This window comes from Lagopus muta, chromosome 4, assembly GCF_023343835.1.
Source record: "Lagopus muta isolate bLagMut1 chromosome 4, bLagMut1 primary, whole genome shotgun sequence".
Classification (NCBI taxonomy): Eukaryota; Metazoa; Chordata; class Aves; order Galliformes; family Phasianidae; genus Lagopus; species Lagopus muta.
Genome location: NC_064436.1, coordinates 61682878 through 61754966, shown reverse-complemented (window position 1 = coordinate 61754966; position 72089 = coordinate 61682878). Strand labels below are relative to the sequence as shown.

The 72089-nt window shown below is 39.0% G+C and overlaps 1 protein-coding gene across 1 annotated transcript; it reads left to right on the top strand.

Annotated features, from left to right (window-relative positions):
- Positions 1–32808: 32808 nt before the first annotated feature.
- ADRA2C (adrenoceptor alpha 2C) lies at positions 32809–41181 on the top strand. Its single transcript, XM_048943710.1, has one exon. It carries the CDS (start codon positions 32868–32870, stop codon positions 34209–34211), a length of 1344 nt encoding a protein of 447 aa, XP_048799667.1. The 5' UTR covers positions 32809–32867; the 3' UTR covers positions 34212–41181.
- Positions 41182–72089: the final 30908 nt, after the last annotated feature.

Here is a 72089-nt window from a genome sequence, read left to right as displayed (position 1 = left end):
GTCACCCCACAGCCCCCTTTTCTCCAGGCTGAACAAACCCAGCTCCCTCAGCCTGTCCTCATAGAGGAGGTGCTCCAGTCCCCTGATCATCTTCGTGGCTCTCCTCTGGACCCTCTGCAACAGCTCCCTGTCTTTCTTATACTGGGGGCTCTGGACCTGGACACAGTACTCCAGATGGGTCCTCACAAGAGCAGAGTAGTGGGGGACAATCACCTCCCTGTCCCTGGTGGCCACCCCTCTTCTGATGGATACTAGATACTACCCACTAAATGCAGATTACGAGATTAAGAAGACCTGAAATGAAAAAGACACCCTGGCTATAATTTGATGTACTGCTTAATTTCACAAGTTGCCAACTGGAAGGAAAATACATGCAGATTAATTGGTCTAACAAAAGACTGGAGAAATACCTTGGGTGCAAAGGCAGGCAACAGCCTGTGTTCAGCTGCCAGACTGCAGACACTGGCTTTGATGCGGCTCAGTGGTGTGATTTCTGTTATGCAGCATTAGATGGACTGTCCTCTTCCTGCTCCCCAGAGGAACGTATAGAGAAAGAGCATAATTCCCCCAGATGACCTCCTTAATTCAGAATGGGAAATAGCTGTAGAAACAAGGGTCCTTTTGAACAAACACATTATTTCCTTTAGGGATGATCTCATCACATAGTTAAAAAGAAATGTAGCCTCAGTGTTTCTGGAAATTGAAGCTGTCAGTGGAGAATGGCTGTTTGTTATGGGGATTAAAAAATTACTGTCCCGAGGAACGTTTACTAAAAACATACTATTAGGATTCTGCACATAAGGAGGACCAAAGAGGCATTGAAAATTCAAGGGAATGCCAGAAGTGAAAAGTGTTGGCCAGCTTCAGATGCAAACATAGAAATGGAAAGTGCTTGTTATGTAAAACCTTGTAAAATTCTAAAAAAGTACGTACCTCAGGAAAGCTGGCAAAAGGGTGACTTAGAGTAAAAACAGCAACATAAAACAAGTGCTTCTCATTATATTTGTCAGCTGACATGGATGGTTGTTACTCATGGTCAAAAATAGTGCATGTGACAAATTCCTGCTGTGTACGGTTGATATGATTCAGAATACACTCGACACCCTGAAATTTGGAATTGATGAAATCACAAGTTTCATTCATGATTGAAGGTGCTTACAACATGCTAAGCACTGTCCAGGCAAATGTTTTTTCTGAATATGTTTGAAAAGAGAAATGAAGAAGTACCACAAGAAACACCTTTTTCTTGTTAGTGCAACACCCAAGACATTATTTATTCAGCATCTGTAACTGCAACCTACAGCTTATGCCATTCTCAAGACAGGTGAGATAACAAGATATTGCATTGTATCAAGAAGACAAGAGCAAGTGGGGTGAGAGGTTGAGGTGTTTTCTTTTATTTGCCCATCCTTTTCAAGAAAAAACAGCAGTGCTATACTCCTGAAGATGGTTCAAAGCAGTAAATCCCAAAGAAAGTTCTCGCTGTTTGATAGTACAAGTTGCAGAAAAGTGTAAGATTTTAGACTCCCATCATAAGCATGTTGAAGATTTGTGGTGGGTTGGCTTTGCTAATTTTGGCAACAATTCCCAAGATCCCTAAGAAGCCAAAAAAGGAGTGATGGATGCTATTTCAGGGTCAAGTTCAGCATCTCAAGACAGCACTGATGGTACCTCTAGCCTTGAGAGGATTTAATCAGTCCATTGCCATTGAAATCCTGGGACAGCGCTACATCTACAGATACCGTATGTGTAAGTGATTAAGTGATCACTAGGAAAAGTAAAAATGCTGCTTAAATGAAGAAGAGGTGAAGGGTCCTTCTTCTACCTGAATAATGGGTCTCATATCTCTTAAATTTGTCAGAGGCTGCTTTCTGTATGAATTCTGCTCTTTCGAATGTCCCAAGCAGGTGTACAGATGACAAAAATGAGTTTCTTAACTGCTAAAATTTTCAATAAAGAGGTATTTCATTTCATTCCACCAAACCAAGAGTTAGGAGGTTATTAGGAGAGTTATTTTGAAGTCATCCATCCCTGACTGGTTTTGTACATGATAGCAGTGACTGATGGCATTCTTCTCATAAAAAGGACTGCTCCTAGGAACAGCTGCTTAAGCTCTCTCTGGAAGGTTGAAGAGTATTGTCACCAGCTGCTGCAAAGGGTAATCTGAAATAATCCCTCCTTCCACCACAGCTACCACTGCTCTTTTGTGATACACAGCTAGCAATGCTCACATGACTGTGCTCGGACCTGCTGTGCTCCCTGTGCACATCAAACAGAAAATGCTCATCTCAATCAAGTAATTAATTTTCTGTTAAAATTAAGCAAACCTTTCCCAGTCAATGAAACTACTTGCCTGAGCAAAGATGCTAACATCCTCCTCCACCTGCCTAACAAATAGCTCCTGGTAGTTGCAAAGGGAGAATGCAGAAATGGCACCTTCCCAACTACAGATATATGAAATAAAAGCGTGTTATTTCACTACTTCTCTGTTGACCTGCTAAGAATAACTCAGCTTTAAGATCACAGAAGAGATTCCAGCAGCTATGGACTGAGTGTTCTACAAACGATACGAGTCACTAGTTGTAAAGTAGCATCTTTTATTTGCATACTTCACACTCACCCTTATCAGCACTTTAAGATTACTTGGCATTTTCCTGTTCCTTGTTTTTTTAATAAGCAGAGGCTTTCTCACTCAATTGTTATAGCCAGAAATAGAAATTCTTCATTCATTGAACCTGGGATGCAGAAATATTAAAGCAAATATGCAAACAGGCAGCTACACCAGCATTTTTACATCTTTCTCCATCCAGTTCTAGGGATTCGGGACAGCAAAACTTGAGAGAAAATAAAATTCCATGATGTTTTCTTTTCTGGAAGAGAAAGGTGTTTAATAAGATTAAAATGAAGAGTAGCAATGGTGGTTTCCAAGGAAACAACATGGATCTCTATGCATATCAATGAATTCCTTTTTGTGATTACTGTTGTTTGTTTGTTTTCTTTTTTTTTTTTCCTTCCCTTGACTGTGGTTGCTGAGGGTTTTTTATTACCATTTTCCTTCATGAAAGAGAAGAAAAACGAGAAATTCTCCGTAGCACTGCAACATCACCAGATAATAGAGAAGCTACGTCTACAGAGCAACGGCTGAAAGAGCTACATACTCTGGACCTGTGGACTGCTGATGCTGCTGATGGATACTGCATTTAAGAAAAATCATTATAGAGAAATCCCCCATTATGCAGCAGAAATAAGTGACAATGCACATAGCTTTTAAAGATCGCATCACGGGTGGTTCCACAGGCTGCAGATAACTTATAATGAACCTAGAATGATGGTGGAGAATTACTTGCAAGGACTGGACTTTGTTCCCTGAAAGAAGCAGTATGCAAATTGTGGAAGTGAACTGCTGAGAAGAAAAATGTATTAACCTGAGGATTTTTTTTGGAAGAGTGATTTTGTGGAATATCAGTTTCTCCTTAGAAGCAAGTGAAATTTTTGGGTAACCTGCAGCTCACTGCTCAATGGGGGCAGACAGGAAAGATCATTAGGAAGGTATTCAATTAATAAAAGAATAAATAAGAACTAATGTAGCATAAAATCAAGATGTCAAGAACAAAATTAATCTAGGCACCCAGGGACCAGAGGAGTGAAATGTGCTAATTTCCTACATACCAACGCTAGTGACCTGTGCAATAACAGGAATTGCAATGTCCTCATGAACATCAATTCTTCTGGGAAAGAATAAAGCCTGGTGAGAAGATCTGCCTGACTGGAATATTAAAGTTTCAAGTTGTTACCTGTGTATAGGTAAAATGGTATTCTATGTCAAAAATAATATTGTTTGTTCAAACTACTGCCAGTTCCGAGGCAAACATTTCACAGATCTTTACAAAACAATATCCTAACAGATAGGACATAGTGACATACACCACAAACATGGGAACAAGATGATGGGCTCTATAAATATCTACCCTATAAAATACAAGATAAAAGATCTGTTATCATGGGGAACACACAGCCTGGGATCCACGCTGGCAGTTTAATTCTCTCAAATAGCTTCCAAAAGTCTAAATAATGTAGAAGATAAATCTTAATTCAAAAATGTTATCTGCATCACAATGCAATTCTGTATTTGATGCCATCTTGACAATTTGAAGGGAATTGATTGCATAGTTCAGAAGTCTTGGCAATTGTGAACACTACATTGTGGAGTTTTGCTCAAGGTATGGAGGCAGAGCAATCACGGTAATTTTGAGATCCATCATGGAATAGTTTGGATTGGAATGGTCCTTAAGATCATCAGGTTCTAACCCCACTGACATGGCAGGGACAGCTTCCACTAAACCAGGTTGCACAGGACCCCATCAAACCTTGCCTTAAGCAATTCCAAGTATGGGGCATCCACAGAGTCTATCAACATCTACAGCTATCTTACTAAGAATTTCTTCCTGGTATCTAATCTAAATCTACCTTCTTTTAGCTTAATACCCTTGTTCTGTCACTATACTCTCTGATGAAACATCCCTCCTTATCTTTCCCGTTTCCCTTTAGGTGTTGAAAGGCAACAAGGAGGTATTTTGGAACTTTCTATTTTCCATGCTGAACAAGCCCAGCTCTCTCAGTCTGTTTTCATAAGAGAGGCACTCCATCCTCACAGCCTCCTCTGGACTCTCTCCAGCAGATTCATATCCTCCTTATGCTGTAGGTCTCAGAGCTAAACACAATGCTGAAGGTGGGCATCTCACAAGAGCAGGGCAAAGAGAGAAAGCTACCTCCCTCAACCTGCAAAATACAGATGAGCTATCAGAACAGGCTGGCCAGAGAGAAGTGGAGTCACTATCAATGAGGGGCTGAAGAAAAGAGTAGATGTGGTTTAGTGGGTATGGTGATGATGGGCTTCACAAGGAAGTGTTGGAATCACCATTCCTGGAGGAGATAAAAAAACATTTAGATGTTGTACAGAGGGACATGATTTTGTTAGAAATATTGACAATAGGTAGGCAACAGGACTGGATGATCACATCAGAATCACATTAGTGATTCTATATGGTTGGTCTAGATGACTGCCGTGGTCTTTTCCAATCAAAATGATACTATGACTCTATTATCCTACACCTCTTTTGATACAGCCCAACTGCATCAACTACACAATTGGCTTTCTAGGCTGAAAATTATCAGGCTGATACAACTTCCTTCTTGATGCAGTTGGGCTGCACTAATGCAACTGTATGCAGGAATCATTGTGAGTAGGTGCTGGAGGTGGGAGGACTGTGCTTCATAGTTTCAACTCCAAGCTCCTCTTTCCAGTGAGATTCCACTGAGTCACAACACTATACTCATCATGGAGTTGAGAACATAACTAAGTTGTGATCTGTTGTCTCCCACCAAGGTCAGGCACTGAGATCAGCAGATTGGAAGTATCTTTTTTGTTGTTGATGCAGTAATCCAGGGAGTTTAGCTGAGTTTTTTTAGGTGGGAATGTGTGAGAGCACATTAGATAGTATATGTATCGAGGAAGACTTTTTGCTGCAGCAGGCACAGCTGATCTGGAAACCATCTTGTCTGGAGGAAGCTGATGATCAGCTCTCACTTTCACCTCTGAGCAAGCAAGCATATAGGTTACTGAACCACGAAAACAAGGGAGTAGAGACAAAGGGATAACACCAAGGTGATACTGTAGGTCTGATGTTCATTAGTAATAGCTCAAGCAAAGAAGAGAAACCATCCAATATTCAGAAGAAAAAAGTATTTACATGACAAGTTACATAAATGCTAATAGAAGGAATAAACCCTAAGAGAGGAGAAAGATGGCAACCCAGAAATATTAAAAAAAAAAATCCTCCCTTTTCAAAGAGCAGTATACTGACAACCACGTCAGCACAGTCTCACTGTGTGCCCACTGGTGGGACTCATATGCTAATGTCAGGCTGACAGTTGCTAGTTCCAGAAACAAATAACAAATAAGACAATGTTTAGGTACTTTCAAGTTCTATGCCTGATATTACTCTTGAGGCTCTGCAGCCGATAAATGATGATAGAATAAGCACAATTTCAGTATTACACCTGCAGTCACAAGTATTTGCCTCTTTGTAAAGCAACTGTACCTGAGCCAGCTGGTTTTGTACCTTGTCAGGTTTAAATGCTCAGATAACTGTGATTATCCTTGTGTTGCTCATGACTTGATCATGTGTGCTCTGCACCTCTAATCTTTGCGCTTCGTGCAGTTTCACAGTGTCACAGAGCCAAGAAACGTTTTGGCCATACCAGCTCAAAGTAAAAATCCTAAGAGAAAAGCATGATAATATTAAAAAAAAAAACAAAACAAAACAAAAAAAAAAAAACAAAAAAAAAACCCACAACACAGTACCCTGAAGCTGTAAAAGGGAAAAAAAAAAAAAAAAAAAAAAAAAAAAAAAATCACTCCAGCTCAAAGGTCAGACATAGGAAGTAAAATGAGATTAAGATAGTAATAATAATAAACATCTCACGCATTGAATAAATCACAAAGAAAGAAGGGGATTTTGAAGCATATAAATTAAGCCATAGAACTGTAGGTACTAGTAAAGGGACAAAGGAAACATGGTTGGCAGCAGTGAGGATTACAAAAAGAAATTGGAACAAAAAAGGTGCAATGAAGTGGTGTTTTGTAGTTTTTTATTTTGATACAGTAAATGATGCCAATGGAATTGTCTACAATGTGACAGAAGATATAGAATCTTCTTCGTGTATTTCTCTTCTGGGCTTTGAAGAAAAATCAACATAGTGTGATGGCAATTGCATCTTTTAGTGATGATGATGACAATAACAGAGCTTTCTATTCTGACAGTCACTCAAAGACATTTTTAAAAGTATCCATATACATGGGCACTGCTGAATCACAGCCTGAACTTCTGATTGATCACTTGAGGCAAGCAATGAGTCAGCCACAGGAACAGGTGAAGGCAATTCACCTGTGCTGCTGGAAGGGGTGCGACCTGGCTGCACCTCTCCTAGACCCATTTAAGAGCTGACTACCTCTGGAGTTTTCTAGGAAACTCAGGATACAGGTAAGCATTCTATCTATTCTCTTTTTGTTATTGTAACATGCTTAGCCAAACTCTCTTGTTTATTTCGTAATTCTAACCTCTCTATATTCATTGATTATACACCACAGAAGTTGGATATGACCTCCAAGTGGAGGCCAGTAATGAGGGGTGTCGCCCAGGGCCCTGTCTTGGGACCACTGCTCTTCAACATCTTTATCAATGATGGAATCAAGTGCACCCTCAGCAAGCTTGCTGACGACACCAAGCTGAGCTGTGTGGTTTACGCAGTAGAAGGGATGCCATTCGGAGGGACCTCAACAGGCTTGAAAGGTGCGTCTGGGTGAACCTGATGAGGTTCAGTGCGGCAAAGTGCAGAGTTTTGCACTCGGGCCGGAGGAATCCCAGGCATCCATACAGACTGGAAGGAGCGGTCCTTGAGAGCAGCCCTGTGGAGAAGGACCTGGGGGGTCTTGATGGATGAAAAGCTTAACCTGAGCCAGCAGTGTGCTCTTGCGGCTTGGAGGGCAAATGGTATCCTGGGCTCCATCAAAAGAGGGGTGGCCACCAGGGACAGGGAGGTGATTGTCCCCCACTACTCTGCTCTTGTGAGGACCCATCTGGAATACTGTGTCCAGGTCCAGAGCCCCCTGTACAAAAAAGACAGGGAGCTGTTGGGGAGGGTCCAGATGAGAGCCACGAAGATGATCAGGGGACTGGAGCACCTTCTCTATGAGGACAGGCTGAGGGAGCTGGGTTTGTTCAGCCTGGAGGAAAGGGGACTGTGGGGTGATCTCATTGCAGCCTTTCAGTATCTAAAGGGAGCCTACAAACAGGAGGGAATCAACTCTGTGAAAGGGTTGACAACTACAGGACAAGGGGAAATGGAGCAATCTGGTGGGTCTTCCATCTCCAAACAGCAGAGAAAGCAAGCATGGGTAATATGATTATTTCTTACTGCCAAAGTCTAAATAATAATAGATATTGCTAGTTAACTGATATACTCTCTCACTGAGGCCATAAACTTTTTCAAGGAAGTTTATGGAAGCACTGAGCCTTCTCCAATATTTAAAATTCACATTTTCATTAGAAATTAAATTATTTCAAAGTAAATAAAATGCACATTAATTGGGTACATTAAAAACCAGAATTGAAAACCGAGTGCAACAATCTCTAAATACAATCAGCAAATGATGGGACTATTGGGCATTTTTATTTACAACCTGCTGAAATGATTGAGAGATGATAAAGAAGTGAGAGAGTGGAAGAAAGCAAAAAGCCCTCAGGAAGTCAAATGTTAGTCTTGTCCACTGTGGCTGAAGCAGGCTTAAGGTCACAGTAGGTAAAAACATGAAGTTAGGTTTCAGCTTTGTAGTGTTTCCTCTATCTAAAAGGACCTGAAGTACTAAAAGCCAAGAGTGATTTTTTTTTTTTTTTTAAAAAAAAAAAAAAAACACTGGAAAGCATACCAGTGGTTACCATTGATGTGAAAACAAGAAAGTTCTTTTAAGAAAGGTTTTTAAAAAGAAGGTAGTGCAGAGCAGGCACATGGGAAAGATGAAAAGATTAGAAAGAATCTTTATAATGGCAGAATCAAAAAGCTCAGCTGGCTTACATTTATGCAGAGAAAATTAAGAGGATGATTTCAGTAGGCTTGTAAGCACCTACATGAGAACAAAAACCTCATAACAAGGTGTCCTTCAGCAGAACAAGACATAATAACATGCGCTGGCTGGGAGCTAATGTTAGGCAAATCAGATATGATGAAAGCCATTGGTTGCATCTGTTGCTGAAGTATGTTCTTAATCATCAAAAATGTTTAAATCAAGTCTACCTTATAGGAAGTGCATTGCTCCATTGAATAGTTACCCATCAAGTTCATTAATGAGTATTCCCAGTAATTTCTAACACTATCTCAATGCTCTACACTCAGACTTCGATTTTCACTGTAGTCAAAGAAGTGACAGATACATGCTGGCAGATCTTCAGATACATTCCTGAACTTTATGCTATTGTGTAATGTGATATAAAGCACAACAATAATAGCAGAGTAGCAAGGCCCTAGGTTACAACAAGTGAGGATTTACTCAAATACAACAGCTGCAGGCACAAAAATAAGGAATAGAAACCACTTGCCTTCAGAAGACTTCAGGTACACAGGAATCTCCAGCATAATACTCTTCCCTCCACTGCCAACCCTTAAATGAGGTCTGGGAAGGGCTGGATCCTGGCTCCACCCCTTCCTATCACTCAGGAGCTCTGCATGCAGCTGAGCTCCCCAGGGTTGGCCCTGCCTTCCCACCAGGTGCTCAATCACTGTTTCAAGCTGTGACTTAGCATTTCCACTACACGTACTTCAGGGAATTTAATTTTCTTTACTGAAGCTATTTCAGAATGTGTTTTTATACACTGTGTATGTTTTCACAAGAGGAATGCACGACTAGGAGCTTTTTCTAAAATGAGAATGCTCCAGGAGCATTCTGTAAATGCTTCTGGACATTACCAGATATAAGGAATGATGACAAGGAAAGGAAAAGAAGCTAAAGGAATCAACCAAGGAAAGCAAAATCAGACCAAACTACTAAAAGTAAAAACTGAAGAATTATATCTGTCACTGCTAATTAGTTAACTTATTGGTATCACATTCATAACCTGAGGGGTAAGTGAGGTTCACTGAAAATGAACAGTGTTGATCTCATCCTGAATTCTCTTTAAAAGTAGTTCTGAAAACTTGAATAAGTGCACCTACCCTGCCCAAAATAGGTGCTTATTTCATCCATCGAGCATACAGATGATGAAGAGTAATTTTCACAGACAACTGACAGCTGTGTGCTAAGAACAATCTATCTCTTTCATTAATTTTTAGTTTATTTTAAAGTATTAATGCATGCAAATGCACAAAATAACAATATGTTTGTATGTCTTTGAGACATAGAATGGCTGGAATAAACTCATTTAAAACAGCCTTTACTTATTTCTCTTAATCTGTGTAAATACTTTCACTGACTCATAAGGAACATGAGCAATTTCTGAATAAAGAATGCACAGTAAGCTTAGAACTTAAAAACTACTGTTGTAATTTCTGTTATAACAACTGAATAACTGAGTCAACGTTCTGCCACCCTTGTGAACACAAGCTGATTGCATTCAGGCGGCCACAAGATACTGTAAATACAAGGCATGTGTAATGTAGCTCCTTTGATTTTCTTTGTTGAGATATTAATGATCTGTAAGATGTATCTTCATTAAAGTTGTGTTTGTTTTTAATTCTTTCATGAATGTGAAATATAACTTTGACAAATGACACAAAAAGGTGCAAGTGTTTAATGTTTTTCTGCATCCGTCTTCATTGTACAAAACAAATACAAGGAAGTCATTAGGATTTTCAGTATCACTAAGAGAGAAATAAATCAGCACAGAACAGAAAAAGAAGAGGTATCACAGCACTCTGACAAGTTGAATCTTATCATAACTGCTGGCCCCGATGGATTTCATTCAAGCCAGTTAAAGAAATGACTGAAGCAATCTCAATGCCCTTTGGGATTTTCTCAGAGAACTTTCAAAGGGGAGGTAAGATACTGTAAGACAAATATAGCTCGTGCTTTTCAAAAACCTCTGAAACAAAAAGTAAATTATTTTGTGGGGATTATTTGGGAAACCACTTCTCAACTAACAAATCTTCAGGAAAGTACACAATATGCTGGTTCATAATCATTGCTACAGCTATTGTTGCCTATGGAACTGATACTCGGTACAGAAGGTGGGTAAAAAAATCTTCAAATATCAAGCCACGGAAATAGAAATGGAAAGGGAACAGGAAGGAAAGATCAAAGACGTGCTTATTGTTACAAGTGCCATACAGACCCTGCCTGAAACCAGACCAGCATCATTTAAACAGATTTGAAATTTGTATCTCCATGCAGGAACTGCAAGAAATTACTATCTGGAAGACAATCTCTATATTGCAGTAATACCTTGACCTAAATAGATCTGTCTGATTCTGGGATCAGCATGACAGAATGTCAGCTCTCTGTGACATCAGACTTTGAGGCTGGGCTATGAATAATTGGTAACAACATATATAATACATTTGAACTGGAGCTATCTGGAAAAAAAATGTATATTATTTTAACAGAAATATTCAGGTTTTAGAAATTTTTCATTGTTTTCTGAGGGGAAGAATTATGACATGTTTTGTAACTTCTGCCAGTGAAATAAGGATGTTTTGTCACAGAATAGCCAGAGCCCTGGGATCAGGGAATTCACATGGGAAGTTCCAGCATCAAGCCTCTATTCAGAATTTTTGCAGAGGATTTTTCTGATAGAAGACAGTGTTAGTGAACATTTTCAGCACTGATAGATTGAATCAAAATTATTAAATGTGAAGCAATCAATCTATTCTGTTTGATCTTCACTGGAGAAATATTGCTTCATTATTCGGCATAGCATCAAAGTCAGTCATCTTTTTTCTACCTGAGACATGGCCTAGAATATAATTTGAAAGGAACATATCAGCTTGTCTTTATTTTACTTTATTTTGCAGACACAAGGTTTAACCTTGAATTTTCTTAGTTGCTAGGTTCTTTTCATGCTTTCTTAAGTGTCTTAGCTCAGGTTAGACACTATCAGTCTGAGTTTGATCTTATGTATACTGGTTTGACACTAGAAGAATACCACGGACATCTAGTCCTGATTTAGATTGTTCGTTCATGATCCAAATCAGCTCTCATTTGTATTGATATGTGTATAACAATTTAAACACTGAAGGGGATTCAGTTCTCTTAAATTAAGACATTTGTGACATAAAACCCTGTATCTGAGTCATCTTAAAGCCACTGGAAGGAAATTTATCTGACCAAATATATGTCTGTTTTAGAAAGAGATGAATCAAAACCCAAGAGCACATGTTTCTGCACATTGACTAGAAGTGCCCAGCCCATAGACATCCAAGCACTTAATCAGATTATGCTAATTTTTAAAGGCAATGGCCCTTATCTGGGCATATGAAAATACATAATGAAAATAAGTCTGGAAGAGTTTACTGCTTGGGGCACTAATCCAGCTTGCTCAGGTACACAGCAATCTGATAGATAAATTAAAAACTTAAAACAAAGCACGGGAAAAAGGCAGTTTTATTATCCATACTACATCCCCAAAAGATGTTATATACAACTACTCCAGCCTGATTGTGAGTCTTGTAGTTTGAGGCTTGTCAATACACCCTTTTGCAACCCTGAGTAGCCACAGCACTGTACATCAGACATCCCACTGCCTTTGCAAAGCAATTGGACCAGAGTGAGAGTTTCCATCTTGTCTGACCCCCTAACCAAATCATTTTTCCAGCATACATGTTATATTACAAAACATCTAGTTTTTTCAGTTTCAGTTAAACTGCCTTGGATGTATATTGACACGTACCATGGAGAATTCTGAATGATTATCAACAAGCATTTTATTTCATTTCCCGGTACTGGATCTTCACCAAGTACCACTGGGGCTTGGAAATTGCAAATGGCTATTAACAGTTTTTTTGACACAGTTACGTGCATTGATGCCTTGTTGTCAGTGACTTTCATGAAATAATGGTCCTGTGGCAAAGTTTGATCCATCATGGTGTCTGAGAGACTTGAACTGAAATGCTACGCCAATCTGCGGTATTGATAGAGCACACAAGTTAATGCATAGAAGTTCTCAATAAAAATTTATTTCATTTAAAGGCTTGTTTCCAATTCCAGAGCTCCCCAATCCAAATGGCTCTGTTACATCGTTCCCAGTTTGTTAGAATTTTTCCAAGTGCTGGATAAAACCATGGCTACAGACTCATTTACCCTTCTCACCTGAATAACTCAGATTGGATATTAGGAAAAAATTCTCAGAAAGAGTGGTAAGGCACTGGAATAGGCTGCCCAGGGAGGTGGTGGTTTCACCATCCCTGGAAGCACTCAGGATCTGTGGAGATGTGGCACTGAGGGAAAGGGTTAGTGGACATGGTAGGAATGGGCTGATGGTTTGACTAGATGATGTTAGAAGTCTTTTCCAATCTTAATGATTCCATGATTAATTTTTCCTAATTCTTCTTCCATAAACCAGCAACTTCTCTTTCTAGAAAACACCAGATTTAGAAATCACAGCATATAAATGGTATTTATAATTAAAATGTAGTACTAACATTTCCCATGAGAAGTAATTTAGTAAGACAGCCTGATTATAGATTGGGTGAAGTTCAGAAAGTCTGCCAGGCTCCATACTACTTACTATATCCTAAATTCTATAGGGTCTCAGCATGCCTCTTTATAGTATTACAGTAGTACTGCAAAACAGTGCATTAAAATTGGAAAATTAAGGAACAATCACTTGATCACTTGTAAATCTAGAGTAAACTTGTAAATTTAGAGTATTGCAGCGAATGTAGATCCTGTTTGCATGTACACAGAACATCCTGAGAGGTTGTGGATGCTCCATCCTGGAGGTGTTCAAGGCCAGATAGGATGGGGCCCTGGGCAGCCTGGTCTAGTATTAAATGCGGAGGCTGGTGGCCCTGCATGTGGCTTGGGGTTGGAGATTCATCATCCTTGAGGTCCCTTCCAACCCTGGCCATTCTGTGATTGAAATGGACTCATTAGGATCACTGAGTCTGACTTCTGGCTCCACACAAGATTGCTCATGCAGAACAGACCATTATTCAGTTAGTTTTCCAAAAAGGCTTCCTTTGGGCTGTGACCCTCTATGTGATGATAAATAAGTTAACAGTCTTCACTGACAGAAGAGAGTGACAAGGAGGGATACTGAAGATTTACAGCCCTTGGAGGAAATCAGACGGTGACCAAAGGACTGCAGTCCCTCAGTACTGAAACTCCAGTCCTCATTGGTTTCCAAAGCCATTCATGAACCTCCTTTTGGTTGCACACCATGCTCCTCCAGGTCTGAGCATCATACACAGCATTGCTTTCTGCAGCACCCTGCTTTGATCCTTGAAATGTTAATTTTCATTTCAAGGCAACAGTCAGTTTTAATGCTTACGGCTGTTGCTAATGATGGCTTTGATGTCATTATCAGCACTGGATCAACTCTAAATGCCAATTTATCCACGAAATTCTGAAGAGGCTTACATTTGAAAGTTTTCCTGCTTAGTTCAACTGTATCTGCTGGTCTAATAAATAACGTTTATCTTTAAAAAATTGTTCTTTTCATCTGTAGACTTTAACAGCCAGGTGGAATCTCCATCCTTAGAGACTTTTAAACTTATTTGGACAAGGCTTAGAGCAACTTAATCCATCTTTGAATATGGCTTTGCTTTCAACAGAAGGCTGAAGTACATGATATCCAGAAGCTCCTTCACCGGTCTATGATTCTATATAGCTTAAATCAGGTAGATTGCAAAGCTGCTTTTTTGAGGTCTTTTTACTAAAGGATGTGATCAAATACTTCATTTCTGATAGCAGCTTGATCAGGCCAAAAAAAGCTATGAGAAAATATAAAGAAAGATGAGTTAAATTGTAATGGGTAATGGGAGGTTCCATCTAACTGCTTTGAGCTTCCCATTGACATGGGGATGGGTCTGCCCATTTTGTCCTCAAATAAAAGAGCAGTTCAACAGAAAAGTGCAGGGCAATAGGTACATTTAATCAAATACAGGTATATCTGAAATGTATATCTGTACACAGTAGGATACCCAGCGGCATAGCTTAATGTATCTTGAGGATAAAGGATAATACTTCACACTGAAAAGAAAGAGATCTGGGTATGAAAAAAGTGCCTTTTTGTCACAGCTGTATTATGTGCATATGTGTTTAGGGATGTGGCTGTTTAATCAGAGGACTGGAGCATGGCTTTGTTTATATGGAAGAGCACATACAGTATCATCAACTTGAAATACATATTTGGATTTCCACTGCTGAAAAAATAATACACTTTATATTTGAAGAAAATTTATAGTCAATTTTAAGTAAGTTTTCTAAGATGGTAATACATTTGTTACACCATTAAAGTTGTAAGGAAGCTTTCATTTTCTCTAAGTATTTTGGAATGTAGTACTGTGCATCCGTAATATCCATATCATATTTAGCATTCACTTTAATGGTTCAAATATTTCCTTAATTGGAAAAACAACTCCAGAGCAACAAGGGTAGTTGAGGTTTTTACTTTAAATAATATTTTACTTCATCAAAAATTAATGATGACTAGTGAGAGATTATTTATGTAGTAGAGTATAATTAAAAATAATGCACTGATTTGGGTTATTCTCTACGGCCTCGATCCTGCAAATACACATGAGAATAACTTTATGCAAAACAGTTTTTATGCTGAATTGCACAGAAATATTCAAGCATATATAAATACTTAGAGGAAGACAAATTTTTAAAATGAAGATATAAACAGACATATTCTCATGCTCAGGATGCTCTGCTGCATTCATATTGTTCTTATTTTACATCTTTACCTGCTCAATAGCAGTGAGAGCTGGTTCTCTTATCATATAGATAGGAAACCAAACTTTCAGTCTCCCTCAAAAATGAGAGACAAGATAGTTGAATTGATGGATGAATTTTTTGCTAATCAAGATTAATTGGTACCTGACACTTTGATTTATATTAAATTAACAGATCAAAATTGAAGACCGGTTTTAAAGTTGCAAAACTAATCCAGGACTTTGTGAAGCCAAGAAAATTTCACTCAGCTCAAATTCCAAACAACTTGGGAAAAAATATATATATATTAAAACATCCAATACTAGACATTTACAGACCTTGGCTCATATTTTCTTGTAGTCCAAATCAATTTGGCTTAGAATTTATTGGATAAAATGTGCTTCCTGATACCCTGTTCAGATTATAAAAACTACAAAAGCATTTATATCAGACTATATGAGCTGCCAAGGAGAATCAATCTTAAAATTTTGTCCATAAACCTCAGTGAGATTTACTGGGGGAGATGCCATCTGGTGAGGGTATAAAGAATGTTAAGATCATCAGTAACAATCCTTTTGCTGACCTGCCTCTAGCAGTCTGTATCCTATATTGAACCACATGTTGAATTCATGGAGTGATGACGTGTGAGCTAGAAGGCATGAGCTAGCACCAGTCTGCTGAGACTTATTGATTGAGTCAATGAGAAGTTTATCTAAATGCCTTTAAATGGGAGATAGCCTCCAGACACCAGGCAGAGTTAGGATGTGGTCATCTGCCTCAGATCACATGGATGTGACTGATGGTCTTCATCTCCTGCCTAGACCAAACAGACCGCACTGGGGGACTGGGGTTTTACATACCAATTCCCTCCTTGTTTTTTGCTGTACAAACAGTACTATCTGATAGGCATATATTTAAGGACTTGAAAAAAATGCATATTTTAGCTTTTAGAATTACATTTCCTTATAGACTAAACAGGAAACAAGATAAACTCCTTTCTTAAATAACAGACAAAGATGTGATCAATGTATTCTTTGTACTCACAGTGCATTTTTTAATGTCTGAGCAAATCTGTTTCCCCAAATCTCATTCTGGACAACTAAGCATAATTGCCACAGCGCTTCTGCTACGTGACCAGACTGATCCTACCTCAGTATGGTAAATGCATCATTTATCATAGTCACAAAAGACTTTCATGCTTCTGGTTTTATTTGGGAACTGCAGATTTCTATAAGCAATACTTAAAGGGAAGCTAAGATTGTTATAGAGCACACTGAGAAATCTTTGTAATTTAGAAAAAACAGGAGAGGTACTCACATCACGATCAAGGAGCTAAACTGTTGCTACCTAGTGAAAGGATAACTTTAATTTCTGTGAGCTTTTTGTAAGGCTTCTAGGTAAAATCACCACAAATTAAGCAAGAGATATTTAAGCAGCACCTTCTTCATGAACACAAAACAACAACTGTTTCTCAAAAGTAATGAACTTTCTCCCTTATTTATCACTGGAGGGTATGAGGAGGTTGGATACTGCAGTACCCCAGACTGTACAGTTCATGCATTGCAGCTGCTTGCTGTGCACATCTCCTGTTTACATTTCAGCTTTTCTCAGCACATATATTTGGAGCAGAATTAAAGTGTTTGCACTCAGAGCGAACCCAGAGAAGAGCATAGGGAACAAAAGTACCAGCAGGCTTTTTCTGTAGCATCCATTTCTCCTTTCCTCCACTTCTTTCACTGCAGCTTTTCTTTCTGTTCTCCCTAATCAGATTACCTCTAGTTGACTTCTGAAAATACAAACATTGCATTTTGACTTCTCGTCATCTTTACCCTCTTTCACCCTCTGTCCTTTTCATGATAGAATTGAAGGAAATAATGTATCCTGAAAAAGGCATTACAACTTTTTAGAAGATCTGTCCTGTTTTTTACTTGCTTCTTGACAATTCCTGACTGCTTGTAGGCTCCCTGTGCTGGATATACAATGACATGCCACAGATTCCTTGGATCTTGCTGAGAAGTCTGTTTTCCTGCTTCTTTGTTGCATCTGAACTAATTTATGAAAGCCAAATGCTAAGCATGAGATTAACATTTGTTAAGAACTTCCTGAGCCCGACTGCTAAAATGATTAAGAAAACAAAAAGATATTTTATGATGCTGCAGAAAATGCTAATCTTAATTTTAACAGATCTCAGATCTAAAGCTGAAATGAGATAACATTTAAAATAGCCAAATTGAATGAACTGAAAAGTGCACCATCAGGAAAGCATTCCATCTGACTCTCAATTGACATCTAACTAAATCATTTAGTAAACAAATAAGGAAAAGAATTGAAAAGAGGCAGACTGAAAGGGAATGGAAATGCCTGTGTAAAAGCTGAATCCCACAGTGTTATGAATTACAGCTGATAACAGAGAAAAGCGATAATTACTAAGTAAATCTCTCATACTCATGAAATGACTAGAAGGTCTTTACTGCTGGCAAAACAACTATTGATCTTCCCCAATCAACTTCTCTATCACAAGAAAAGAAGAACATTTATCATCTTTGGGCCTTTATGCAGTCTCTTTTCTAATCCATTGATAGACTAACTGTTTCACAAATAGTGTTATTCTGGAATCCTTTATAGCTAAAGAAGGAAAGAGCTACTTTGACATCCCAATCAAACACACTGTGAATGCAATTAATTCTTAAAACATCTCACTGCCTATCCTTATTTCCCATTCCCTCCCTGCAGCAGTGCAGGCGCCCAGTGGTGCCATGGACAGCAGTGCCCTCTTACAGCAGGCTCTTCCCCTGCATATGGCCTGTTCGATCATCTGGCCCATGTTTATGAAACCTTATTTTTTCCCATGTCAAAGTTGCTAAAGCAACTTTCTGTAACATGGCAAGATTCCTATCATTAGCTAAAAAATTATGTTCCATTGACTGCAGGCTAGCAGATAACCCTCTAACATTCCTGACTGCCTTTCACATGAAACTACCAACGTCTTATGTCAATCCTGACATTCTTTATCACACCTTGCATAAGTTTTTCTTAGAAGTAAAAAGTGGCCTTTCTCTAAGCCCCTGAATTGTTCGTCTCTGCCCTGACAAATCCTATTCCCTCTATATACACATAAAGGACTCTGTAATAGAGTGGAGAACTGCAGTTGTCTGGAATGTTGGGTTTGAGGTATATATCTCTGGCTTTCACGTGTAGCACTTAAGGATTTTCTTTTCCTAAAATGAAGGGACATGCCTGAGCCCCAGTTCACGTTCATTCCTTTCTAATTCACCTGAAAATGTTTTCAGGCAAAAAAATTTTAAGGTATCTATGGTCTGCCATAGAAGTGTAAGAATGCAAAGGCCATTCTAAATGCATCTCATTGACTTTAATAGACATAACAATGGCAATGCAGCCCAATGGAAGCCCACAGAAGGCTTTTTTCACACAATGCATTTATTTTTCTCTCAGGGAAATGCTAGCCAGACCCTTTGAGAACAGAGGTCAGCCTAGTTGTGGGGAGACACAGATGCAAATCATCTGCTATAGATACACATCCTATACCAACACCACAGCTGCCACACCTGGAACCATTCAGTGGTGCAGCAGGGGAAAAGTTTGTTCATGGTGGGAATTGCAGCAATAAATCACTGCTGTAAAAATGTGCAGTGGTGAAAGAGTGCAAGATTAATAAAGAACAGTTCTTCAAGGGGGAGGGAATTGATTGCTCCCTTTATCATCTGCCAGATGTAATATATTTGCTTTGCAGTTGTTGTAGTACTTCTATTGATCAAACCCATTAAACTTTTCTTTTACTGAAGCTCTTTGCTAGAATTATTCTCTTTAATTGTATGTTTATTGCTGGACTACTGAGAAGGATAAAATGTAAAATTTCACTGCCTCTTACTACCTTCCTTGATTTTTCCTATCATAAAAATATTACTTCATAAATCTTTATAGACTGAAGAACAGTAAAATCTCTAGTCCTCTTTTATGCAGAGAAAAAATCCGATCTATATGAGGAGAAATAATTTAGAAAATCCACAACATCAGAGTGTTTTTGCTCCCATAGTTTTGGGCTGTTTTTTTTTTTTTTTTTTTTGCTACGGGAAATCTTTAAAATAAAACATTATCATATTCTGTGACTGAAACAAATACATTTGAGTATTTCAAATAGGATGCATAAAGGCTTGATCTGTTTGCCTAAATTTTGGCAGCATCACCTGAAGACAGTGCTGGAGCAGTACCTGGATTATGGCATCTAGGTTTAGACAAGCCTTTTTGTCTTGCCCCATTTGAGGATGAAAACAACTGAGAAATCTCAAAATGTCCTATGAAATTAACATTTAAAATTTTAACACTGCTGTATAAAATAAGAACTCAAAATATTGTATGATTACAGATTAATTAAAAAATCTTTGAGTAAGATGGTTGGATGGTGAGGATCAGATTAAATATGTATGTTCACAGTAGGAAAACCTCTCATCATTAAACAATCTGCATTACATCACTGTAACTGGAACTTCTTGTTTCATATGCCATATTTTTTTTTCTTTCTCCTGAAGACATAAATTCTCCAGATTATTTTAAAAAGTCTTTCTTCCAATGACTCCAAATTTAAAGCTTTTTCAGTAAATGAAGCCATAAAGAGGTGTACTGAAGTTTGCCAGGGACATCATAATGCCAATAATTCAGTGCTATAGGAATAGGTATTTTGAATGAAAATGCCTCATAGGTCTTACTGGTTTTTACCTTAAATGTATTTTAAAGTAGTTTCTCAATACATTCACGTAGTTGTTCTTTTTTTGCCTTCATTTTAAAAATTAATGCAAGATATCAAAAAAATAATATTTTTTAGGCCAAGATACATCAAAGCTCCTGGAACACCTTATTTGTATCTGTTGCCAAATTTGAGATGCTTTATTTTGTGATAACTCACAGCTTCAAGTAAAGGAAGTTGATGATTATAAGATTCCTCTATAGCACTGATTAGATTTATTCATGTTAGAAATACGTTACTTTCTTCATTGGTCAATATTCATTCTGCTGAAACTTCACATTGTATAATTTGATTAATTCTACAAACATCATAGAATTTTCAAGCCTGAGTAGTGCAAACTTGTAACAGAAGTGTTTGCTTTACCATTTGTTATCAAGATCAAATACTGAAGATATTTGAATATCATTCTATTTTCTTCATGGTATTAATTTTTTAATTCATCAAGTAAAGAACCAGCTGCTGACAGTTTCAGTGTTCTGTTCATTCAGTGTCTTCCTTGTGACTTTCAAGATCAAATAGTGAGACACGTTTAAGTAAAATTACTGTTTTCTTGAAACACATACACCTGTACACTTAGTTGGCTCATCATGGCTGTTGAAGAAACATTTTGTCTTATTCCTATTAACATTGGATACAGATCTCTGCATATTGGTGACCAACAAGAAGCACCTGAATTACAGTAATTTAACCGTATACCAAGAACAATGCAGCAATACATGCAAAAAGAAGTGCTATATTAGAAATAAAAGGAGATATGTTTTACATTTACCATCGAAAGCAAGAGTCAGATTGCCGCTTTTGTTGTAATGTACGTGTACATGTTGTTCATTTTAGTAGCGACCAATTCATAAACACACAGACATATACCATTAGCATTTGGAAACAAGCATTGTCTCTTGTCTCTTTTCTAAGAGTTGAGAACCTTAAGTGCAGGAACTGATGCCTTTTGTATTTTAATTCAATATTTTTAATATTTATACTCTATTTGCTTCAACTTCCCCCCCTCCCAAAAAAAAAAAAAAAAAAAGAATTAGGAGTACAATACTATTAATGTTGGCCTTCAGAAGATTTTCCATACTTCCCATCACAGAATCTGATCTTTTAATCTGCTCTTGAAATTCCATTCCTTTAAGTCTCAAAGACAAAATAGAAGCTGTCAATCCATATATTTTGTCAGCTACTGATTGTTTAACAATTTTTTTAAATCATACAATCTACAAGAAACCAGAAAAGAGATTACTTATTTTTCATATACATAAGGCCTACTAAATATTCTTGGCAGTCACTGACACTGCTAACAGAAAGCCTGAATTAGAAGTATCTTCTGTTGTTAGCATGAACTGTTAAGGGACAAGTCCTTGCACACACCATCATCTTGTGCTCTTTTGGGAGTTACTAAATAAAGGACAGTAAACTGACATTTCCACTTGTGTCTCATATTCTCCCAAAATTCAATCGTGTTTCCTGAGCCTGCCATTTCCACATCATTAGGTGTCTCTGAAGGCCTTCTTCTGACTTAGTCAATGGCAAACTGTGATGTGTTTAGATCTTCTGAAAACAGTCTAGGTTACTGACCTATAGCATTACACTAAGGAAAAATATCACCTGCTGCTCTGTTATCTGGAAATGCTTTCTCCCTATGGAGCAAAAGCTTAGACTTGCACATTCCCCTGGCCAAAACATCCAGGCTGAGCTCACCAGCACAAAGCACTACACGAAGCACTCTGCTTCTGCTTTGGGACCTGAAAATTGTGCTAAACATTCAGATGGCACTAAGCAGGGTGCTACTGGCCCAACTCTGCCTCCTGTCCTAGAAGGGACACGTGGAGCATCTGGGTACACCTTGAGAAAAAGGAGCTGTTGATATTAAAAGCACATCTGACAGCATGCCAGAATGGCCAAGACATTTTCAAAATTCCTCCAGCTGCTGAAAAATCACCATGGGCAACATTACCAGCCAGTCCATCACCACGTGGAAGAACGCAAAGGGCTTTCCTCTCCTGTCACTTTCCGCAGTATAAACCAGGATGAATCCTGTGGAACGTAGTCAATTTAGGCTGACATTAACCTGGAACAAATGTCCGTATCTGGCCTCTTTATGTATACTGAGAGACAGAGCTTTGTTGCTGTAATTATATATTTTTTTGAAGATGTGAGTTGCATAAATCTCATAATCATTTCCTCTGCCTATAATGGCTGTAATCTGCAGTTCAAGACGATTCCTAATTAATATTAATTCCCACCCTGCGCACAGAGTGTTTTGGCAAGTAATTAGGTCTGAAGGGAAGGCAAAACACACTGATCTTCAAATTTCGAACAATTTAATTACAGGCTTGTTTTCTGTGTGGAGCTGAATAAGCTATGAGCTTAGCAGAGCGCATCAGTGTGGTCCTGTTATTGAGGCTGTCTCTGGAGCAAGCAGCAGCGTATGCTCTGCAGGAGGAGGACAGACTGCTCAGGCCTTCTGCCCAAAACCATTTGATTTAAATGAAAGACAAACTATCAGTTGAGGTGAATGACTGTTTACCTGGAGGCTGCACTGCTGGATTGCTGAATTTGCTGCAAATGCTTCCTGAAAGCTGCTGGCAGTAAGACACTAACACTGGACCTGTGTAAACTTGGAAGTATAGAATCACCAGTGGAATATTTAAAAATTTTAAATGAGTCTACCAAAGAAGGAGCTCTCCTTGTTACAGATCCATGAAGTAGTTCAGTAGGACTCCCATGCATGAGAAATAACCCCATTACACTTTTAGAGACTCAGATCTTCATTAAACCATGTTGGACAGGGCTTTGGGCACCCTGATCTACTGGAAGATGCCCCTGGCTATGGCAGGAAGTCAGAACTAGATGGTCTTTAAGGTTTCTTCCAACAGAAATTGCTTATGAATCTATGTTCTTATTTCTTTGTATTTTTAATCATTTATCTAGATTGGCTAACACCAAGACCACTTTTAAGGATAAGTTACTGTTACAGATAAGGAGGGAACGCTGTCCCTCCCACCCTGTCATTCACTACATGTTTCTTTGATGACACATTAGCAGACCTTCACTGGTAGGAAAAGCTCTGATTCTGAATTATCCATCCAATTAAAAAACTCCAATAGAACAAAGAAATACTGAAAACTAGTACCAATAAAATAGCTGTTATGTGTCTCACTCCATTTTTAAGAGCCGGTGTCTCTGTCCAAAAGCCTTAATGCAAAGTAATCAAAGAACCAGAAGGAACAAAAATTACTAACTTGTCAATGACTTTATTTGTAGAAAATATTACAGGCAAACAGGTAAATTAATTATGATAAGCAATAAATGTTTGTAAAAGATTAATGGCATTTTAGCAGGTGTTTCCGAAAGGCCTTACTTATAAACTCTTTCCTTGTAACCTAATTCTAATTGAGGTGAATGAGCCAAGATTTGCACCTGCTGGAATTGCTCGAGTATAAGTAGTATGAACCAGAACATGTGATTAAGTTGCTCATGTTTAAAGATCAAGAGAGAAAAAAAAAAAGAAATAAAAACCTATGATGTACTAGTATTTCCTTGCAGGATACAAAGAAGCTCATAGCTTGCATACTTTACTATGCAAAGTATTTACTTTAAGATCAATTATGTTTCAATTGTGAATAATTATTAAGTAGGCAAGATAAGAACACACATCTTTCTAATCTACACCAACATTCTGAATCCTTATCTTTGACCCTGGTGTGCTGCATCATTATTTGCAGCTGTGTATTTCCCTTAGATCTTATGAATGCTCATTAAGGAAGCCTATGTTGAGAATGGCAACATTAAGAAGCAGATATGTCTCACATCTATCTGCAAAAGACACCAAAACATATAGCATTTGTGCACTGGTATCTAAGGTGGTGCATTGTGTTTACACAAACATTCACATCTGGGCAGGGTCCTTTTCTGCACTGAGGTATGAATTAGATATTCACAGTTCTTAATGCTGATATCAACACAAGAGTTTAGTTTAAATTTCATTAATATTATTTAGAATCAAAAATTTCTTCACTATTTTAGGAAAAAATTCCTCAGTGAGAAGGTGGCTGGGCACTGGAATGGACCCCTCAGGGCAGTAAGCACAGCCCTAGGCTGCTGGAGTTCAGGGAATGTTTGGACAATGCTCTCAGACAGGGTTTGAATTTAGAGTGATCCTGTATGGAGCCACTCAATGATCCTTCTGGGTCCATTCCAACAAGGAGTATTCTGTGATTTTTTATTTTTTTTTTAATATGTCCTACAGATAATTTGTATGGCTTCCCTGTTTTCATTTTCAAAACTAAAAGACTGCTAGATTTAGCTGGATTTTACACAGCTATGACAAGCAAGCAGAATACAAATAACAGAATGTTAAATATCAATCCAAAGTGGATCTAATTTCCAATAGCTGCAATAACTTAAGTAATCAAGGACTGGTAATAATGGTTTTTGACTCATTGTGATCTTTCTATTCCTAATCAATAATTCCACTGAATTACATATTTTCTTATCTCCTGAATTTTCTGTGAACTTGAAGTTCAATTCCTTTGCATGACAGATAATAGCAGGCTACAATACTTCCTGCTACTCCTGCTGTGAGCTTCTTGTGAGTTAAAGTATTCTTATTTAGAAAACCCTGCTTTCACCACATTAATAGACAATTTGTTCCTAGATGTACAGTGCAATTTGTAACATATTTTACCTAGTATTTTTGATGATTGCCCTTAGTCTAGCAACAAATGTAGAACACAATTGACAGCATACTGCAGAAGTTCAAAAAAAGATGGGTAAGATTAAAAAAAAAAGTTTGATTCCAAACTTTTCAGATGCTTTGTGGAATGAAGAGAGGACCAAACTTGTGGGTGCTTCCTTCTCATTTCCTTTCCCCCATACTTTTTCTCTCACTCCTTTTCTTTATTTCACCTTTCTTCCTGGGAAACATGACTTAGAATGAGTAACAAGAACTTAGAATTAATTTTAAGACCCTTTTTTCTGCTTTGTAAATGTTGCTGACACTCAGTTATTTTACTGATTTGCTATTTCTAAATATAAGGCCTCATTCATCAAAACACAGAAGGAAGTGCATTATTTGAATTACACGCCTGAGACCAAATCCAAAATAGACTGTAAAATGTCAAACACACATCTTTGACCTGTAAGTGATTCTCTTGAGGCCTGTATACCAAGAGATAATGCTGTAGCAGGGAGGTAAGACCTGCTACAGTTCAATACTCCAAAATTGTTCCCAGTTTTAGACACCTTCCTGCAGTATATAGCTTGTAACATTGGCTTGAAATAGTCTCAAGTCCTCAAAGATGTTAAATATTGTAACACAAAGTAAAAGTATTGAAAAAATTCTAATATTAAGTGCAAGTGAGGAAAGTGACTACTATCTAAAACCAAGCTGGAACAGCTTAGTGTGATTAGGAAAAGAATAATATTCTTTGTAGGGCTTTTACTGCTCCTTGCTTGCAAAGTTCAGAGTGACATCGAGGATGTGTTGACTTGATAAATACAGTGTACACACAGTCAAGGCTTGCTTGACAATACCAAGAAGTGAACTGTCCTTTTTGGCAGAGAGATGTTACTCCTCCATTGTGAAGCACATGAAGAAATGCTGAATCTCACCTGAGATTACTCAGCATTACCAGCAAGATAGCTTTCTTCTGTGTATGGTGAGAGATGCGTGAACATCAATTATACACAATTAACATGAAAATGGAAGGAAAAAAAAAAAAGGAAAAAAGAGTATTGCAAGAAAGATGGTCTAAATCTAAAGATGATCTAAAATGAAGAATGCATACCTAACGAATGATTTTTTAACTATCACGTTCAAACAAGCTTTCAGATATGGCAGAAAGGGCATTTGACATTATACAAAAAGTCATTCATAAATTTTATATTAATTCAGCAGATCGTTCTTTATTAAAACTAGGAAAGGAAAGCGGATTAGCGATACCACATGTGATGCTACTACAGAAAAAAGGCAATACTGGTTAAATCTACTCAATAAATTACAGCCAGAAAAATAAACAAAGACAAAAGCAATACAGTGATAACTAATATAAAGATCAGATAAATAAAAGAGGCTGTGTTCATAGGCACTGAAAGCAGAAATGGCAGCACTGAAGGGAGACATGAGAACATTTATCCAAATGTTTGAAGACTTATTGGATATTTTTAGCCACGACAAGGAAATTCCAAAAAGGACTAATGACTAAGGGGAAGAGGGTGGTAACCCAGTTCAACTTATTTTAGAGGAACAGAACAAGAAGGCCAAAGATCTCCAAAATATTGCAAGAAAATGTCTTATTTTGCTAGTGAGAGATGGCAGACCTTGATGCCCATCCTGAAGAAGTCAAAAGTGCATGTGCTCAAAATAGCTTCTGAAAGATAGAAGAATCATAAATTATCAAATACAATTCAAATTCATAGATATAAGGAAATGAAAGGGACAACATCATATTTGTGTATATCCCTCTAGTTTGATGGGAAAGTAGGAATCTAGAATCTGCTGTTGTTCTTGTAGAAAGTCTTCAGTGTAGCCAACTACAACGAGGTAATTCAACTGCACTAATTCAAAGCAGTAGTTTTGGAGTTACCATTTATTACAGGTTCAGGAAACATAGTATAATTGCTTTAATTTATCTTACATACACAAGAGCGTTCTCTTGAATAGGATGACAGAACAGCATACAAGATGGCAAATGTCTATTGTACTGAACTGCACGAGGTTTGATCTGAGAACGGATTGTCAGGGCACAGGGTACCAACACTGGAAACCTCTTACATGGCAGTTCTGGGGAAATGGCCTCAAGTTGCCAGGGTAAGTTTAGGTTGGATATCAGGAAAATTTCTTTATAGAAAGGGCTGTTAAGCACTGGAATCGGCTCCCCAGGGAGGTGGTTGAGTCACCATCCCTGGATGTGTTTAAAAACCATTTGGATGTGGTGCTCAGGGCCATGATTTAGCAGAGGGTTGTTAGTTAGGGTAGGATGGTTAGGCTACGTTTGGACTTGATGAACTTGTAGGTCTCTTCCAACCTGAGCAATTCTAAGATTCTATGTCATCTCCTCCCTTACCTTCACTAAAATCTAGTGGAATGAATTCTGCTATGTGATCATTATTGTTGAAATAGGTCTTTCTATATAAATGATTTGATGGAAGACATAAGCATTTGTAGCCAAAAATCTGTCTCATAACTAAAGTTAAAAATATGAAATGAAAATGGCTGTCTTGCCCCAGTGCCAAACAAACAGGATGTATAATTAATAGAAATAAACAATACTGAAAATATCTACACTTAATTTTCTCTATTGAGAAGCTAAAGCTGTTACAAACTTGCACAACCTTACATTAAAAAAATAATTTGCATTTTGAATAAGTTCAGAACAATCAACTCCTTCCCATATATATTACTGCCTTGCATGATTAAAAAAAAACACTGAAATCAAGTAGAAGAGTTCTCAAACACAATGCAGAGTCCCAGAAAAACAATACACTTATCCTGAGCAAACAGCACAGCTATCAGCACAGGTGTCTAAGATGGATATTTGAAGAAGTGACTTAAAAAAATAAGGAATGAAGCCTAAAAATGAGATCACATAAGAGAAACAGTACAAATAGAAAATAATAGCGGATATAGATCTATTTTTTCCATTATTTTGCAGTAACAGGGAGAATCTAACTTATTTCTGCAGTTATCCCAGCTTTGGTCCCAAAGGACTGAATTAATGCCACTCTCTATTTCTCCTCTACTTTTAGTTCAAATATAATACTGACTTCAGCATGTTGACTTAGTTCCTCATTGAGGGGGAAAAAAAAACCAAACCAAACCAAACAAACCAAATCAATTGTTTTTTTATTTGGTCTCAATCCCCTACACTGTCAATGAAATATTCTTTCATACAGAAGAATAGATTTCAAACAGATTAATCAAAGTTAATTCTGGATGAGGAAACCAAAGGAGCCTGCTGAACAGTAGATGGATGTGTACAGCACAGTATGTACTGGATTAGTTCAGGAAGACAGGGCTGTGTCCAGTCCACTACCTAGAGAAACCTCATCCAGCCTCTAAACCCTGTCTTTTATTCCTGGGAGCCTATTAACACCTACCAAGCATGAGTTCCAATGCAGGCCAGTAGTTAGGAGTTAGTGAGTGTCAGAAAGCCACTGTTGAGAACGAACAAAATACAGTGAGAGGAATTTGAATCAGTCTAAGAGCAGGTTTTTGAAATGATGATGAGTAGCAAGTAGCAAACCTACCTTACCAGGTTTCTATAAGTCTTATAGCCTTATTCTTTGCTTTATAACAAATCACTGATTTCCAAAAGCACAACTATATTTGATTAACCCTCCATTGTTCACCCTGCTCCTACCTTTGTCTCTCAGTAGAACAAGCAGACATTCATGAGGGCAGGTTTCTCACATCTTTATTCATCTCTGTGTGGTCATAGGCTGCTATTTAGGCACACAGGATCCAACTGGGTCTCACTTACATATATGAAAATCCAAACATTGTCTTCATTGGCTTCAGTAGCATAAAAGCTGAAATGATACATGCGCACTCTGTCAACATGCACTAGTGACTGAGTCATTTCAGTACTACAGTACAAATACGGTGCGAAAGAGATCACAATTCAAAGACATTTTTGCTCCCCATTTATTTTTAATTTTCCCGTATCTTTTACAAGTGGCACTTCCTCATTAGAACTGCCAAATAATTGCTCAGACATCCACTTATCTAATTCCTTACTTTATGAAACTTTTGTATTACTTTGAGCAAAGTTTTATCTCTGTTGAAAAAGCTTTTAATCTGAAGCTCAATTAGCTGAAAGTTTATTTCAAGTTGCAGCTCATACAAATTTAAGACATATTTGCTTGTAAAACTCAGTAGGACAGATAGCTCAGTCTGCCTTCCTAACCACCCTAATAAGGGAATTGAATATCATGGGTTTTACATCTCCTTTTTCTGACAGTTAGCTCTTGAATCCCCAAAATTCATGTGGTTTTGCATTTTCTATTTACTACATTTTGAACAGTTTGATCAAACATCCCAGCTTCCAGCCTAATGTCTGTCACATTAAAGGTTAGACTTTAAATTCCTGAACCTCTTCCTCTAAGTTCATAAACAGTGTTATGAAACTTTCAAATATGAAGAGCCAACCACAAATACTAGGAATTTGCTTCAGTAGTTTGCCAGCTGTCATGTTTCTAATGTGCATTTTGCTTCCTGTTTGAACTTTACTAGATACAAATTCCCTTCATTTAATCTTCCTGAGGCTTTGCAAACTTTTTTAAAGAGCTCTCCTTATCAGATTAGTTGTCTACTTAGGAGAACTTCCAGGGCATCAGATGCCTACCTCATTTTGTTCTATATGTTACGCTGTAATTGTTCAGGTGATTCCAGCTTCTATGTTTCAGTTGTATTAGAGCCCATTAACTAGCACATTTCAGTTTCAACATTACATCTTTTCTCATTTAGACACACTCACAACAAGGTATTCGTTAATTAAACAAACAAAAACTTCAGAGAAAATAGCTTACAAAATAGATTAAATTAGATCATAATCTCCAGAGGGTTTTTCTTTCCTATCTGAGCCAAACATATTCACTTAGAATCCTTCATAATCTGGTCCATGTCCCTAAAATACCCCACAGATAGAAAAGAGGAGCAGCTCTGGCTGTACTGAAAAAGTAACTGGAATCAGAATATTCCTTATCACTTCCCAAAGGCAAAGGCTGCTCTATTTCAATGAGTGGACCATTATAATACCAAGTTATGCAGTGAAAGTTATTTTTGGTACATGTTCCTTCACAGTCTAGCTTTGTCATTATAATAATATGATCATGGCAGTAATAACCAGAACATGTCAGTCAGACTGTGACCTTCCCAAGTCCTAGGGACATTGCATTTCTGGATCCAGATGGGGCACAGAAGGGTGACATAAGACAGCTGCCCAGACAAGTAATGTTCACAGGGACAACATCAGACCCCTCCCCTTAGAAATCAGAAGTGTAATGATGAAGAAGTTCAGGCAACTCCAAAATTTGGTACTAGCCGTGGAATCAGGCTGTGTTTTTCAGTACCACAGCACCCTTCAAGACCTGTCACTTACTCACCTCTTCTACCAGATCTTTTATGGCATTACAACGGGAAAACATGGCTATCTCATGCAAGCTGGTAATGTTGCCACACAGCATAAAAGGAATATATTGTTTTGGACTGAAAGCAACTACTGAAGTAACTGGCTATGAGTGCATTTGCATTCTGTTTCACCTTAAATGAGAACAGCTAATTCTGTGGGTAAGGTTATGCCACTGTTTTATATAAGCACAGGCACTTCTCAGCATAACACAAAATAATAGTAATTATAAAAATAATAAAGAACAGCTAAGAGACCAGAGCAACAGTCCTTGCTTTGAAGAATGTGTGATCCAAAATCTAGGCACCAGGCTAGGCTCACAGAAGAGAGCTACTGTTTACATAGCTATTATCTTTACATTCCTGTTACCTTAATCTGAGTGTTGCAGAAAATCAGAAGGCTGGAAGAGACCCCTGGAGGCCATCTGGTCCAGTCCTGCTTAAGCAGGGCCACCTGGAGGACAGTGCTCAGGACCACACTCAGCAAGATGATTTGATAAGTATGAAATATAAGGAGACCAGATGCAAGAATGAGGTTGGGAAAACATATTCTCCAAAACACATCAGAGATTTTTCTCAGGATCATGTAGAGCATATCAGACTAGGGCTATACTGAACTACCTACTCCTACCCTCCGTTAGGTAGGTTGAGCTAAAGAAAAAAGTATTACAGCAGCCCTGACTTTAGTTTTATTGTCATTTCATAGACTGATGGAACAAACAGATCAAAAGGGATCTCAAAGATCATCTAACTCCAATCCCCTACATAAAGGGGTGGAAAGCACAACGACAGCAGACCAGCAAGATCCCAGGCCACAGCAAGTGAGGATTCGCTCAAATGCAACAGATGTGGGTATAAAAATAAGGGAAAGAAGCTGCTTACCTTTGGAAGGCCTCCAGTAGGCAGGGATCTCCAGTGAGATACCCTTCCCTCCACTGCCAAGCCTTAAGTGAGGCCTGGGAAGGACTGGATCCTGGCTCTACCCCTTCCAGTCACTCAGGTGCACTGCATGCAGCTGAGCTCCCCAGGGCTGGCCCTGCCTTCCCACCAGGTGCTCAATCACTGATTCAAGCTGTGACAGCATTTCCACTGCACCTTGCCATGGGTCAGGTTGCCAACTGCAACATCATGCAGCAGCTCAGGCTGCACAGGGGCTCCATCCAACCTGGCCTTGAACACCTCAGGGATGAGGTACCCACAACTTCTCTGGCAGCCTGTGCTGGTGCCTCAGCATCCTTTCTGTGAAAAACTTCCCCCTGACATCCAATCTAAATCTCCCCATTTTTAGCTTAAATCTGTTCCCAATAAGGTTTCCCTGAAACCTTCTCTTCTCCAAGCTGAACAAGCCCAACTCCCTCAACCATTCTTCATAGCAGAGGTGCTCCATCCCCTCGAGCATCTTCACTGCCTCCTCTGAACCTGTTCCAACAGCTCTGTATCCTCCTTGTGCCGGGGTCCTGAATGCAGCAGGCCAGATGGAGCCTAATGAAGGCAGAGAAAAACTCTGCGCCTGAAAGTCCAAACTATGGGAATACGACTGAAAAATTTCCTCGGTGCTTTCTTTCCCATGCTGTCTAGATCTCTCTGCTTTCACAACCAAATCGTAACACCTTCCTGCCACCACCCTCCCACGCCCGCACTCTTTGAAGCCCGGCGTCACCCACGGGCTCCTCGTGGATCGCGGCCCATCCCGAGCCACCCGCTCACATTTCACGTTGATGCTAAGTTTCTGCCTAACGCCACGCTCCCTCAAATACGTCGTACGGCCACCGCCTTCGGCGCTCCCTTCAGCGCGGCGCCGCCGGACAACGTCGCCCCCTTGCGGGCGCAGGGCTCCCCGCAGGCAGCAGCCGCGGCGCCGCCGGGAGCCGGACCGGAGCTCTTCGTGGCACCGCCAACTTTTGTCCCTGCGCCGCGGCCGCCTTTGCGAAAAGAAGAAACCCCCGACGGGGTCAGGGCGGCGGGGAGAGGCGAGGAATCGCTCTGCAGCCGCGGCCGCTCAGCGCGGGGCAACGCAACGGGGCTCTCCGTGCTGCTTCCCCCCCGTTAGGGTGTTCCGCCGAGACGGGCGCGGCGGCTTCACCTGGCGGCACTGAGCATGCGCGCGGCGGCGGGGCACGCCACCGATTGGGAGCGCGATGCAAGAGTAGGACGGAGCCGGCGGGCAGCCGCGACTTCGCGCTGCCGCGCCGCTGGAGCGGGGCCGCCGGGCGCCGCCGCTCCCCGTGGGATTTGATGCTGCCGCTTTGGACGCCGCTTCCCGCGAGGATCCAGCACCCGCCGGCGATTCCCCTCGGCTGAGCGGCTGCGCGGAGCTGCCGGGCATGACCGGGCGGGCGGCGGGAGAGAGCCGTGCCCCGCTGTCCCCTCGCCGGGGACCGGGCGGAGGCAGCGCGGCGGTGCTCTGAGGGTCGGGGGAGGCGCAAGGCGCAGCCTTCGGAGCCGTCGGCTGGGGGCGATGAGGGGGGCGGCCGGGCGGCAGCGGGGCGGTGGGGCGGGGCGGGGGCTCCGCGGGGCTCTGTAGGACGGCGGCGGCCCGCACACCCGCCATGGATCTGCTGCTGCTGCTGGGGAACACCAGCCTGGGCTCCCCCAACGGGTCCCTGGCGCTGCTGCCCCCCTCGTCGCCTTCCTCCGCCGCCCTCCTGCAGCCTCCTTCCCCCTACTCGCCTGCTGCCGTGGCCAGCCTGGCAGCCCTGGTGGGTTTCATCATCGTCTTCACTATCGTGGGCAACGTGCTGGTGGTGATCGCTGTGCTCACCAGCCGGGCGCTGAGAGCCCCCCAGAACCTCTTCCTGGTGTCGTTGGCCAGCGCAGACATCCTGGTGGCTACTCTGGTCATGCCTTTCTCCTTGGCCAACGAGCTGATGAACTACTGGTACTTCGGCAAAGTGTGGTGCAACATCTACCTGGCGCTAGATGTGCTCTTCTGCACCTCCTCCATCGTACACCTGTGCGCCATCAGCCTTGACAGGTATTGGTCGGTCACGCAGGCGGTGGAGTATAACCTCAAGCGGACACCTCGGCGGATCAAGGCCACCATTGTCACCGTCTGGCTCATTTCTGCTGTCATCTCCTTTCCGCCGTTGATTTCCATGTACCGGGACCCTGAAGGAGATGTCTTTCCCCAGTGCAAGCTCAATGATGAGACATGGTACATTCTTTCTTCTTGCATTGTCTCTTTCTTTGCACCCTGCCTCATCATGGTGTTGGTCTATATCCGTATCTACCGTGTGGCCAAGCTAAGGACCAGGACCCTCTCTGAGAAGCGTACGATGCCAGAGGGGTCCTCCCAGACTGAGAATGGCTTAAGCCGCGCTGCTGGGGGCTGCATGTCCCTGAGGATGCAGTTGGGAGAGAACGGACATTATTCAGTGCACCACTGGCGCAAAGCCTCTGAGCTGGAGGACATTGAGCTGGAGGAGAGCAGCACCTCAGAAAGCAGACGGAGGCGGAGCCGGGAGGAGCATCCTCGCAAAAGCAGCAAGAGCCAGTCCTTCTCCTACTCATATTCCTCCAAGCACTCCAGTAGCCGTCTTTCCCGCTCTAGCAATCGCTCCGTGGAATTCTTCTCATATCGCCGTCGTCGGAAGCGTAGCAGTATCTGCCGTAAGAAGGTCACCCAGGCCCGGGAGAAACGCTTTACCTTTGTGCTGGCCGTGGTCATGGGCGTCTTTGTAGTTTGCTGGTTTCCTTTTTTCTTCAGCTACAGCCTCTATGGTATTTGCCGGGAGGCATGTGAGGTCCCTGAGACTCTCTTCAAGTTCTTCTTCTGGATTGGGTATTGCAATAGCTCCCTCAACCCAGTCATCTACACCATCTTCAACCAGGACTTTCGCAGGTCCTTTAAACACATTCTGTTTAAGAAGAAGAAGAAGAACTTTAGGCATTGAGCTGGAGGGATAAGAGGGGTGAATTTGCCTTGAGCAGAAGTGGAGTTAAAAGGGAAGGAAAAGGCTCTGTGCTGAAAAAGAAGGGAGGGAAGAGAACATGGGGGTTGGGGCATAGAGAGAGGAAAGAGGGCTCGCCCCCCTTGGTCGTGCAGAGTGTGGTGGGATGTGGGGATGGTATCAGGGAGGCTGAGCATGTTCACTGCGGTGCAGAATGGCAACATGGTGCTGAAGGAGCTGTTTTGGGGTATGGATGAGTAAACAGGAAAGGGAGGAATTGTCTTTGAACCCTGATGGAGGACACAGGGAGTCCACAGAGGAAATTGGGTAAGACACTGAAATGGAGAGGCACAGAGCTTATAGAGGCTCTGCATTTTGTGGGAAAACAAACAGGGACAGCAAGAGGAAAAGATTAAGTGGCAGTTGTGGTGGAATAATGGATCTGAGTATTAACAGAGCAGCTATGGCCATGGATGGGCTTGTCCCAGTAAGAAGCTGGCTATTACTGCTTATTTGGGGAAAAGTGCTAGGCACCAGGCACTGGCAGTCTTCTAGATTATGAAAGGATTTAAATGTTTGCCAAAAAAAAAAAAAAACACCCTAGAGAACAATCCAAACTCTTTTCTAAATAAACCTTTGTACTGTTAAAACCTTCTGAATGATGATTTTACACAGGGCTTAAGTCAAGCATGGGGTATTCTTTTTCTTTAGAGGGATTTTTCGCACATAGAGCTGGTTGGGAAGTGTTTTTCCTATCTTCCTGTAAAATTTGTCAGTGGGACAAATCTGGGAGTTTTGCATGTTTTCATGAAATATGATAAAGAGCACATACACACAATGACCTTATTTCCCCCGTTGGAGATCCAGGCAGTAAATTCCTACTCCATCGCTCTCAGATCAGTGGCCTAAGAATCTTGCCATCCTGGAGCAGGTGGCTTGTTTAAGACAAATATTCTGTCTTAAACCAATTTCCATTAAAACAAAATCATTTTGCTGAACCAAACTAAAATTTTTCTGAAGTCAAATTTCTAACTAGCTCAACTTAAATGTACTGTGTGGGGAACTTTCTCCCCATTATTGTAAGTTCCCCCTCAAAAAGCTTTTCTCAGGGCTGGATGGATGCTGCTCTTATCCTCAGACAGGCAGTCAGAGGCTCTCTGCTATGCAGATTTTCAAAGGAAGAGCAATCACCACACCACTGAGGTCTTTAAATCCTTCGTATTTACAGATTTAGAGCAAGTAAATCCTTTCTATTTATTTTCTTTAATGAGAAGCATACATTACAGGTTGTCAGTGGTTTGTGTGAACAAATCTCAAATGAAGGTGCAGCTGTTCCAGACCTTTAATATTAATGCTGCCTTCTTTCCCTTTTCCTGTTTGCATTTCTAGTTCATGATTTCAGAGTATTTTGCTGGGGACCAGGGGGGAGAAGGAGTGTTTGGATAGTTATTAAAGTAAGCTGTGTTTCCCATGGATTTATGACATACAAAATGTCATAAACTGTAATGAAGAGAGTTAGAAGCAGGGGCTGGTGTCTGTGTATTCCTCACTGAGTGTGTACTGAGTGTAAGACTCAGCTGAACATTTACATCCTTTCTCCAGCTGTGCTGCTGCAAGATGTTATTCTGTTTGCAGGGGTAAATACTGCTCCATTTTGTTATGTGTATCACTCCTTCCATAGGTAGTAGGATTTGGCATCTGCCTCAAATGAACCTTTCCATAATAAACAGCTCTTTGAAAAAATAGAATGAAATATACAGCAGGCTTCTTGAAACAGCTACATTAAATCTATACCTGGAAATCAGTAGATATGCCCTTCTTTACTCTCCCTCTTCTGTGTGAAAGTGTCTTTGCCCTCTCTTCTTTTGAAATCTCTACATCAGAAGAAGAAATGATAGAGCAGTCGGTTTGTTTCATCAGTTTTTCATTCAGTTCACTTAACCCTGGAAAGGCAAGCTGGCGGTGGTTACTATTCTGGTGTTAATTCAATAAACAATTCAACTTGAGGGCCAACTAAAGTGGGAGGGAGTTCTGCCTAAGTGAGGATTAGAGGATTGCACCAAACACATTTAAAGTTTGCTTAATTTCATTAAAGAAGCAACTGAGACATTTTCAGTGTCTTAAATCCATAACTTAGTGGGTCCTTTCTTGAAATAAGGCTTGGAGTTGTAAAAAGATTTGAACTTTGTTTAAACATTTGCATTTAAAAAAGGCTTGTTCAGACATTTTCAGGAGCATCCCTATGGAAATTACAACTGTTTTGGTACAAGCGTGTACCTGAAACAGACAAATAGAAGGAAAAATAGCAACAGACCGAGAGGAGGAAACTACAAGCCATTTTCTTTTGTGTAAAATGGGGAATTCTTTTTAAAATGACATCGACAAGAGCTGAGCAAGATCAGATAGTTTCTAGGTAATCATGTAGCTAAAAAGTTCAGGTTTGTTTTTTATGAATAAACTATATAATTGCCAGAGCAACCAAAGCAACATATGGTATATAGCTACTACCTCTGAGCTACTGGATAGTTTCATTAGAGATACCCATTCCTACCGAGATAAGGGTCTGGTATTGTCACCTAACATTCATTTTGATGGGATTCCCAGTCTGCAGAAACACAGCAGTTTCACTGTTGCACTGTTTTTTAAGTCAGATTTGTTGTCTATAAGTGCAGTCCTTCCCCTTTGTTTTCATAAAAGTCATGGAGTCAAATGAAATTTAACTGACAAGTTTAAAGTGGAGGTGAAATATGTATGGAATGGCTGATGTGCCTTAAAAGTAATTTCTTTGCTATCAAATTATTCTGTTATCGTCATATAATGCTTCTGTTTTTGTTTTGCATTTCAAAATGCCTAAAAAGGGATTGATGCAGATACTGAACATCTATGTACAGCAGTATATTAAAACCAGGACATTCTCTGTGGTTTTAATTTCTCTGTTACTCACCTGTTTCCATGTCTGGAGGATTTTATTTCTCCTCAGCTAGGTGAAAAGTAATATTCATCAATAAGGATGCACAGTATACACCCCTTTTAAGTGCATTTCCCTCTAAATTAGTGAATACAGAGGATTCTATAAATATTGTTTTTAATGTAACTACTGAATATGCTTCAAGGAAGTAAAACGGGGCTGATTTATTTTTTTAATTAGTGTTCTGTTATTACTTGTAATAGTTGAAGACTGGAATTTGTAACGTTGTGTGTTGTTAACATTTCATAACAAGTTATCAGCTCTGCAGCTTGCACTGTCGTACTTCCACTCTAAGTTGTCTCATGACACACCGAGGAAAAATGCAGCCAATGAAGCTTTTGCATAAGAAAAAGGGAGAAGATATGTTTCAAATGTATTCATTTGTATCTTTGATTACATCTGATGAGCTGGTGGAAACACTTTTTCTCTACTATTGTGGAAGAAAAAAATGTTACTATAAAGCCATATTGATTTTAACAAGCATCTGATCTTTAACTGTTCATTTGTGTATTTCACCATGAAGAATATTTTCTGTCAGTCTAAAGTGAGAAGCTAATGCTTCATTTTCAGAACCAATTTTCTGAACAGTACCACTATTGGTTTGTTATTGAAATATCAAACAATACAACTTAGCTAGGATGAGAACTAAGAGCTGCTATCATTCAGCTCCTCTGTGGGAGTTTTGTATGAGTAAGACCCACAGGATCAGCCTCTTCAAGACTTGAGGCAGATGGAGGGTATCTTATATGCAGGAAATGTGACAGGATCACAGCTTTAAAGCATTGTCTAAAGTAAGAATCAGTCCCTTGTTGTTCTGTGTGATCACTTTATAAAGAAATCCTGTTGCTCCAAGAACACTGACAATTTCTGGGAAGTAAAACAGGTGAAAGACTGTACCACAACTTTGTGCGCACTGAGCTGCATCATCTTTTGTGAGTAATCCCAGAAAACTTCATTAGAGTTTTCATGCGAATGAGGGAGCTACTCACTGTGGGCAAGGATGTTGCCTTTTTTCAGTAAATGTGCCCGTGGAATGTAAGTAAACATTTGTAAATGCATAGCTAACTGAAAGCAGTCCTCCTGGCTTCACTTTGTTCAAACCTATAAAACGTGTAGTGTGGGTCAGGGTGTTTGTCAAACCCATAGAAGGTGTTGGTCAAGGGATTTTTGACTACATCAGGGCAGCAAAGCTGATTGTATTTTCAGAATAAGTTATATAAAGAATATTATCTCATTGCATCTGTTTTTCAGAGAAGAAAACTGTTGGTCTCTCCCTCACTCCCTGGAAGTTGATATTGGCTCAAACAGCACCTGAGATACTGAAGAATTTTGTAGGACACGTCAGTAATAGCGTACATTTCATGAGAATGCTCTAACTTTAACCTATGACTACAGTCAAGAAGGAAGGAATAGCTACAATTTGTGCAAACTGAAAGCCAGATGCTATTTGTGGCTTTATTTTCATGGTCACTCATGAAGTTGGTGAGGAGCAGGAAGCCAGAAGCTTCAGATGAAACACTCTAGACTTAGAGGGAACACAGTGTGTGAAGAAATGAATACCCAGAGCACCAGATGAATTAATATTTACCCTCTTTGCACCTTAGACAAGAACATTGGAGGTTTATTCCTTGCATGTTACCCAACGTTAATTTGCCTTCCAGATCTATGGATCAAGCAGATTGTACAGAAGATGCTGTGGGAGGAGGTAGGGTTAGGGAATTGCTCGCATCAGTGTTCAACACCTAGCATAAGTTAGTCCTTTGTCCTTGCAACTGAACCAAAATACAACTTGTCACTTTGACTCCTAAGGCCATGTAGCATCAATAATTCTACACTGAGTTCAGTTTACTTTTCACAGAAAACACTGGTTTTTTACAATCTACCCTACGCATCTCTGCTCTGAGGCCACTTAAAGCATGGAAGGAAGGGACAGTGAGCAGTTTGAAGAGCTGTGAGTGTGTTGTGAAATTTCCCTGGGTCATATTCTGATAATTGAGCTGGCTTAAATGTTGTGCCTTCCCAATCACTTTGAAGTCCTAGGGGAGGCCAATAGAGCCACGTGACATGGAAGTTGTGGACATACTGCTTCTCAGGGAAGCAGGAGTCAGGTCTCTCAGGGAATATACCAGTAGCCCAGTGATAACTCTGTTACTGTTTTCAACAGGAAAGGCTTGGTTGTCTTGAACTCATGGTGACTGTCATGCTTGGTTTGAATTTAGGTGATATCTACATTCGGTACATTGCTTTATTTTAAGTGGTAGGCTTAAAACTGCCAGAAGGTTAAATTGTTTCTTAAATATTTACAGAAATACAGTTTAATTCATTTCTCTCTCATGCACTTCACCACACCATCCCACATATTTTGTATTTCAACTGCACAGCAGTTGATAAAAGTGAGGAAGATTGGTGGCATCTTAAAGGAAAAGAGAAAGGGAAAGGGAAAGGAAAAGGAAAAAGGACAGGAGCACAGGCACAGAAAATATTATGAAATGAAACCTGTTCTAGTCCCAGCCTAGCATTTTGTCACAAGATCTATCAGGTAAAATTGCAGTTCATTTTTTAATAGACTGTGCTAATGGAACTGTTTACACTAGAAAAGAAAAAAGCTTTTCTGTCAATGAACGGCATTCTACTATAAAATAATTCGCTGTACTTTTCTGAAAAATCTAATGAAAAGTAAAACAGCACTTAATTCAATTTGTCTATATGAAGCTCTCTTAAAAAAAGGGCTTTATTACAGGTCCTGAATGTAAAGTACAAAAATGTAGCTGCCTGCTTTGTCAAAATCAATTAATTTTAAGTGTTTCAGCATTTTTGTGAACAGCAGTCGTTCATTTTCTGTGATACTCTTTCCTGGCAGCTCTCTGCTGACTGTGAAAACTGTAAATTCCATTGACAACAGGGAAAAAAAAAGATTTGTATTTCCCTCTGTTAGCTCTGTTAACCCCTTCTAATTAATTAAAGTCAGGCCATGAGAAGTAGTTTTTCTCCTGTGATGTCTAAAAAGTGGCATGAGTCAGGGAAATAAGAACCTCACAGGTTCTGAATTGTATGGCACTCACTGCAGAGGTTAACCCTAGGATGCAGGTACACCCTATTCTTGATTTTGTTCTCTATGCCTTTCACCCAAAATTTCAAATGATTTCCTCTATGATGTAACAGTTTTAGCACAGCATCCCTTTCAAGTCAGTCCATTGGAGTAAGAAATTAATACTGAGGTCTCCCACTTCCTCACTGAGTGCTTTAGCCAACAGATTATTTATAAAGGTGATACAGCTAAAATGCTTTTCCTTTAGGCATATAAATGTTTTATTTGACCTAGCTTTTTGTCTCTCAGTAGACTAACACTTTTGTTTCACAAGGACATTCTCTATCTGGAAAGCAAACATATGTCAAATACTGGGAACAGCTGAATAAAGCAAAAGGCTTAATTTTGTCTGTCCTGAGGATGCCCTGCCTGAGACCTGTGATACGAGCAATGTGGAGCTGTTCAACTGGGGCCCTTGTAGGCACACAGAGGAACAATCTCAAGGGTACAGCAAAGGTTAGAGGAGTAAAATACACTCTACATAAGGCAGGAGAGCTCTCTCACTTTGTCTTTCTCTTCCCCAATTCTGCTCTTGAAAGCTGTCCCTGCTTGCAGCCCGAGTACAATACCCAGCAGACTCTTGCTGAGCCTTTACTCTGTATGTCTTGGGATCTGATCTACAGAAAGACGATAGTGCTTGCCCTCCCACCAGCTCTTCTGGGAGGATTCCCCAGAGCATTGTCTGCGAGGTGCTTCCATGCTGCGCTGTGCTGTGTGTAAGTACATCTAACGCAAGCATGCCAGGAGTGATGCTAAAAGTCCTTGACTCACTCAACCCATACTGCATTACTTTTGGAGAATTTTATCAGTGTTCAATGATTGTTTGCAGGGTTTTGAAAGCATCTATAAATGTGCATTCACTAACGTTGACATTGATTTATTTTTTTTTACATTATCAGCAATTTCTGTAACTGATTAAAGGGAAACTTTAAGTCAGTTCATCAGTCTGCTAGTTTTGATTTGCCACGTGGTGTATCAGAGGTGCTTGATGCACTGTTCTACACAGTGATAGAACTGATTGAGGATTCTTGAGTGCTGTTGTTTTGGTCATGTGCTTTTTTTTTTGCCAGAAAAATGCTTGTTTGATTAAATCTGATCTTTCCTTAAATAATATATCTGTTTTGCTCCATATAAAATAAGGTCAGAAGACCTTTAATCAGCCCCAGCTGGTCTGACTGCCTGGTGGTTGTCTGGCTGGGCCAGCTGCTAGGTGAGGTGCCAGAAAGCCGAGACTTCCAGACTCCAGGGTGCTGGGCACTCAGCTCTGAGCTCCATTATCACTGTATTTAAATACTTCATAACCTTCATAATGCTTAGTCTGTCAATGCCTTTATGCATTACAAAGGGACTGCCATGCCCTTTTTGCTGATGGGAAATCAAAAGATTAATGGTATTGCGGTAGGCAGATCTTAACAAGCTTCTGCTTTCTGCAGATCCTTCCAGTGAATCCACTGTTTCGTCTCAGAACCCTGCTAAGCTCCAATGTTTACAAAGTTCTGCCTGTGCTTTAGAGATCTGCTTCTGGCTCTGTGAACACCACATGCCTGCAGACCTTGCACGTGAATCCTACTGGAATACACAAACTGTTTCTTTCAGCTTGTTTCTGTCTAGTGGGCAGTCCATTCCATTTCACTTCTGCAGAATTAACAAAGAAAAAATGAAAAAAAGCAAAGCACAGCCTGTCTAGTTTGTGTGGAGGCACCAGCATCACTGTTTTCTAAGGACTTTGTAATTTTATTTAGTCACAAGTGTTGTATTCAACACTCCCATTGTGAGATGCCCATATTTTATATTCATTCAACAGGTACCCTCATAACCCCAACTTACAGTTTACACTGCAAAGGGTTGGAATTCTTATGTACTTCCAGAAGTTACTGAAAGAAAAGAAATCTCACCCATATAGATCTAGAGATAACTCCATGACAGATGGTGGAAAGTTGGGCACTGAAATAATCAACCAAATGTCCAGGTCAAGATGCAAACAGGCAGAGAATCAGAGGTAGATGGAGAGATCTTTCAAATCTCTCATTTCTTTTAAGATCTGCCCAGTGTACAGATTACTATATCATTCTTCTCTTATACTTTGAAGATCATCTCTCTTGAATTTACTGAACATGTGTCTTCAGAAAGCCAACAATTTCCCAGAAACCCAATGAAAGAATTGTTACAGAAATAACATACACAGATTTAACATTAGGCAGGATGGACAATATACGGGAACAAATATTTCAAGCTTCTGAGGAATTATGTACATATTTTTCAAGTAAATTGATCACAATAAGAGGAAATTTTGAGACCTTTAATACCAGGTGAACATTTTGTACTGAGGGGGATTCCTGGCAGCATTTGCCACCATCAGAAAACCAGTCAATTTCCGTGAAACTCAAGGGGAGACTTTTTGTAACTAAGCAGAAAGGCTGCCGCAGTGTATGGTACTAAAGTAGCAAAGTAGGTAGAAGCAATTTTTAAAAGTAGCCCATGTGCAGTAAATGAGGGAGGAGGATAAACCAGTCTGTTCCCAAACAGAGTTCAGCTGCAGCTCAGTCTTACATAATTCTGCTGTCTCCAGTTTGGGATGACCGATCGTCACATAGGTTGGAGCTGCTCTCATGTTTTCAAAACTTCTCATGACTTTTGTGTGTGTTAACTGGATTTTTGTTGTGGTAACTGTTATTATTAATGAGAGACATTTTTTTTCCACCATTTCTTTTAGAGAAGAAACAAACAAAAAAGATACATGACTACAGGAATAACTGTTCCTTTCCTATTTTGGCAATGCAAAAATAAACATGAGGTATAAACATTAAAAATAGGACTTCTGAATGCAAATTAACTATTTCATTATGTGATTAATCGAGCACAATTCCATGAATTCAATGAATATACTTGCCCCTTTTATGTCATATAATAAAACATCTTGGTTGCCGAGAGAGAAGGTGGTGTATCTGTTTGTGGAAGCTTCCAAGACCTGACTGGATAATGACCTTTGCAACCTGGTTTGGCCTCATAGCTGGCACTGCTTTGAGAAGAAGGCTGGATTAGAGACCTCCCGAGCTCCCTTGCATACCAAGTCAGTCTAGGACTAAGAAATATGGTCCTCCCAACAGTAAAGGAAAGTCCTTTAACTGGATAGCATCAAAATAACAGTATTGTATAGAAAGACACATGTATTGGTATAAGTGGGCAAACTTTCCTCATTTCTCCCTTAGGCATTTTGGGTCTCTAAATCTTTTTTGCCATGTGCTAATTCTGTCTAACAGACATTTCTGTGGGTTCAGGGCACAATCCTTATTTGTTCAGAATGAATCAGCATGTTCCCTCCTTCTCCTCCACCCCAATGCTTAACAGAGTAGAGGACGATGCACATAAATGTATTTTATAGACAAGGAAAGAAACTGTGTTTATGCTCAGCAAGCCAAATAAGTCTCTGTGATCTACTTTCTTTGAAATGGAGAAGAATATAGATCATAATACACCAAGTCATGATTTATACCATTGCTGCCATGACTGGGAAAAAATAACAAGGAAATAAGCATGTTCCATAGTCAGCTGAAAACTTTAACTAAAGACGGAATAATGAGAGTCTCTGACAATGACACTTGCTGCTTTATTCCTCACTCACTTCTGCATGGTAGGCATCTGACCCTTGTGTAGAAGTAATTGGCATTTCAGAGATTTGAGTACTAGCTGCTGCTTTCATGAATATGTTGTCGCATCTGGAATTGAAAATCTTTTTCTTCCTTTCAGAATGTTGTAGATGTTTTCCTGCAGTTACAATGCTGATGCTCTTGTAGGACATGGCAACACAGTTGTGTTTTTCACATAAGCTATGAAGCTTGTTATTTGGCTTCCACTAAATATATCACAGGGCCAGAACATGCTCTAAATAAACGTTCATAATCCTTGATTTAGTATGACAAAGTATCTGTTCCCCGCATCCACTCAAGAAAGAAAATTTCCCAGGGTAAGAAGCCTACTTTCAGTCTCAAAACTTTTAAAATTCTGTTTTATAAGAAGTTACCAGCAGAGGCATTATTCAGGTCTGGACAAAGGTTCATATCTAGTTTCATTCTTGGTTTCCAGCCGAATGTGTTATGAATCAATCATTTCAATCTCTCACCTTTTTTATTATTATTATTGGAAAGTATTGTTATTACTGAATCCATAAATATTTTTGAGTTCTCTGCACACTGAATGTGCTACAGAAGTCCTAGATTGTAATTATTAGAAATGTCTATAATAAAAAGTTGAGAGTAGCTGCTGAGGTTTAGAAATTCACTGATTCTCTGCTTTTGCATTAAACGGTTTGAAAGTTAAACTTTGTAATATGCATAGCCAGTGTCTACTTTTATATCTAACTTCAGTAGCTTCCCAAACTCTTGTACAATTATGTAGATATAAAACCTTGGAATTTGTTGTTATTTTATGTAGCTACAGGAGGTACTACAAAAATCGATGATTTAATAAAGTTAGGGGCCAAAAAGATTTTTAGAAAAAAACTTTTGCATCATTTTCCTGCTGAAGTTCATAAATACTCACTATAAAAGCCTCTCACTGTCCAAGGTACAGCGTTGGGATGGAGGTATTAATCTTCTGGGGAGCTGTGATTCTGAGAATAACATTTACATTAAAATGTTTCCGAGGCAGTTCCTGTTTTGGAGTTTCTTATGTGCATTTCAGTGCCTAGAAGCATGATTCCTGCTCAGGATACAAATCATAACAAATTGTCTGAATGTGGAAAAAACTACGGAATGATAAATGTCAACATTTTGTCTACACATATCCAGAAAGCTGCACTCACTCACGAGGATTCTAAATCAGTGTGCTCTATTTGTGTCCCTTGAAGTTATTTATATAACTGTTTCCCAAGCAGTTGCACATCCTACAATGATAACTACATATGTCCCAAGATTAAAATATCAGAAATAAGCCATTTTTAAACCATGAAAGCTCCAAACAGATGACGAGCACTTTACATGCTAGATGAAAATGTTATTCTATTAAAATTTATTTGGTATTCTTAGAACTGTAAGTCGATCCTTTGAGTTGATTTGATGTGTAGCTGAATGTATAATTTGCTAATTAAGTTAGCTCTTCTCTCAAAGTTCCAGGGTGTTTTTTGTGTGTGTGTGTGTGTTTTTGTTTGTTTTTGTTGTTGTTTTTTAGGGAGCAATGACACATGCATTCAGGTAAATAGTTCCATGAATAGCCTCAGGGTTCTTTGGCAAGAATGTAATTGTCTGCGCACAGACTCTTTAACTGAATTGCCTTCCTTAATAATGGGATATTGGTTTTGTAGGTCTCTGACTGTTTGTTTTTAATACCCATTAGTTATATTTTACTTTTTAAAACAAAAAACCATCCCTTTCTCTTTTTCTTCCTACATGTTTCTTACATTTCTTTCTCCTGCAAAAGTGCAGCAAGTGCAAGAGAGCAAAGCAACAAAATGACTGTAAGCTGGTGTTTACAGACTCCTTTTCAGGCAGAAGACTCCTGCATTGCAATTACATTAACTGATGGTAGAGTTCAGAAAGGCAGAGTTACTCCCATTCACTTCTGCACCACCCTGAAACAAGATATTCTGTTTTCGTCTTGTAATCTTTTAGATCCAGTGATCTATAATATTAAAAAACAATTAACTTTTTTGGATGTGGATATCTTGGAATACATTTTAGTAACAGATAAGAAAGAGCTGAGGGGATGCCAGTACCATTCTTATATTACTAGTTCTTCCAAAATAAAATGGAGAAATGCTGTAGAATTTATCACTCTAGTCTTTTTTTGCAGCAGTATAACTAACCTCACAGTATTATTACTAAATCCTACAGAGAGACCATAGAGAGGAAAGCATCATTCATTCATGAAATAGCTGCCACTGAGCAATTACCTTGCATGGGCCAGCTACTCATTATTCCTATAGAAATGATCCTCCATAATACTTGAACTTGGATTCTGGGACTCAGAGGTGGGGAAAATTAAAAAACTTCTACAGAAATCAGAAAAAGTTCTTAAAATCCAAACAAGATAAACAGTAGAAAGACTGGAAAAGAAAATTCTCATGAGTAGTGTTTTCCATTTTGAGCTTGTAAGTTATGATATGTGTAGATATAAGCCATATTTTTGCCTGTGGTGTTGCTCTCTACTAAGAGTAAATTTTGTAATGCTTATGTCAGAAGCTCGAATTCTTGATATTAACTAAAGAAATCTCAGTTCTCCAACAGGAAGACTATCCCAACACAGGACTAAGTTTAGCAGTTTCTGATGATGTAGCAGTGCTAATGAGGACTGGATGTTTTCAGAAAGAGCAGTTCGACTAACATGGCAAAAATCAGATTTGTAATTCAGGTCTTCAGAACCTGTATTTGCGTCTGATCCCAAGCAAAGAGCACTACATTAAATCTCTTTGCTAGGATTATAACCGATTTGTATTGTTGTGTTTTTGTAGCTATTGAAAATCATTTCAGGGAATCTTTTGTTGTCACAAAATAATAGTTTTTATTTTAGTTTAGACCTTGCCATCAACACTTCTTGCTTTCATAACATTCTCTCAATAAAGTATTTACTATCACTCAATCACTGTAAACTCTGTTCAGGTTCATTTACTGTACATTTCTTGATGAAAAATTTGTGACAGCTCCTAAGCCAAATGATCAGGGAGATGATTTTTTTAATCACATGCATGGGTGAAAGTTTTTTACTAAAAAAGGAGACATGAAAAAGAAGTAGATCATTATTACTAAAGCAGAGATTGCTTTACATTTTTATCTTCTAAAAAGCAGCTGAGAAGATCATTATTAAGAAGGGAATGTTGTTTTTCAAAAGAATTTGGAGCAATAAGAGCTACTGAGGCATTTTTTATTAGCTTCAAGAGGGAATGCCTGTTACATAATATTACAGCAATCATTTCAGGTCACAAAATTCAGTGCGAGATGCTGAGGACAAAACATTTGAAAGGCCAAATATTCAGAAATTTGCTTTAGAAAACTCTACAGAATTGAAATTTGTAGATTTTCTGCATTCTGAATAATGAATGCTATTTCTTATATAAATTATATTATTGTTTTTATAGTAAGGGTGGTGATGCACTGGCACAGGTTGCCCAGAGAAGTGTTGGATGGTCCATCCCTGGAGACACTCAAGGTCAGGCTGGACAGGGCTATGAGCACCTGATGGAGCTGTAGGTGTCCCTGTTCATAGCAGGAGAGTTGGACTAGAAGGTTCTTAAAGGTTCCTTCCAACCCAAACAATTCTATTATATAAATTTACTACACAATTCAAAATACTTTCATCTTGCTTTGGTATGTATGGAAGCAGTTTCTCCTGTATTAGATCTCAAGCTTCAATAATAATATATTTGGTTTTGTAGAGAAGTCCAAAACCTACAGAAGTTTTGTTCTCAGGACAGTATATATAGAATAGTTTTCATTCTGGTATAGAAGAGAGGAAAGTTAAACTTCATTTTCAACAGTGAATGCATGTTTCAAGCTAAGGTGACTTAATTTCATCTACTTGTTTGCCAGTAGTCGTGACACTTTCATTTCTTTTTGTTTCATTTTCTCCCCAGTAGACTTCACTTATTGGCACAGATGGATTCTGGTATCAAAGGTAATTTTCAGTTGGCTTTAGGACAACTGTTATTTAATTGTTGTCTTTAACTGTCTTTTCTCTGTCACCAGAGGCTTCTGAAAACTCTTTTATATATATATATATATTAAAAAAAAAGAAAAAGAAAAAAAAAAGACTGTGAGCCAAATTTCCCGCTGGGATATTTCTTTGGAGCTGTACTAGTAATAAATCTCACCCAGTAAATTCCACTCTCACAGCAGTATCTTACATTTCTCCATACTTTTTGATGATTCTTTATAAAACTAGATAGTATCAATAAGTTGGCCAAATCCTAGTACCGACCTACCAAAAACATTGGTGCAGCATCCTTTGCATCTCCCCCGAACTACTGAGGGGAGCTACTGAAAGGCACTCGTGGCTGAAGGAGACTTGCAAAGGAGGCAATTGCTCAGAAGAATTGAAGGAAAAGACCTTAAAGATCATAAAGTCCAACTGCAACCTAATCATACTACCCTAACTCTAAAAACCCACTGCTAAATCATGTCCCTGAGCACCACATCCAGATGGTTTTTATGCACATTCAGAGATGGTGACTCAACCACCTCCCTGGGGAGCCTATTCCAGTGCTTAACACTTTGTACCACCTCTTGTTGTCACTTACCATGATACTAGGGCAGGGACTGGAAGGGATTACTGGCCCCAGCAGTTGTTTTCAAAGACAGTAACTCAATGAGGTAGATTGGTCAAACGAGATCAGAAGAACTAGGGCTTTCAGAGCATGCTTACATGATATCCATGGAGAACTGGCTCTGCCCACTGTTTTTCTGTATCCAGCAAAGAAGCTTGCATGCTGGCATGACACAACTACCATATCCCACAGCATGGGTCAAATGCGTCCTCTCCCATAATGTGCAGACTGAACTGCTTTGGGGATACTGCTCCTTGTGTTGAGATGTTATACCAGAGCTGCTAGGAACAGTTGGAACAGTTGGTGGGAATGACAGAAGAGACTGCTTGTAAGCCTACTTTCTCTCCTAGTCAGAGAAGTTTTGGAAACAATTTTTTCACATTTGAGAATTAGTATAAAGAATATACTGAAGACAAATCCACTTCCTTTCCAATTAGTGGATCAAAATCAGCCTTAGTTTTCTAAGGGTCAAGAGGGCATAAAGAGGCTTGAGAATTGTTTTAGACATATCCTATAGAGTACGACTGCAGCACTTCATTGTGTTCCCTAGTTATTAAAGAGCTGTTGGTTGACAGACTAGAAATGGGTACATTTGTGCTTCAGAGCATTATAGCGTGTAAATAGGTGGGCAGAACACTGAAATATTGTTGCTCTCAGCTGGAAAGCTGCAGGGATAATTGGTCTTGGCTCTAAGGGAAATGGAAACTAGTACAAGAGGGATAATGTGGGGATATCACATTAGCAAAGGAAGGTGCAGAGTTAGGTAATTTCTTTGAATATTTTTCAATACTTTTTTCTCATGCTTATAGCAACTTGAATTTGACAAGCTATTAGAGACGCCAGAGACAAAGATTTTTGCCTTTCTAAGCACATCAAGTTCTTAGAAACTAAATTCTTTTTCTGCTAGATCATGAGACCTTTCTAAGCAAAGTCAATGCCAAAAGCTGCCTATAGGAAATATCCCCATTAAGAGTTCTGTTCTGATTCTTTTTGCATCACAGCTTTATTTATTTCATGTACTCTCGCATGCACATTTGCTGCTATCTCAGGAGTGCATAATGAATTCCACAGAAATGCACTCCAAAGCCTCATGGCTTCATAGCAAGATTCAATTAAGAATACACTTCTGGTGTGTTTACGATAGCCCTGAAATAATAGTTCTTTTATACTGGCATATATGCCATCTGAGGAAACCCCTCAATCGTACTCCAGATATAAAGCTGTAAGCAAAATAATCCTATACGTAGATATATTTATGCATTTAAACTTTAAAACAGGAAGTATCTATGCTGATGCAATTGTTACACTAATGGGTATAGTCTGTGGGCACTGTTCATTGACAGTCAGCTCTGTGATGAGGCTGGGGCATCACAATACTCAAACCATCACATCAAGTCATTCTGTGGCCTATGCATTACACTAGGGCAGAGAGCTCACGCAATGAAAGGGAGAGATCGAATAAAAATCTGCAAGAAATGCATGCAAAGCACATTGCTGCTGGAAAAAATCCTTAGGGAGGAGCAGAGAGACATTTTCTCAGGGTATTGAGCAGCTAATTGGGCTTCAGGACAGCACCTCTCTTTCCTTGATATTTACAGGAAAGGTCAATTTCCTGTCATGAAATAAATTGGGGGTAGAAATTGTGCTTTCCTTCCTTCTTGCTCAAGTTCTCTTCAGAACCTTGATCCTTATTTTTCATTACTTTGCTCTCAACACAGTTCTACAGGGTAATCTATATGGGCAGAGCCCTTCTCATTCCTAGGTGGAAATTTTTCCTCCATGCAGGGAATAATTTAAATATCAGTTTGTCCAGGGTAAAGAGTAAGTGTAACCCATAAGCTTTTGTGTCATAACATTCACAAAAAGAAAGGGGAAACCCAAGCTTCAGCACTACACTCTCTAATCCTTAGGCTGAGACAGGAAGAAAATCACACCTTCTGTGGCCCAGCAACCAGGTAATTTTCTTTGGCAGGGAACAGTTTTTACTAAAAAGTAAATATCACAGAATCACAGAATGTCTTGGGTTGTAAGAGACCTTAAAACCCAGCCAATTCCAATCTACTACTGTGGGCTGGTTGCCACCCACTAGATTAGGTTGCTCAGGACCCCATCAAGCTGGGCTGGAACACCTGTAGGAATGGGGCAGCCTGTGCCAGTACCTCACTGCCCTCTGAATTAAGATTTTCCACCTAACATCTAATCTAGATCTCCCTTTTTTAAATTTAAAACTGTTCCCCCTTGTCCTGTCACTATCAGACCGTGTAAGAAGTTGGTCTCCCTCCTGCTTGAAAGCTCCTGTTAAGTACTAGCAGGCTGCAATGAGGTCTCTCTGCCTTCTTCAAGATGAATAAACCCAACTCCCTCAGCCTTTCTTCATAGGAGAGGTGCTCCAGCCCTTTGATCATCTTTGTGTTCATCCTCTGGACCCACTCCAAGAGCTTCACATTCTTCCTCTGCTGGGGGCTCCAAGCCTGAACACAGTACTCCAGGATGTCATGAGGGTGTCACGAGGGCAGAGCAGACGGGTACAATCACCTCCCTTCCTTGCTGGCTACCCCTCATTTGATGCAGCCCAGGATACTGTTGACCTTCTTGACTGCATCGTAAGAAGCAGGCAGCGCACACACGAACGTACACAGAGCTTATAGCTGAGCTGTCTACCACACAGATAGACTCCATGAGTAGACAAGAGATTATCCATGGCCATAAGGAGAGAGTGAGAGGAGGAAGACACTGATATATTCCCACACATTATGGGAATTATGGCCTTGCCATTGCAAATTCATTGAATTTGCAACGAAGAGAACAAAGCTTGTTTGTCTGAACAGACTGCACGAAGAGAATTTCACCAGCAGCCTGATGGCACATCTAAAAGCCCCTTAGTGAAGGATTTGTCCCACTATAATTTTCATTTAAAAACTCTCTATATTAACAAAATCTCTATAATAACATCTCTATAATAACAAAATGAAGCTGTAATACCAGTTCCATATGTATATATTGTTCCCCTTGTAAAGAGGATTAGCTGTTTATATTAGAAGAAAACTTATTAACTAAAAAAAAACATATGGATCATTTATGGTCCTGCTACTGTTTCCATGCATTGAATGAGGCAATGAAGTAAGGAAATGAAATGTTCTTTGGTTTTGAGGTTGCTAGAGAAATTATGCAGATAGATCATTTTCCCATCTTAAATCTGAATAATTCAGTTGCCAGAGGATCAAAGTATGTGTTACACTGCCCTCAGTTTACTTCTATGCATTGATTCATCCATATTCCCCTTAGAACATTTTCCCTTTGATTTGGTAATACTCATAAAAGCAGTTGGCAGTGAGTGTGGTCAGCATCCAGATTGCACATTATCACGTTTATTGTTCTAAGCCTTATGTTTGCCTCCTCCTCCTGTAACCATTTATACTTGAGAAGTAAAACCTTACCTTGTATGTGCATCTGTGTAAAAACTCAGGAGGAATTCAAATCTGTTGCATTTTTACTGTTGCTATACAATATCAAATATTGTAAAATAGCTTAATCTTTACTGTTTCAAACCCAAGTTTGTGAAGTAAAATATAATAGCATAATATATGGGGGGTTGGTCTTGATGATCTCTGGAGGTCCCTTCCAACCTCTACAATTCTGTGATTCTGTGATTATGAAAAACAAATTCAGTCATTAGTGTTGTTTCTGTTAAACTTTCTAAGATATATCAAAGCAGTCTCATTTTGCTTGAAAAATTATACTTCTCAGAGTGAAGATCTGGGTTAGAGGCCGTATTTGAGGGTCACTGGAATTAGACACCTAATTGATTCACCGAATGGGGTGGGTGCTCTACTAAGTGGGGATACTGAGAAGGCAGAGTTAATGAACACCTTTGGTTCAGTCTTTACTGCTAAAACTGCCCCTCGGGAATCCCAGACCCTGGAGACAAGAGAGAAAGTCTAGGGAAAGGAAGATGTCCCCATGATTTAGAAGGATCTGGTTGAAGATCATCTGGGCAAAATCAATGCACACAAATACAAGGTCCATGATAGAATGCAACCATGAGTCAAGGTCATACCGAATGGGAGAGATGCCTGAAGACTGAAGGAAAGCCGAAGTCACACCTGTCTTCAAAAAGGGTAAGAAGAAGAAGAAGGAAATTACATGCCAGTCATCCTCACCTCTATCCCTGGGAAGAGCAGCTTGTTCTGGATGCAATCTCCAAGCAGTTGGAAGACAAGAAGGTTATCAGAGTAGTCAACATGGATTCACCAACAGGAAATAATGGTTGACCAGTGTGGCAGTTTTCTATGTCATGACCAGCTGGGTAGATGAGGACAGAGCAGTGAATGTTGTGTACCTTGAATTCAGCAAGGCTTCTGACACTGTCTCCCATAACATCCTCATGGGCATGCTTTGGATGGTGGGATATATGAGTGGACTGTGAGGTGGATTGGGAACTGGCTGACTGGCAGAACTCAGAGGATGGTCATCAGCAGTGCAAAGTCTGCTTGGAGGCCTGTAATTAGTGGTGTTCCCCAGGGGTCAGTGCTGGGTCCAGTCTTGTTCAACATCTTCACCAATAACCTGGATGAAGGGATAGAGTCCACACTCAAGTTTCATGAAGATACAAAGCTGGGTGGATTGGCTGATAGTACCAAAGGCTGTGCTGTCATTCAGTGAAACCTAGACAGGCATGACAGCTGGGAGGAGAGGAACCATACTGGATTCAACAACAGCAAGTAGGGAGTCCTACACCTGGAGAGGAATAACCTCACGCATCAGTACAGGTAGGGGCTTATCAACTGGAAAGGAGGCCTGCAGAGAAGGACCTACATTTCCTGGTGGACAACAGGTTGGCCATGAGTCAACAGTGTGCCCTTATGGCCAAGAATGCCAATGGTTTTTTGGGGTGCATTAAAATGAGTGTGGCCAGCAGATTGAGGGATGTGATCCTCCCCCTCTGCTCTGCTCTTATGAGCCCACATCTGGAGTACTGTGTTCAGTTCTGGGCTCCTCAGTTCAAGAAAGACAGGGAACTTCTAGAGAGGAGAATCCAGCGAGATGATTAAGGGAGTGGTGCATCTCCCTTATGACAAAAGGCTGAGAGACCTGAGTCTGCTCAGCCTAGAGAAGAGAAGACTGGGGGGGGGGGATCTTATCAATTCTTATAAATATCTAATGAGCAGGATTCAAGTGGATGGGGCTGGGCTATTTTCATTGATGCCCAATGACAGGACAAGGGACAATGGGCACAAACTGGAACATAGGAAGTTCCATACAGTCATGAGGAAAAATTATTTGCATTGAGAATGACAGAGCACTGGAAGAGGCTGCCCAAAGAGTTTGTGGAGTCTCCTTCTCTGGAGGGATTCAAAACCCTCCTGGACACTTTCCTAGGTGACCTACTATAGAAAACTTGCTTTAGCAGGAAGTTGAACTAGATGCTTGTCAGAGCTCCCTTCCTACCCCTCTCAGTTCTGTGGTTCTGTAACAAACTTTGATCCTACAAGCCAAGGACTTTTAATTCACCACTGCACCTTTTCAACAGCATCATTCTACCAAAGCTTGCGGAGTTGTCTTGTGTTAACAGCAACATGAATAAGGGCTCAACAACATTCTCTGATTATTTCCTAACAGAGTAGAGCCTTCTTCATATCAATCTATAATTCTAGTCTATAGAGACTATAATTCTGTAGAGAGTCCCATACGAAAGGGCACACTAAGAGGCCTGATAATTTTGATTTTTTGGTAATGTATTCCAGAAGCCTCTTTGTGCCTTTTAGGCAGTGCCTCTCATCACCTGACTCTCTTCAGATATGTTTAAAATTCTTGCAGAAAAAAAAAAAGGGAAATGAGATTTGAGCAGATGGCTGTTTTTATCAGAACATAATTTTTACCAGAACAGAATGCATTTAGAGATACACATCTATTCTTAGTTCTCACATTTGTTTCTGTTTGATTAACAAAATTAAAATTACAAACTCAATAAACAAAACAGAAAGTTGCCAAATTTACTCAGAAGCAAAAGTTCCCAGGTTTCTTTAATATCAGGTATCAGTTGGCTTTGCAACTGAGTCATCTTGTTTTGTCGGTTAATAAATGTAGTTAATAAAGTTATGTCTTCATCTGAGAGAAAATTATAGAGCAATATAGGGGACCTGGGCACATGTCTGGCATTGCTGCTGTGAATGATGAGATGAGAACTGAGACGACAGTTCTGAGTTGTTGTGGCATTGTCAGACTGAAATTCAAATCCTTGAGCTAGGCACAAAAGTGCTGCAAATATTACAATAAATCATATAAAAATAGAATCATAGAATAGCTTAGGTAGGGAGTGAACTTGAAACCCAGTCTCAACCCCCTGCCATGGGCTGGTTGACCCCCATGTTGGACTGCTCAGGGCCCCATCCAACCTCCAGAGATGAGGCACCCACAGCTCTCTGCATGCTATGGAACTGTAGACAGGGAAAAGCATTAAGCCATAAAAGGCTGAAAAATTATTTGATACACTTCTTTGTTTCAGTGAGATCTCTCTGATCAGTTTTAGATCTCATACTCTACACGAGGTTGTGGAACACAGATGGAACATCTAAAAAAATCTTAATGATTGTCAGCGTAACATACCTTGTTGTGAGCACAACTTCACATCTAAAAGGATGCAAAGGACCTTCATGGATAAGCTAAATTGCATCAGTTGATGGCAATGTAGAAATTCAAGCTCTACTTTATGAACTTTAGCTTAAAGTTCAAACTATCACACATTTACATGGTTTGTGTTCTAGCATGGCCAATAGACAACCACCAAGCACCCTACTTCATTTTCCTGGGTATGAGGAGTACTGAGTGTCTGAAGGATAAAGTCAGCAAAATGAATACACGGATTTAATCACATCAATTATTTCTAACTTTAAACCATATTCAATTTGCTTAACTGAACTTATTTAGTGCCTGTTGGACAATACTATAGGGATGCAGTAATGAAGAAAGGCTACTCCAAGTTCTAGTAATTGCTTTCTTGTCTTTAATATTTAGTGTAATGTTTATCCACACCATTATGTTTTATTATTTAAGCATACTTGTGCTTTTACCAGCTATTTCCCTGGGCTGAACGTTGTGATTGATATTTTGTAGGAATGGAGAAATTAAATGAGACCATTATTTGAAGATGTTCTTCTTGTTTAGGGTCAGGAGTTCAAAGAGACGATAGACTGAAAACAACTAGAAAAGAGTTACAAGAATGATCTGAGTTCTGAAAAATGGGTTTTATCATGAAGGCATAATGAAAAAAGTCTATTTATTCTATTTGAAAGGGTAAAAGACCAAGAACACTATCAAATGATCAATTTAATTGTGGAATAATTATGATACTTTAATCCAGAATAGACAGATTCAAAGCTTAGAGAATGAATCTTGGTATATGTAAATATGTAGGTCTCTCTGAGGGTAATGCCTATTTATTTCTGTGGAAACTACAACAGATACAAAGAGCACAATAACACTATTTGATAGTGAAAATTCTCAGCTACAAAATACTTCTTTCAGCATAGTCACCACCATTAGCTGTGCATTTTCATCACTAATGAACAAGAGCCTGCATGCTTCACTCTTAAAAATTTACATGGCTATCCAGAATGTGGCTTGTCTTTCACATCACTATCACTGCTGCTGAAACACACCACACACCTCTCACTGTGCTCACATACACATTCAGCAAGCACTGATGAATATCAGTGGGTGCCATTTTCTTCTGCGTGGAGGAATTCAATTCCACACTTTTACTCCATACACACTTCCATGCAGATGCCATTTTGTCAGACAAAATGTAACAGAATATTGGTGGGAACATTCAGCTTCTCTTGCCATACCACCAACATCTGCCTCTGATGGCGTGGGCAAATATAATAAAATAGGAGGCATTGCTTTTAAAGCAGCCCCCATAGAAAGTAGGCATACACAAATTTTAAGGATAACTATTTGTTGGAACAACCTACTAAGGGATTTGATGAGTCTTCCAATCAAGTTAGAATGCTTTTTTGAAGCAAGGTTATAGCTTAGCATTATAGTCTGGATGCAGAAATGATTGGTGAATGTCTTTGGTCTGTGTTATGCAGCGGAGTCAGACTAGATTATCATAACAGCCTTTATGTCTGTAGAAATCTATGTGTATAAGAATTAATCATAGCTAAGGGCAGATGTTAGTGGCATAAGCAAGTAACTTCTGCTTTAGTGCCTTTAAATCAGAGCCTTTTCACTATTCTTTCACACGGAAAGAAAAGCAATCTAAAATCCTTCTTTTCAGAGATGTCTTGGAATATTTCACAAGAAAAGTTAAAAATATAAAAAGTGAAACTATTTAAATTAGTTAGACATCAGTGCTCAGTGCATGGAAATTAAGCAGGCTGCCCTCAGGGAGGTTTAAGTGTGAGGAGCGATTTTTAAAGTCATCTAAGTTAAGGGAAGGATCTTAAAGAACTCACCTCCTCCATTTATAAGCCCAAGGAAAGAATAACCGTGAACAAATTGTGACTGAAAATCTGATATAAATGCTTTACTTAGGGGAATTCCATGGCTCAGCTTATTGCAATATTTAAAACTTATAAGAGGTTGCTCTTTTAATACAGATGGCCTTTGCAATTGATTTTATTTTTCTCTAGGTCATAACTATCAGACAAACCAAATGATGCTTCTAATACTAATTACACTGAATTCATATAAAATATAAAGGAAACCAAGATAAGGACACGTGAACATAAAGAAGATAAAGGCAGGGAAGAAAAATTATGAAGAATTTTTCTTTTGATCTTCTGTGGAGATTTGTAATGGTTGGCCCCATGACCATCTGATGGTGCAATTTTCAAAATTCAGATATTAATTTCTCTGTAGTCTGTATTAGATAGGAAAATTCTCAAGTATTACTTTCTATTGTACCTCGTATAGATGTAAATGCTCTAGAATGGGAAAAAAAGTATAACCCTAGATTTTGAGGTGCAGCTGAATGGAGGCGTCCCAGTGTAGAAAGGCTCTATTGAGCTTTCATGAGAATAGATCTTTGTGATCATTATTTTTTCCCAGTCTCTCCAACCTACACGTTCCCAACTGGAAGATCTGAAGTGGTTATGGGCCAGGGAAGAGTGGCCAAGCTAATGTGTAAGGGAAGGATGCCTGGAATCAGTGCTGAAGCTGAGTAGAGAACCTTCTGGAAAGGAAAGTTGATAAATATGCCTAGTTTTGGAATGAGTTCATCTAGTATCTTTGAAGCTTTCCAAAGAAGGAAGATGACTGGTGTTTTTGACTAGGAGAATATGACTATATTGAACTGTATATGTAGAAGAAGACCTATGCCCATTGCCTATAAAAATGGTTAGAAATGAAACCAGCTTTTGGAAATAAAAATTGAAATGCTTTCTATCAGGCCTTTCCTGTGACTTTTTATGCCAAATGTACAACTTCAGGATCCATGCAGATTTTTATGAGTGAGGTATGCAAGCTCTTGTTAACCAAGATGACTGAAGGAAAAACAGGGTATTGTCAGACAAACAAGCAATGGCTTCTGTGTGACAAGATGGCACAAAATGCTTTCCATTGAGGATGTCAGAATGCATGTGAATGGAGAAGAACTCAAACGTGGGTGGTACTGGTGTAGTGAAAAGAGAGAAAAGAACTGTGTATAAAAAACATCTTTCATCTACCCCAAAAATTTCCACAAATAAAAAAATATATCAGCAATATTTGTGGTAGGTGGACATTTGGGCCAGATAAACTTAGAGGATTTTTCCAACCTGCATGATTCTATGATTCTACATCAGCTGTTACAAGAGGCTGCTACTAGAACTAGGCAGCAGGGATGAAAGGGAGTGGTTTGATCACAAGGCACTCTATGAATTTTTTTTCATATATTTTCTCACAGTTTTTTCCCCTCCTCTGTAGTTCTCTCATCTACCGCTATCAGCTTTCTATTTTAAGTCTTACCCCAATTATGTCCTTCTGCACGGTCAAACTTCTCACACTGCTGTACAGGGAAGTTTTAGCTCCCTAATGATAGGCATTAGGCCCTTAAGCCAGAATCTCACTCATACTATCACTCCGAGGAATTCATTCTGATACCCAAGGCTTGGAAAATTATTCACATAGTCTTAAGCACATTTAAGATTGAAACTGGCAGGTTTTACACTGCAAGGCTGAAAACCTATCAGTCACTTTCACAAGAGAAGTCTGAAGTCAGATAGCAAATGATGGATTTTGTGAATGATGAGGGAAATGATATGGCATTGAATCAGCAAGAGATGAAGTGTTTAACCCTCCCCAGGATGATTAATAAGGTCCTCTTGGTGTTTAGAAGCACTTGGTAAAAGTCTGATGCTTTTAATGTTTCTGAAAGACCAAACTCTTAGAAAAACCATGATGTAATTCACAATTAAACTTTCCTTTCTGACACCTAATGACTTTCATTTACTAGCTCATTCCTACCATCCCATGGTTTTAGCAACAAGTTGGTTCAGATCCTACTTGCAGTCTGGGAGATACCAAACATTTTGCCACCTGCAGTTCCACTCATTTTTAATGCCACCATTAAAACCAGCGGTGAGTGAGATGACAGAGCTGGATCATTTGAATTCTGGAGATAGAAGGTATTAAAGGCGTCTTAGTTTAAACAGCACTTCATTGTATGACCAAGCATTAAAAGGCCCTGAAACACTCCTAGGAAGGATAATACTTCTTATTTTTATGTCATAATGAAATCAAATAAGCTTTCAGGCCTCACTGAAGGATGCTGGCCTTGTTTTCAGAGAATTTAGAGATTCTAATTTGTGATTATTATTTCCACCAACTTTATTCCACCAACATTCTTATCCAAACTCTACGAACTGCACTTTTGTATTGATTTTGACTTTCTTTTTGTGAGTTGGATTGTCTTTAATGATGTAAAAATATCATGATGAAAATGGTTAATTCAATCTTAAAGTTGCAGTGCAGCATTCAGAGAAAGCTTTTAGTCCTTAGGTAAGTAGACAAATTTAATTTAGGGGTTCTGGTCAGGGGACGTGTTTTTGTGATTCCTTCTATTCATGTCGTATTATGTTCTCTGATGTTTTACATGGAAGCTTAGAGCTAAATAGGTTTTTATTTTACTTATAAGCTTTGTAAGCTGGGAGGGGTGAGAGAAAGAGAGAGGTAGGTAGGCAAGAAAAGGGATTAATAAGGAGAACCACCAGCTAAGTGCTCTGAATACTAAAACAAGAATGCTTGTGTGGTGACCAGGCAAGACATGGAGTTGATCCTTCTCCTCTTAAAAGTGGTGAAAATTTGAAGATGGAAATAGAGGGACAGTTTTCTGTGACACTGACCTGAATGGAAGTGTGTTAAGAAGGGATTTTGCCATTAAAGATGGAGCAAGATCCTCTTCCACGCAGATCTCTCTTCCAACAGCCTTTTTAATGCAAAGCTCCAAACCACCACAGTGGACAAAATTTGTTCTTTCATAATTGAGCACTTCTGATAACACCAAATAGAATTTTTTCCCACATAGATTTATGTAAAACACATGTACATTACACGACAATTTTGCCTTATATTTGCATATCATTATACGGTATGAAGTCTGTAAAATCTGCAGAGAAATGAGGCAAACAAATGCCATCTCTCTTTTAGGAGAAAACAGAACCTCAGAAGCAAACCTGTCTCACTTTTGACCAGTTTTCACTGTGTTCACTGATAAACCATTTGCAAAAGTAAACTGATCCCAGAACAAGCCAGAAACAGTACTGGTCAATCTTGAATCTATTACTTTCCAGATGAAATTTTGTGGATAATACAAAAAAAAAGCTCCTGACAGCACTTGAGAATTCATCTTTTACTTAATGACAAGGGCATACATTTGCAAACTGATCCATGACAGTGGCCTTTGCAACATAACACAAACCCAGACAAAGTTCTGTCTCTTCACACTAGGTTCCAGTCTCTGAAGCCTGAGAATCTTCTTTGTGCAGTCGATGTGAAAGCTATAACAAGCTTCACTGCAGCAAGGCTTAACTTGTGTGCTTAAATAAAGTGATGTTTTTGTTTCTGTGCATTGCTAATGCATGGAACATCTCCTACAGAGGAATGCAAACACAGATTCTGTACTGATATCTTTGTGCAATTCAGCAACACATCTAAAGCCAACAAATTCTCCTCATTATAATATATTTGCTTCAGCAACTGATTTAAATCTTCAGAATGCTTGTTTTTCACAGCTTCAAGTTTATGATAAATTAATCTGCAGTTTATCCAGTAGGGTCTGAATCATTTACAACATGAAATTTCCTTGTTTTGCTACCAGGGAAAGCACTGAAGATTTCTAAAACTTAAAGTGGCTCAGATGAGTAATATCTTGGCCAAGCAGGCTTGACACTTGCATGGAGTTTGGTGAGCTGAGCCTCCTGCATCCACAAGTCTCCTGCTTGATCACTGATGTACCAAGTCCAACATTGAGGATCTGAGTATTGCTGAAATAGTGCTGTGTGGCAGGATAAGTGGGGCTACTTGCAGCTGTAAATGCAGAAGCCTGTAATAATTGCTCTGTTCCTCAGTTCACTGAGGCGGAAAACAGGGGCTGTGATGTTTGCCTGCTTCTTAAGGGGCTGTGAGGCTTAATTAATCAGCATCTGCAAAGTGTTTAGGGATTTTTGCCGGAGGGTATTTTGCATATAAACCATTTTTCCTTTCAGTCTTCTGGAATTATTAATTGTACTCTTGAAGCATCAAATGGCATAAGTAGGAACCAAGCTCCTGTGCAAAATCATCTGGATAGTGCACACACCAAAGCCAATCTACAGTCCAGTAATTTCACAGCAAGATAAAGGAAATGTGCAGAGGAAGGAGGAGAAGCACTAATACAATCATGCATTTTCATGATGAGGGCTGGAGCAGAGCTAACTACTTTTAAGCTGTTTCAGATCCTTTAGATATGTAGCTTTCCCTGTAAATGAGTAAATTTTCAGACCTTCTGCACTTATATCTTTCTTATTAGTTACATCTGGGTATTATCAAGGCCATAGCATGCTTTTAATACTGACTTCTTCAGGAACGAGGTGAACTTTACAAACAAATCTATGAACATCTTCATTGTCTTGGTCATTTTGTTAAACTTGAGGTTTTAATATCAAGGCTAAATTTCTATTCAGCAGCCTCCTGGCATGAAAGCTGTCACTACTACTTACAGAAAAATGTGCTTTGTTAAATCCTTGTTTATAAATTTGGCATTGACTTCTCACCCTGACATATGGCTGAAAACTACAAACTTCCTACTTTGTTAATAAATGGCTCTGAAGTCATGAAGCAAACCAGTATTAGCCAACTATTAATTTCTTTCTGCCTATAATTAAGATTTATGGTTCTTAGTGCTTGTGTTTCCACTGAGTTTTAGTACTAACATTAATATAATATTGTATCACTGTGTTTAAACAAAATGAGGATTTTAATTTTCATTACTAACAAACAGAAGGCTCTTAACTTGCATTTCTTTTATCGCCTTTATATAATTTTCTTCTCTGCTTTTAAGGATGCATATTTCATTTTTATATTTTCTATTTTCCATTCATTGAGAGAGCTTAGCATTTGAAGCAACAGGAAATAAACTTCCATTTCTAAATCCAAGCAGAGGAAGCAGTATGAAGTATTTTAAGGATTATTTCTTGAAAAAGGAGACTAGCTTCCAGTTATATTTTGCCTGTCTTTTTCAAATTGCATAATTTGACTGTTGCAGGCTAATACCCAACAGGCATGGAAGATAACACTGACAACTACTTTTCAATGCATTATCTGTAGCATTTTCAAAAAGCAACTGAGAAAATCAAGCTTGTTTTCTGCTGATTTAAATTAGCCATTCAGGTTCCTGCATCATCATTACAAATTTTGGTGGGTATTTTGGAAGGCCAAGAAGACTGATTATTAATGTGTCACAGACATATTGAAAAAGTGGGGGAGAAGACCCTCAGCTGAGTAAAATTAGTCAGAGATTTATCATTGCATTTGACAGTACCAAGATTCTTGGATCTTGGATGCATCACTTCATTCTTAAAAAAAAATACAGATAAAGACATGGAAGGACATCACAAGTGAAAAATGAAGTCTTGTGCGGTCTGCATGTTGCTTAGTAAGCTAAGGCTGAGTTTATATTTTCAAATCATTTCTGAGAATGACAGTAATACTTAATGAAGGACTTTAGTCCAGTCCAGTCCAATATTTGACAACCAGAACTGTATGTTCTCTGTCAAAACATCGTATACATATCCTTTAACTGATGAGATTCAAAGTGCCTGTAACTGAAGCATAGATTTTTCAACCTGATTTGCAAAGATGACAATTAAGCAGATGGTAAGTGCCAAATACCCTATTGTATTTCATAAAAGATGATTAGTCAAGCCCTGTGGAGAGGAGTCACATGGAGAAGACGGTAGGCTTTTTATTTTTCTCACAGTGAGATGAAAATATCAGATTGGGTTAAACGGAAACACAGGAGACATCTAAGCTCACACGCACACAGATTTACAAGAAATTTAAGGAATGAAAGTGCCAAAGCATTATTTCCCAGCAGCATGTAACAATCCCTGGGGTTCATGCAACTTCAGACATGATTTCTAACCAGAAAAAAAAGAAGAAAAAAAGGAAAAAAAAAAAAAAACAGAAAAGCTGGCGAGCTGACAGCAAGACTAGGATACAATATCAAGTGAAATAATAATGCATAACATCTACCAAGCTCCTCTCCTTTCCACCAAAAATGTAACTTTGCTTGCTTCTAAAGGAACTCCAGGCTCTCAAGAGTCACCAAGAAGACATGAGGGGAAGGGCAACCAGTAAAGTGACAAAATGAGGGATCAGCCATTTTTCTTTGACATCGCAGTTGACATTGGAAAATCCACTGCACACAGTTTTGAAAATGCTTCACATGGAAGAGAATTGGATACAGTGTTGGATAGGTTAAGTTTGAAAAAACAAGCTTTTTTCTTTCTTCAGGTGTTGGAATTAAGCGATAATCTTTAATGGATTTACCTGCATCATTCAGATTGTAGCAGTCTTGCAAACTCCAATAGATCTCTCACCGCTATGTCAAATTAAATTATATCTCAGAGCAAGCTCTGAGCCAATGAGCAGACAAAATGCCATGTACTAGCCCTTAATATTACAAGAGGTCATTCTTCACCCATTTAACACTAGAAACAGTAAACATAATATGAGGGAACTTCTTGCTTAGGCTCTTAATGCAATCTAAAGTTAGAGCAAAATCTCAGAGAGTCAATTCATGGGCTCCATACAGGAACTGCTAGTTTATTCAAGCAATCAGTCTTGTGATGAATGTGTTCAATTTTTAAGAGCTTGTAATTTAGCACTGGCAAGGCTAGAGAAACAAATATTTCTGATTTCTGTGAGAGTCTCCAGTACCCATCACAGACAGACCATCCACAGATACCTTGCAAGTGAAATGTTGAAGGACTGATGCTGTATTGGAAGTGCTGCCACCTTTCACCTCAACACTGCGTTCCCATGACCCCATCAGTTCTTGGTACTGCTTATAGATAAAGAATTTAGAAGAACATACACCTGAAGAGGAATATGAGCAGCCATGAGCACAGACAGCATCAACAGAGGTGACATAATTTGAAGGGCTGGTCTCTAATATTCTGTATCTTACACGTTTTCTCCTCTCATGAGCAAAAAGGATGGCATTATATGGATACAAGTTTGCATTTGGATTCTGATCCTTCCATTCTCTATGCAAACTCTATTCAATGTCCAAAAACTTCCCTAGAAAGCCTGAAAAACCAGGAGGTAATTTCCACCCATGCAAATACATAATTACATGCCATGATTTTTAAGCCTGTGGCACAATTATTAGTCTTTGTAAGGGAGAATATGATATGACTCATTATTTCTGAGCTTATAAAGTCTTCAACATTGTTAAAGCCACTGTATAAAACTGAAGAAATAGCTAGAGCTTTTAGGTGGTAGATAGTACAGTTGAATCAGTACATAAATATACTTTTTGAAGTAAGATTTTGCAAGAAGCATTAATGCCATTCAATTAAGTTTTGGAAAAAGAAAATCTAATTACATTAATTGCAGAATATTTATCTAACTTTGTATCATAAGCCATAAAATTCAAGTTTGGTTTCAATCTACGTATTATGTAAAACTAGATAATATGATTTCTTTTCAAATATATTTGATCTGAGCATCTGGACAACCAATTTAATTTTATGATGTTCTGTGTGATAAAGCAAGAAATTTTCATGATGCATAAGGGCTGTAATGTATTGGTCCACATATTTTTAACAGGATTTTTTTCTTTCATACATTATTCTTACAGTATCTTTCTGGACAAGATGTCCAGCTAGACAAAATCATAATGTAATGGGTGAACAGTTGGATGACAAATCAGGCTCCAGTAGTTATAATAAAGTCTTACATGAGGCTGGCAGCCAGTTACTAATGGGGTTCTGCAAAGCTCCATCTTAGGGCCACTTCTCTTTAACGCTTTAATCAACGACTGGGATACAGGCCTTTGAAATTATGCTGTGTTTATTTACTACAAAACTAATTGCTGTCAGGTTGGTTGCATGAATTCTAGAATGCTCACAAAATCATAGAATGTCCCTAGTTGGAAGAGACCCACAAGGATCAACAAGTCCAACTTGTGGCTCCAAACAGGACTACCCAAAAATCAGACGCTATGTTTAATGCTTCCTGAACTCCAGCAGCTTGGAGCTGTGGCCACTGCCCTAGGAAGCCTATTCCACTCACACTTGTACTTCTTTTAGAGACAGGGTTCAATATCATGATTTTTTGCTGTTTTGTGGTTATTCTCTCCTGGTGAAGTCCAACTACCAGAGTGGATGTCACCGGAACTGCTTTGGCTTTGAGGCCAGGTGAACAAATAGCAGCCCTTGGTTTGACTCCATTTTCTGGCTGTTTTATTGAAAAGTCAGCTAAATGTTTCCCATATGGTTTCCCAGTCTCTGGGCTGTGGAGTCTTTTCTGTCTTGTTTCTTTCTAGCCAATTTAATGAGACATTTTTCTACACAAAAGAAGGGACAAGAGAACCCTGCCCCAGAAATGATAGCCTTCTGACTGAAGGAGTCCCACTGGGTCTGTGAGTTCACTTCCCCAAGGCAGGGGAAGAAACTGAGCAAAGGCTTCATTTCAGCCAAAATTATTCAGAGAATTCCACCCACATTTGCAAATATAGGATTCAAACAAATCACTTCCCTCCTTCCTGCTCCATTACTGTGAGGTGCTGTGAGAACATCTTTTCAAACTCTCTGGCATCCCACACCTTTTGCAAGGTATTGAGTAATGCCACTCCAGATGAGTGTCATGCAGGCAGAACATCTCTCTTTCTGTGCTGATGTTGCCTCTGGTGATAAGATATCACTCAGTGTGATGGCTGGCTGTGGCATAAAGTCTATTAGAAAAATTTCTAACCAGTGATATATTTGCATTAAACATTGAGAGGTTGTCTCTTGGTAAATAAAATGCCTTTTAATTTTTCCCATGTGTTTAGCAACTCTTTCTTTGTTTTTAAGAAACTAAAGCATAACAGAAATGTATAAATAAATTCAATCAAGCAAATTTGTCCTAAATCTGTCCTAAAATTAGCATATTAAATAGTCATTTAATTGTGGCTTCATAGATTTTGCAAGCAAATAAATCCCCAATATAGTAAGCAGTTTTACATTGCTGAGGCAAACAATAATACCAGGAGGTTTCTGGAGCCACATTCAAAGTATGAACGTGAATAAGATGTTAAAAACATGATTTTATATTGAAAAATATTTACATGATAGATTCAGTGCTATATTTATCTTTTCATTTTGTTTTTCATACTCTCTGAAAAACTTGAGAATGTTAATATAAAATATTTTACCATTTGGCATAACAAAGCTTTTAATTATATCATGTTAGACCTGTGTAATTGATGCCAGTTGATATAGATGATAGTGTATGTAGTTTACAATTGAGAAAAGTGAATTTTGTGAGAATGCTGTTGTACAGGCAGCATTTGAGAGATCTAGGTTGTACTGGTTAATAGGTGAGGACAATGTTCCTCAGCAGCACATGCAGAGTATTTCCATCCACAACAGTTAAGGTACTCAGATGGAAAATGGACCTACCTCTCTCACAGAACAGCTCAAGTTGCTCAGATAAACAGTAACACTTACCTACAGCTGGGACCATCCGAAGATGCAGACTCTTCTCGACAAAATACTTGTGATTGTATCAAATGCTGAACATATTATAGAAGACATTAAACACATTATTCACATAAGAGGTATAAGTGTTTTGCAAAGAGAAAGCTGAAAGAATGCTATTTAGAAAAGTTCTAGCTAACTCAGTATAGATTGGGAGCATCTTTAGTAAATATGCACGTAGACATGGTAATATCCCTTCCAGATTATTACATGGCAGTCCTCAGAGTAACTCTTCTCGCATTCTGGATATTGTCATCTTCAAAGCTACAAAGTGAGCATGTAATATAAAGACACGTTGAATCTTACATGTGTTCAGTAATCACTGCCTCTGTGGTAAAAGCAAGAAACAACAAAAAAAGCCTGGGTTTACTCCAGTACAAATTCAATACGTTTAAAGTATGTCTTAGCTACACCTTTACTTGATCACAGTTAGCCAGTATCTTAAAATGGCCTAAATGTATAAGCTGCCTATGAAAAACTGAACATTCCTTAGCTGTACATCCTGTTTTTTCTCTTTACCTTTAATGGACACTGATATAGTTGTTTTGTTTTTGTTTTGTTTTCAGGTTTTTTTTCCCCCTTCCAAAAGAATGCTTGAAGGATTCCATTATTTTGCAATGTATTTTCACTTACTCATGCATAGCTGCTATAGCAAAATCTGGGCTTGTTATAAATAGATGCTCCAAAAGATCTGCCCTTCTCTATCTAGTATTTCAACTTTTCATCTTGGAGAATCAAACATACCTTTGGAATATTTTGAGTGAAAAAGAAGCATGGTGAAGTCCTACAGCTTCTTTATTTCTGGGAGTCATAAATTATATTCAACAATTCCACAGAATTAAGTCAGTTTATAGCAAGAAAATGGATCTGTTTGAAATATGATTTATCATATTAAAAGAGTTTTTCAGCTCATTATTCAGTTAGCCACTTCTTTCTTTTGCACAATAAGAAAAGACAGTACAAACATTTGAATGTCCAGTTTGGAGACAGTCCAAACCCATACCACCAAGATGCAAGAGGGTTGACAGTTCAGGAGCACTGTGACCAAGATATGAGATCTATTGCCCATCATGAGCATAACAGATCCAAAGGCACTGGTCAGCCTCAGTATCTTCACCCAAGCTTTCCTCCTCCCACTTCTGCAGAGTTTCATTCTCCTGTCACCTGTGTTATGTGGCTCCCACTTGAAGAGTGGGTGGAACTTCAATGTCAAGGAGAGAAAGTTGGGTGTTCAGAAGGTTTCAGTGTTCCCAGCAAGCCCTCCCTGTGAGAAAACACATACTATTCAAATGTCAGACAGTAATAGCAAGAAGATTTAACTGTGTGCAAAATGCCATGAGAAGTCAAGAACTATTTTGGAATAAAGAAATGATGAGTTGTCCTCACCAGGTAGACTAAGACAAATTCTAACCTCTCCACAGGTCCCAAAATATACCTAAAAAACTGAACCCATATTGTGCTGGAAAATAACTTGTCACTGAGGATTTTGCCACTCAGACAATACTGAGTGGATCAAGTTTAAAGAAGAAGATAGTGCAAAACTAAATAGGGAAATGGAGCAGGTATTGTTCTCCGTTCTAAAGAGGGAGATGGCAGGAATCTTTTTAATTTTTTTCATTCTGCTCAAGTTAAATAGTCAGGAAATTATTTGACCCTGCTGCTAGAGCCACATGAATGCAGGGAGACAGTATTGCTTAATACTATTTTTTCTATAATTTAATTTGAGGGAAAAATTCTAGCACTGATCACAGTTTCACGGTTACTACTTTCTATCAACACATCTGATAAAAAAATAGATGAAATGTTGATATTCAAAACAAATCTTTTCAGACCAAGGCTCTTCTTTCCAGTTTACAGCTCAGTAACTGTGTATACATTCTCCACAAGCCAAATGCTGATCTACATCAGTTTTATGGTTTTGTTGTTGTTGTTATTCGTAATTGGCCTGAATGTACAGCAAGTACAAGGAAAAGTAGTTCAACCCACCATCAGTATACATTGGATTATTGTCCTAGTAATTCTCTCCAACTGTAAGCAGCTAAAAGTCATCCAATAACTTCAGGCTTTCTCTTTCATGACTGATTATTTCTGAAGTTCGTATCTTTCTCAAAAGCTCAAATTCAGTATAAAAATCACATTTAGGCTGAGTACCAATAAAAAAAAATATTTAAATAAACAGGCTACATCAGCTTTATTGTATGAAGTAAAGCAATACAGAAATACTTTTCATCATGGACCAGGACCTTTAGTGTTAATCTGTAAGCAGAAATTGAACAAGTCAGTACAGTTATTTACATGCCTATGTTTCTACTTTTAACTTCACAAAAAAAAAAACCCAAATCTAGGTCAGATACTAAAGTGATGAACATCTGAACCCAGAATTATTTTCTCCGTACCAAGGCAACACTTTAAAGAGCTGATAATGAAAGTAATAGTGATCAATATGCAGTTTGGAATCCTTGCCCCTGCAATTGCTGATGTGAATAAATCCTATTTGACAGTCTCCTTGTGCTACATTCAATGATGTGATTTAGCAATAACAAAGGAAGAGATCAATCATCTTGAAAGTATCTTAAAATTATTCACTAGCAGCAGTATAGATTACATTTCTGTGTGCTCAGGATCTGATTATATGCCTATCAGTTAGTGAGAGCACTTTGGAAAAAAATACAAGACATGCTATGCTACAATAATTTTGAGGGCTGGACTATCAAATTCAAATGCTTTTTACAATATATTGTTTAGAACTGTCTAATTTAATAGATGTTCACAGAAGCAGGAGAAAACTACTGGAAAGAGTCCAGCTGAAACAAATAAATACAAGATTCTTTAAACGTGTAGCACCAAATCCAATTCCAAGACTGAGATGTTTCTGAAACATGTGCACACACCCACTCACCCTTGAAGGAATATTAATAAGCTCCTCTATCCTAGCTGACAGCAGCCAAACAGTCTCAATTGCAAACCACCCCCAATTACATCAACAGAAACATGAATAATCCATACCAAGGAATGCATATGAGTCAGTAATGATGTGAATTTATACAGTGGCTCCCTAAAATAGTGACCTATAGTTCATGAACTAAGATTGCTATATCTGTTATAATTTTGTTTTAAATGAGCAATCCCATTGCTGTTGTTTAAACTCGTCAGCCTAGACAGGGCGTGAGTGATCATGAAGTCTCACAGCTGCCTAGTTCTTTCTGTATTGGATTTTGTTTCTCCGCCTATTGATAAAACTTTGATTTCTCTTCCCAGAATACTTTTTTATCACATACATACCAGAACTTCAGTGAAAATATTGAATGATTTTCATGAGACCTCATTCACCCTTCCATATAACTTTCTGTCTTCACATTGTTCCTTGCTCAATTATACATTTGCCCCATTCCACAACTGACCAAAATATCTGGTGAACAAAGTTCAAATTTTTGTTATGCCTGATTTTATATAATCACCTCAAAAAGAAAGAAATAGCCAATTTGTAACATTTACAGAAGGAATGGAATTAGGAGGAATTACAAGCAGTATTGAGACTGGAGAAATACAACCACCCAAATCTCCTACTCAGTTCCCACTCACACATCCCATGAATGAACAGATTTACCATACTGGGAGTGGAGTTGGTCAGAAATTCCGAATATTAAAATATCACAGTGAAATCTGCTGAAGAATTCAATTAATCCCTATTGATTCACCATCATTTCAAGTCCCTGCACATAAACAGCTCTGTATACAAATAAAACAGTGAAAAACATAAGGTATTTAGGAAAAAAAAAAAAAGAAACAAACTAGCAAACAAACAAAAAACCCCAACGGATTCAGCATTAGAAATAGTGGTTTCAGGTGGCATTAGGATTTATGGGATTGCTCAGACCATTCTCTATAGAATATGCTGGTTAGCTCATCCTGTATGTAAACTGTGAATCTTTGCTTCCCACCAACTGCCCTCTTCCTTAGATGTGATCAAGACAGAGAAAGCCTTAGAAGTGCACTCTGGCCAGCCCTAAACCATTTGTCCTTCAAGGCTGCTAGTCTGCCTCCTGATGTGCTGAACAGTGCTGTCACAAGTAGGCAGAAAAAGTAGCAGATAGTGAGGCAGCAGTTGCTGCAAAATGACTAACTGAAATTCCTGTCTCATATATAGAGTGGCTTAGAAAATAGCCCAGCATGCAAAGAGACATCTTGCTGGACTATTTCTGAAATAATTCACACTTTTCATATTGCAGCTTCAGTTCCAGTCATCTGAAGTTCTGCTTCTGAAAATATTTTGAATTAAAGGTATAGCTGGCAACATAAATACTCTAAAGTCACCTTAAACTTTCATACTAAATAGACAGAACGTTAAAATTTATCCCTTTTGCAAAGTCTGAAAAAATAATTTGTTTTGTCAAACAATTATTTCATTAAATAATAGTGCACCTTTACACCTTTTTATTAGTAATAATTACAGTGTATTATCACTTATCTCAATAAAAAGATCATAACGTAATTACAGCAATGCCTAGTGCATGACTGGGAGAAAGACTTTTTATTAAAAGACTATAGCATCTGAATAACTTGATGTATTTTCTTAATGAAATTAGAATGCCAGTCATTTCATCTGAAACTAACAAGCAGTTCTATGTTGAGATTTATTATTTCACTTTTGCATTAATAGTCCATAAATTATATTTAAATGTAGATAAATTTGATAGTATACCTCAATAGTATGAAATGTTACTTACAGTTCTAAAAGCATTAGTATGAAACATGAAGAAGTTTAATATTTTTATGTATCTAGCTCCCCTTCAACTTTTCATTTATCCTAACCATTTTTAAATTAGTTCAGATAAGAGCCTACAATTTTTGGGGGAGGTAGGAGTGACACTGAGGTTTGTAACAAACAGTATAAAATCAAAGAAAAAGAAATCCTTCAAGTCTACAGACAAAGCAAAGTTTTTAGTAATATTTCACAGAAATATTGTAGGAGTAGATTGAAAAAGAACAATTTCTCACTTGAAATGTTACAATTTCTGGCTTAGATCCTGCAAAGTTTAATTTCAATTAATTTTATACTTTTCAATGGGGTTTTTGGTTGAGAGATTGTACCCAGAAGATGGTGGACAATGGCTCAAAGTCCAGATAGAGATCAGTGACAAGGTGTCCCTCGGAGTCTGTACTGGGACCAATACCCTTTAATATCTCCCTTCCCTGGAGACACTCAAGGTGAGGCTGGACAGGGCTCTGAGCTACCTGATCTAGCTGTAAGTGTGTCCCTGTTCATTGCAGGAGAGTTCAACTAGATGACCTTTAAATGTCCTTTCCAAGGCAAACAATTCCATGATTCTATTAAAAAAGGTGGTTGATTATGAAAGCTATC

What these genes read in the sequence shown, in the direction of transcription:
- ADRA2C (XM_048943710.1), top strand. Translation starts at nt 32,868, where the DNA reads ATGGATCTGCTGCTGCTGCTGGGGAACACCAGCCTGGGCTCCCCCAAC.